The sequence below is a fragment of the Phytophthora infestans genome, genomic scaffold (genome assembly GCF_000142945.1).
Source record: "Phytophthora infestans T30-4 supercont1.3 genomic scaffold, whole genome shotgun sequence".
Lineage (NCBI taxonomy): Eukaryota > Oomycota > Peronosporomycetes > Peronosporales > Peronosporaceae > Phytophthora > Phytophthora infestans.
This window is the reverse complement of record NW_003303756.1, coordinates 3,417,037-3,485,771: the sequence shown is the minus strand read 5'-3', so window position 1 is coordinate 3,485,771 and position 68,735 is coordinate 3,417,037. Positions and strand designations below refer to the sequence as shown.

The window sequence follows — 68,735 nt, the reverse complement described above, 5'->3', positions numbered from 1 at the left end:
TTCAATAAGTACTAAAGTTTCGATTGATGCCGAAATATAAGTCACCAAAGCCTACCCTTTTCGTCAGCATCTCCTACGACGATATAGTACGTGTGTGCTTATCGGCGCCTTTTAATTATGCTAACTAACGCGTACACAGGCAGCGCCCTTTGCGTGGCCTTGCATACCGACGCTGAAAATGAGAGCAAAATGAAATTTAAGCAGTGCTTTTAAGTACGATGTGTAGACCACATATAATATGTAAGAAACACAATGTTGATTTTAGCCAATGGGGGCCGCCTTCGCTGCGCTCGACAGCTTTTTAGCGAATCGACGCCGCCTTCGCTGCGCTCGGCAGCCAGTAGAACGCGCGTATTTGCGTTACATTAATTAACCCTAGCCCGTTACGGACGGACTGACAGACAGACACCAGACTCCAGTAGGGGGGTAAGATGCGGTGAATTCAGCTTTTGCTGAGCTCGAGTCTGTGACTAAGTAAGTCATTCATAACGCTACAATCTGTGTTGGAACAAGCGATGCTGGACCGCGGCGGAAACACCTACAAGATTCCACATCTAGGAAAGGATAAGTGGGTTCGGCTAGGAGATCTCCCTCACTCGCTGCCATGCTCAAGCGAGGCAGTAAAATCGGCAAGGCAGCGTTGGACGATGTTCTCGTGTAGATGTAGTAAATCCACGGATTAGCAGTCTTAAAACTTGGTCTAATTCAATACTACTTGAGGATTGGTCGAAAATATCCTATCGATATACCGTTGTATTGATGTCCACTTAAGTTCGAAATTGGAGAGGATTCTAAATCAAGAATGGTTTTGATTGGAGGATATATTACTTAGTGAGATGAGTCCAAAACGATGCGCCAGTGTGAAATCTGTCGATGGAACAAACCTGGTGGACGTAGCCTTTTTGTTGATTGCATAGCGTAAGTTTTGGTCAGATACCTCAATTATCGCCTCATTCCGGCGATGTTATCTACCGTTTACGACGCGTTAATACAGCGCTGCAGCTACCAACACTAAGCACGCACACCTGGCTAACGTTTTTGTTTCTTTGCGAAGCTTAGAATTTGTTTGCTAGAAAATATAACAGGCATCAAGAGAAATGTTAAATGTCTTGTGGGACGGAGGTAGTGCACTGTAGGCAGATATGCTTTTTCCAATCAAATCTAGGTGGAATTGGATCATTGTGAGTGCCAACAGACAATACAAAAGGTGTTTCTCGTATATTGTCAGCCCGAGTAGATGAATGGGGCGATTCCCGCAGCCCAGATTGCCGTCTCAGACCTAAATCCGAGACGCATTCTCAGAATCTAGGAAAGAGACTCCACCCGCAGCAATCTGGGAAGTACATTCACGCTGAGTTCCGCACTCGCACGACCATGGCCACTGACGATGGAAGCGGATACTCAGTGGTTGTTCTTGCGCTTGCCGTCGCCGTGGAAGGCGCGAAACAAAAGAAAAATCGTCAACGTGGACCCAACTATCTCACTAGGGCCGATCTCCACCCGCAGCCACGCATTGGAACCGCCTGGGAGGAGACTTATAGAGATCGAAATGACAAAGCCTTTATCAAATGACTGGATTTGACGTGCAAATCTTTCATTTTCTTCTAGAGCGATTCGAGCCAAGGTTAGCTCAGTCACAGCACCGATGCTGCAGAGGCCTACTAATCTTCTTGGTGTGAGTTGGTGGAACGCTACTCCAGTACCAAGGTCAGACGTCGACGATATGGGTGATCCCAGGCCGGAGCGTCGGTCGCTCCCCCTGTAGCTACTTTGTTACTAGTGCTACACTATCTCTGCTCGTCAATGCCCGAACATTCACTCCAAGAGAAGTTGCTCTGGCTCCATCTGTGTGCTTTCGATATTAAGCATTTTCCCTACAGATTATCGACGAGGTTCTAGCTGCAATGCCAAAAGCACTCATTCGCTAGCCAAACCTCGAAGCCGATTTTATTGATTATGCATATATGATTAAAGCTCGACACCCGCTCATCCAACAAGGGTTCTGTTTCGTGGATGGACTCAATATTCCGGTGGATTCCTCAAGTGATGGTGACGTCAAGAATGCGTACAACGGATGGACGTGTAGCCACCACTGTTCGAGTATTATAATATGGGGTCTGCTTTAAATGGATGCCTCATTTTCTCTAGTCTAGATGCTCCGGGGAGATAGCACGATGCCGTCGTAGCACGTTATTTGTACGACAAGCTTCTCCGTCGCACACCCGATAGTTTATTTGTCATTGCTGATACAGCTTTCCCGCGAAACGAAGTTTTTCTTGAAGATCGTATCAAAGCCCCTAAAAAAACAAATGGCATTGTTGAGACGTCTACAACAGCAAGAACGCATTGTGGATTAAAGAAGCCTGCTGAGGCTTTATACCCAGCTTGTGTCATCTCGTCAAGCTTCTGAATAGGGGATGCGCCCTCCAAGGCTGCTTTGCGCGCCTGAAAATGCCACCCCTCGCCGACGATCACAAACACAGATTGGTTGTTCTTCGGACCTGCATGCGTCTGCATCAAGTTCGAACGCAGCTCGTTGGTATCACTCAGATTGAAACAGTTTACGAGAAAATTTGACGCGTGTAGGATCCTGATGGAACCATGGTCCATGGAGACTTCGCTCGTATGATGTTTCGTGAAATCTAGAGCAACGATCGTATTACCCGCTACTATCGCGTCAATGCGTGGATCATTAACGACGCGGTTGATGTTTAGGAATAAATTAACTTAAAAATATGTAACTGTGATGTCACTACTGCTTCCACTGCTACGTGTGCATCGGCAATACGATTCTCAAGGCAGTGTTGTTTCAGCATGTAAATCCACTAGTACCCTCACCCCAACCGCCGCGCAGCGCATCACGAGTGGCAATTAGCTCTGAGTAAAGCCGAGTGCTGGAAAACTCCAAGATTCTGTACTTCGCACGTTCGTCCTCGAGCTTTTTTTCGAGACGAGCATACTTGTCTTTCAAGCATATCAGCTTCTCGTTAAGCTTGCCCATCTCATGGCGATCGTATACGTGCGGTCTCCTTCCCTGTATTGAGCTGGAGCAGTTTTTCCGCTGCGATCGCTTGGCGTGCACGTTTTGATCTTCTAGCTCGCCGATAACCTCATTAGCCATATACGTACAGCGTCTAGAATGCCCCGTTTTCTTCGAGCCATCCGACCTGGTATCGATAGTGTTCGTAGCATTTTGAATGCGTTCAGGAATAATTCGGAAAACTCATTCCGCTCGCAAACCGTAGCCCAATCCTTTACCCAGATGGAGCAGTTAATTGGTGGAAAGATATCTCGCGTTGATTAAATTTGGATGATTGACGCATAATAGTTCGTAATGCACTAGAAGCGATCCGTTGACGTCGACATGATTTACCAGCTTGCCTTCCCGGTTTGAAGCACTCGTGAAGCTTGCAACCGCTATTGTGTTTTCTGAGCAAGCATCTTGAGAATGTTTGGATTGCCTGGATCGAGCCGATTGATCTCGGTAATTCGCTGTATAGTGAGCCGGGGAGGGGGGGGGTGCGGCTGATCTCTTTCAGAACGTTGACGTGGGTCACGCGCTGAATTGGCTAGTGATACGAAAACACCACGATGCTCTCGGTCTTCATCTTGACTTGGCGCGGGAAACTGATAGAAATGAAGCCTCCATTTTCTATCTTACTCCTGGTCAAAGTGTCGACGGTTTAGCAGGGGGACACTCTTCACCGGGGTAGGCATCTGGCGTTGATATCGTGCGACGTCCTCAATTCCAGGAAGCCTCCTGACATCTTTTCGTAATTCAGTCGCAGGAGCACCGCTAGATTCGTTAAAGCTTGCAATTGCGTCATTGACGGATGAGTCGGGGCTTAAGAAAAGACCGATGGCTCTTGCTACCTCCCTGTCACTGGCGGTGTCTACAAGCTTCCTCATCACCTCCGTCATCCTTCAAGCCACTTGCGGCTGACCCTTGCCCACTAGACGCTGAGTCGCTACTCTCGCTGGCTTCACCATCGTCCAAGCTGCTGTTGTGCCCCACTCGTTCTTCAAAGGCCCGCTGGAGTTGTCGCGCTCTGTAGATGGCGTCCGGGCACCGCGGCTCTCCGCTCTGCTTAGGGCAGTTGAGCAAAGACTGGTATTGCTCCTTGATCGAGTCTACATCACGGAGCGCGCGGTGCTCGGGCTCAGCGTAGATTTGGTAGCTCTCCAGCACAACATCCCACCCATTACCATCTGTCGGCAAGATACTTTCAATCTCGTTGAGCAGTTTTGTCACATCTTCTGTTAAGTAGTTCTCAACACCTTGAAGTCTCCCACGGTTCACGGGCATCGTCGATGTCAGGAAAATGAAGAAGTACGGGCTAGTATTGCTGCGCGCGGAATGAATATCACATATATGTGTTTTCACTATCAATAGGGTAAGGTGTATATCTGATATATACGGTATAACAGTTTATTCCGACTCAAATAGTCTGGCGAAGCCCCCCCCTCCGCCTGATTTTGTGTCTGGGCGAGGGCCGAAGCTGGACAGGCGGGTTTGAGATTCTCAGACGCACTGGTTATGCACGTTTTATCCTGAGTTTGAGATATCAGACGGCAATCTGAGCTGCGGAAATCGCTCCAATGTCACCGCCACCATGACAGAGCCATAAAATCGAGTTTAAGGGAGGAGCCTAGCTGGTGTAAATTATTATCGAACGCAAGTGCCATTTCCGCAGAGTATTGCTGGCCACCTATGAGTCCCTATGGAGGCCTCGGAACACTCTATTACCTACTTACTCGGCACTGATAAAAGCGTTTGAAGACACCCGTCGTGAGGAGGAGGACCTACCGGAGCTACGTCGCAGCGTACGGTTGGAGGATGCAAGCGCTACTGTGAACGAAGATGAACTGCTCTTCTAAAAGGAAGAGTTGAAGAGGGCTATTCGATCGAGTCTGAATAACTCTCGACCTAGTCCTCCTCGAGTGTCGGAGGAACGCTTCTTACTCTACTTTGTATATTTTGGATTTTGCATTACGGTTGGCTACCCAGCTACCCTTCAAGAAGAAAAACTGCGGTTCTAGATGAGAGACAAGGGCGGAACCCGACAAGATGGATCGCGGGTGAAAGCAAGAAGAAACATAAAATTTTTGGGAGCGACACTACTTTTTCTATTCTCATCCGGATGGGACGGTTCTTAAGCACCACATGGCGGACGTAAGCCGAACCGGGAACAACGCGCCGTTGACCCGCCCTCCCACTTATCTACCATTTTTCGAGTGGGTCTGCGGCGGCCTCACGGGACAAATCATTGTCGACTTCGATGCGCCCGTGGGGCTGGGGATGGACTTAGCGGCAGACGATGATGACGCCCCGAGCGAGCTTAGCCACGACGACATATAGCCCAAGAACAAGACCGGTGCAAACTTTTTGGCAGCGGAGGTGGGTCGTGGCATGGCCGCACAGAGAACCTGCTGACAAGAGCGTCGCTAAAGTGTTGCGTACGCAGCACGAGCAGCTCACATCGTCGACCACGGAGCTCGTGAGCACGCAACAAGCCCATTATGAGCTTCTACTCCGTCTTCTCGCGGCCACGTCTCACACCCAGCTAGCGCAAAGGAGCGCATAGAGTCAAGAGTAACTATGTTTGGCATGAACAAACAGTGTCTATTATGCCAAGCTAAACCTCAAACAAAAAACGCTATAATGTCTCTCTTTTGGTTTTCTTTCACAGCGTTAGCCTGGGTTTCTACCCCCATTGCACCTGACTCGGCGCCCCCAATCGAATCCGGATCATCCTCCTCGATTACAACAGGACCTTACACGTCAAGAAGCATATTATGCATAACCATGCAACCGACTATGACGCCGATTGTTAGCGGTGTTTTTTGCTCCAGGTTTTTTAAAGCAAAATTTGCCATCGGTTTTTGAGACCCCGAATGCACGTTCAGACATTCGCTAGTTTCAACTTCGCTATATGGGGTCAGTAAATGCGTCCACTGTTTGTATCCAGAGTCACCTAGTAGATGAAAGCGCTTGGTCAAATGCTCAATAATTATCGGACGAAAGCCCGATCTGTTCCATAGAGACTGATCATTTGACAATCCTGAGGGAGTTGAGCATGATCTAAAGCGCATTCTGCTGTCTACAACAGGTTGAGCGCTAACCGCAGGATGCCCTTTGCGACAGTACCAAACTTTATAGTCGTGGGGACGATCGATTGGGACAAGTTTTTCATCGATTGCCCCCGCGACATCGGGATACCCACAGAACTGCTCGAACGCGCCCGCCTCTCTCTCGATACCATTCTCGTCAATAATGTAGTTTAGACACTTGACCGCGAGCCGTCGCAGTGCTTCCAAAACCGTGTTCACTACCACGACGCCAGTGTACTTGGCTATACCAAACTTACTTAAAACGGCATCAATTGTCGAACCCGTAGCTAAGTAGTTCATACACACTGCTATCATCTTGAGTTTGGTGAGCTCGACGGGCCGCCCTTTCTTTCCTTTCTCCTCGCTCTTCCCCTCCTCCTCTGGTGATCATTCAAGGTAAAGCAAGCGTACGCTACGTGAATGAACGTATCCAACGAGCAGCGCACATTGCGTTTGAACCACGCGTCTGCTCCGCTTGCAAAAACATCTTCAAATACTTCCGTACGTATTTCCTTGGGGGGAATCGTGAAACTCCCTACCATTCCCCACGGCGTTAAAGCTAGCAATCGCAGTGATGACGAAAGTGGTTGCAAGAACGACGGCGACGTTTTGCTCCATTTTGGTTGTGGAGAGAAGTGATCGCACCCACGCACGACTAAATTTGTACCCCCAGGAGTATAAAATGACAAAGCCATTCTCAGTTTTGAGAAGGGATGCTGGGGCCTGGCATCATTCTGTGTACTTAGGGTGAGTTCGTCCAATCAGCGCAAACTCTGTCCCAGAATGAGAAACAATTTTGGATTATCGACCAGGCCCTAAGTAGGGAAGCTCAAACGAGTCGAACTCCATAGGGTCACTCCAAGGAGTCAACCTCCATGAGCGCAGCCCCACCGAGCTAATTAAATCTGTTTTCCCTCTTTGCTGTGTTGGTTCTCGAAGAATATATTTCAGCTCCAGTTGCTTATCCAATCCTACTTCCAACCCTACCCACCCTTTACAAAGTCGTGCCTTACACGAAAAAGCTCTGGAATCTAAAAGCATATATTTGAAAATTAAAGGGCTGGATTAGGGTGGAGCTGATCATATTATGCTTCCAGGCAGTCAAGACGTTTTGTTTCCCTTATAGCGGCCTGCGAAGGCCTAAATTACTGTAAGACATTAAGCGTAAGGGGCTCGACAAGGAACATGTGCCGCATTGGCTTAACTCTGGTTACAGCCACGTAAATGGAAGAGCGTTGAAGCTGACGACGGGTGGAATGTCGTAGCGGCCCGATAACCACCTTTTTAACCGTAAGACATTGACACTTTTCGGTCGTTAACGCAAACGCACGCACGAGAGACGTTCGGACCAGCTTGTGACCAGCCCTAATCTCCCAACGTTCACTGTAGCAACGCCATCGAGAGGTAAACAGTGCTCGAAGAGTGGTGTTAACTCAAATGGTACGGAGCGCTCCACCGAAGCCAGTGTCGTGAAAGGGCGGGCGCGAAGTGCAAAGGCAACCAGAACGAACCAAACAAGAATCAAGCGCAGCGACCCCAGCGAAGAAGGACCCCCGTTAAAAAAACCGCGAAGAAAAGCGTTTGTGATTTACGCAAGGCCCCGATGTAAAAACAAATCGAGGGCTGACCAAACGCTAACCGACCTCTTCTTCGTTAAACTAATACGAAGCGATTTCTTTACTTGTGACTGTTCAATTTGTTCAGTCGTCGGTGATGTTTGAAACTAGGAGACCTTGCTCACGTTCGTGACTTGTAGCACAATCCCAGCGAGAATTCTGCGGTAGATCGGATCCAGGCTTCCATACCAATGCTGCTTGGACGCGTCAATCCAACTCCTTTCTTGATACCTCAATCAGGTATTAGCTTTCACGCACTACTGGTGCAACGTTCTATACTTAAAGCCGCGGACTTATCAGATAGGGCGTCAGTGACGCCCTATCTGATATGTGACGCCGTCACAGGTAACATTCGTTTTATTTATGCACTACTGGTGCAACGTTCTATACTAAAAGCCGCGGACTTATCAGATAGGACGACACAGGTAACATTCGTTTTATTTATGAAGTGGAATTTTTTTAAATTAGGGTATCGAAGATGGGAAGAATGGGACCTAACTCGGATTGCTTCATAAATGTCAGAGTATTATTAATTGGACCAGCCTTTTGAGAAACGCACAATATTATAGTAGCTGTCATGACAGAGTAGTAATAACAGATAGTTAAACAATTAAAATACTATCCATAATTATCGATAAAGGTACACTTTTTGTGGACCAGAACTTTCAGCTCATTTTTCTGTTACAGGTATTAAACTTCCAGTCTGGAAGATTGCAAACGCCCTATCTTTTGTGATCGTTTTGGAGAGGGAGTCCCCCGAAGACCTGAAAAACAGCGAGAACGCGCCTCGGTGGACCAGAGCGAAGGGAGAGACCAAGCGACCCCAGGACCCAAGGAGCCGTCGTGAGTTCCATGTCGGACTACGAGGAGGAGGATGAGAAGTGGGTGCAGTGGTTCTGCAGCCTGTCGGGCAACGAGCCCTTCTGCGAGGTGGCGCAGAGTTACATCGAAGACTCGTTCAACCTCTACGGCCTGCGCGCCATGGTGCCCAACTACCAGGACGCTCTCAACATTATCCTCGATATGACAGGTAGGTCGTCGCTGCTCTACATAAAAAACTGAGTGTTGCCTTTGTTTTAGTCTAACTGACGGTTGGATGGATGGCTGTAGACATCCCGTATGACGACGACGTGCCGGCTTACGCTGCCGAGCTTTACGGGCTTATCCATGCTCGATATATCATCACAGCACACGGACTGGATGCTATGGTACGGCGTTGTAAGCCTGAGTGTAGCAAACTAGTGCTGATACGATTGGTGTTGTGTCCTTAGATGAAGAAATATCGAGAAGGTGATTTTGGTATGTGCCCCAGAGCGCTGTGCGATGGCCAGCCAGTCGTCCCTGTACGTTGTGACATTGGTTGGTGTCTATTTGATTCGACGGGTGAGTGACGCGTTCCATTGGTTCAGGCGGGACTACACGACGAGTGGAAAAAGTCAGAGATGAAAGTGTATTGCCCCAAGTGCCGAGACCTATACACACCTGCCAGCGAGTATCAGACCCCTGCGAGTACGTAGCTGTAGTGGTGCAGGTGCTGCCGTGTCTTGACACCTCGTTGGCAACTGCCGGCTAACTTCTGCGTGGTATCTTTTTGTTGCTTCTCCAGTTGATGGAGCGTATTTCGGTACAACGTTCCCGCACCTGTTTTTCCTGACCTACAGAGAGCTAGAGCCGGCCCCGTCCACATTGCTGTACGTGCCGCGAGTGTTTGGCTACAAGATCCACAACAAATCCGAGAACCGCCGACGCCTCGCAATCCTCGCAAAAGAGGACGAAGATGAAGAGAAGACTCAACAGCAGGTGAGCAAACACTGACAGATGAAGCCACGGCTTTTCGCCCTTGCATGTGTGCGTGTGAGTGAATGCCTCCATCCGTCTGCCTCTGGTCGTGACGGTGGTCTCTTGCGCTCCACCCACTTAGCTGTGTAGTGCTCTCGATGGGGTGACGGGAGCAGGAGTACCAGGAGATGGAAGAGTTGCTTGTGTGCCGTGTGTGCATTTGCGTGTATTTTTTTTCTTAGGGCGTGCCGGTCAATGAGGTGGTTCGACTTATGTATCTATCTATCTCTGTTCTGTTTTAACAGAAGCTGTAATTATGTGTGTTGCCTTCGGTAGCGACGGACTCTGACAGGAGCCAGACGGAAGGGCGTGGCCGACTCGACTGCCGACGGGTCATCGTCGAGGGTGAAGAAACGGACAAAGCAAGAAGTTTGAAGCGCTCCAGGCTTCACTGGTCCGGCGGTGATGGCAGCAAGAGTGAGCAAGTGAAGGATCGATTGACCGCTGGTGGGGCAAACCGAAGGAGGGACGAACAAGGCGGCGGGAGCGAAGGAGGCAAGAAAAAAAGAGGAGCGCACCCAAGAGACGAGAGAGTGCAAGTTAGCCAGCCTGCCAGGCGGGCGTGAGGACGAGGATAATCAACACAAGACTGGCTGTTCAAGTCACGCGAGCTTGCACCCTTGGAGATTATCTTGGACTGTGAGCTGATGGCTGAGCGTCCGTTGGTCCTGCCTGGTGAAGCTTTCTTTGCTTTCAAGTAGCTTGAGGGCACTTATTAGCGGATATAGTATAGTAATAAAGTGAGCATTCTCTTCATTAAATGTCCAACTTTTCGCTGTAACGTAGTGAGTGGTGTTGTCCTCTTTCAGCTCCTAATTTACTTCCTCTGGTCGGAAATGATCACGCGAAACTGACAAAATGACCAATCGCTTCAGCTCTATTTATCCAATACGGCATCTGATTGGACCAAACGGAAGCCCTGCACCTCCTCTTTCTAAAGCCACCGGTTGTGCGCAGAACGGACTTCTATAGCCTCTGCAATTTCAGTTTTAGCTCTCAAGGTTTCAAGCCTCGCCTGGAGTGCGACCCGCCACGCCTGCGCTACGCTGTTTCTTCCTCTATAAACATGCCGAAGTCCAACCTTATCGACAACGAGCGCAAAAGCCGTCATTGACGAGCTTCTAAAGATCAGCAACAACAGAGAACTACCCCGTGAAGCGTTTGATGTTCTTATGAGCCGACTTCCGGACACCGTGAAGTTAATTGGAGCTGTATAGCTCTGCAATGACGGCTGGTGTCGTGGTGAGTGACTTAACCGGCTTAAGAAGAACAGCGGCAGAAAGCGGAAGAATCGAGACGAAGTACGTGACAAACTGAAGAGCATTCCTATCGGGGATAGAGAATGAAAGACGTGTCAGTTAGTATGATAGGTTTTTTCAAATTTCTATCGAGGATTGAACAGTTGAAAGACCTATCATACTAACTTCGCGTGATCATTTCCGACCAGAGGAAGTATAATTTATGTACGAAATGTGTACCGCGTCATCAGACCACAAACGGCGCAAGGGGAATCGGACGACTGGCGAACGCTCTCGCCGTACTCGCCAGAGGGACATACATCGCGACAATGAGGTATGACTGCAGCCCTGACACGCTGTATAGCATCTTGTCCTGTAGATACTTGAAAATTTGATCCTAAACTCACGTAGAACTGAAGAGATCTAATCAGTCTGCTGCTGTCGCCCTTTGTGTGCTGCTATGCTGGCTGCAGCGACGAAGGAGAGCTCCAGGCCGAGATGGAAACCAAACTGAAGATGCAGCGCTCGCCTTTCGACGCTGAATGGCGAGATGTGACGCAGGTTTGTAGCCCGAAGATCATTAAAAGAGCGAGGGCTCTTAATTCTGACCCTCGTGTGACAGTTAATGAGTGCAGCTGCCAAGGAGCTCAAAGTGGGGCAGCTGGTGCACGAAGACGACTTCAACCTCTTTGATTCCATGTCAGCGTTAGAGCTAATGGACCCCAAGATGGACTCGGGGATGCTGGTCAACGGTGTCCCACCACAGTCAATCTCGGCTCGCCTGGAAAGCGGCTCAGTGCCTCTAGAGTTCTCATCGCCTCGTGACGTGCTGGCTACGCTCGACGAGCTATTCTGTTGCGAGGCGGGATGGCTCAATGGACTACCGCTTGCGCAGTCTCTATTGACGAGTGTGTACATGCACCGAGACCCGCTGAACGCTCTCTGTGCGCAGCTTGTTTCTCCATTGGAGAGCTTAGTGGCGGTAGATGCGGATGTGCGACAAGTGCTGAAAGAGAATGTGGGCAACACGGCAAAAGATTCGCTTCTGCTTGTCGTGTGTTCGATGATTTTGGCGACACTGAAGACTGCGGACCTTGTGCGAGATGCTGCTCTGCGCGCCGATATCTACGAGGAGGAGGATTTCTCACCTGGAAATGGATTTGACGTTGGTGTTTTGGCGCCAGTTTCCGTAGAGACGATCGATGTCTTGCTGCAGGTGACATTGGAAGGATTGGAAGTGCTACTGACGCAACACAAGGCCTCGTCTTCTAAGAAATCGTCAAAGAAGAAACACGGCAAGAAGGGAGGTGCACCAGCCACAGGCAATTGCGAAAGCTTTAGTGCATGTGGCTACGAACTGCTCTACCCCAACGCTCGAGTTGGTGCCATGCTTTGTGAGGCATTTATTCGTCGAGTTCGGATACGAAGAGAGCTGCTGCGTACGTACGCTGGTTTGGGCTTGGCAGAGGGGGCATTGGATTTGCAAGAGGCTAGAGAAGGCTTTCATCGTGCTTACGAGCTGGTTCAAGGGATGTCTACTGAGAGATTGGAGCTTGACCCTGAGTGCTTTAGTGGAAAGTCTTTTGGGTTTGATCCGAGCATCAGTCGCCTGCTTCTGTCTGGGTCACCACCGCGTGATGTCAAGGTGCCGTCTTTTGATGAAGCTTTGGAGCAGACGAAGAAGGTGCTGGAGGAAATGGTGGTTGGCTGCTCGCCACCGGATTGGAGGTGTATGGAAGATCTGCGCATCTTCTTGGTGAAGTTTTCCAGACAGCAGCCCACAATTGTTGCTCGTTCGTACGTATTGGTGAGTGCTGTTGTTGCGACGAGCTTTTTGTTCTATTCGATTTTGTTATAATAACATTGTTTATGCTCGTTGATCGTATGTGTCAGCTCTTCCTGTACGCCGACGGTAAAATCTACGCCAAATACAACTTCATGGACTGGCTGTCTGCATCTATGGTGATGAACGGCGTGCCTTCGGTGCTACTTTCAACTCAAGAAGGCGTGCTGTACTCGTCCCGGTGCATTGAAACCGTGTACGAGTCGTTGAAGGTGTTTTTGCACAATCGATCTCGCCAACGCACCCGGATTGAATATTTATTGGACGAGTGGAGTATTCTTCAAGCGGAAGCAACTGCAGTAGATGGAAAATTCACCACTGAGATGAGTATTCCGGTACGTCTGCCTCCGTACGAGTCACGAAGGTCCCTTCGTTAACTGGTGCTGCTCCACAGAAAGCTGCCTACCCGCGATACTTTACAGCCTGGTCTCTCGAGGAGTCGGTACAATTGATGCTTCAATACGTGGTGCTGGGTCTAGAACTGGAACTCTACGCACCTTCCGAGTTTGGAACGACATACTGGTGCGTGTGTGTTCTTGCGTGTTTGTGATAGCTGTTTATGTGCTTACGCCTTCAGCGCCGACGACGCAGGTATCTGGACTACTTGGAAGGCTCGCGTCTTCAAAACCTGAACGTCACCTGGACTTTCGTTGAAAAAATGAAAGAGATTATGCCTTCCACTCATGGCCACGGACCTCCAGCAACGGAGCAGCCAAAAGAAGAGAGTCATGAGCCAACTCCTGCTGAAAACGTAGCAGGTAAATCTTCTAAAAAGGCGAAGACAAAACACAAGAAGCATCACAATAATACTGGCACCACGGAAGCCCCGGAGCCTGCTCGTGAGCTTGCTGACCCCACCAAGGCGCGTTTTCTTCGTGAAATCAAGTACACGGAGCTGCTACGCAGTCTGATGCGCGCCTACTTCCAGCTGTTCAATGCACTGGAGCGTGAGGACCTTGTTCAAGTCAAGACGCCCGCCTATAGCACATTTGCGATCCGCTTCCAGCATCGCTTTGCTGCGTTCCAGAAGCTTCATTTTCCCGCTGCTCTCACGTACGAGGACTTTAGTCAGAACAGCGATTTCTCCCTGTACGAAGTAGATCTCATCTACAAGTCGGCCGAGGAGTGTTTTAAGACGGCGCGTACACATGCCGAGGCGTTGCTAAGCGACGAGGAAGCAGTCAACACACTCGTTACCGTAGGTGGCGTGGGTCTTGTTCGCGGCTTTGAGCTTCAGTCGCTGCTTAAGGTGTCCATCTCCAATTGCGTCCGTCTCGCACAGCGCAGCCAGAATGCAGGAAGCAAGGCGAAGAAGACAAAGGATTCGAAGAATCAGATGGAGTTCGACCTCTCGATCCACCCACACTTCCCCGTGGTAGTCTTTCCTTCGCAGTGATGAGCAATAGACAACGAACAGGAGGCTGCGTTCATAGAATGATTTGGTCCGTAGGCTTTAGAGTTTTAGGTGCTGACTTCTACTGCTGCTTCTTGTTCTTTTGTCGCTCTTTCAGCTTTTCTTCGGCAGAGATCTGATCCAGCAGCACCTTGGTGGCGAATAGAGCAATGATTGCAAGCACCAGGAAGATGCTGAAGCCCAATACAGCGTAAAACATTGGGTGTGTGAGCACCGCCACCATCACCACGTCCACCCAGTCCTTGGGCGGCTGCGCCATGCGCTCACGAAGCTTGACAAGCGCATCATCTCCTTTCGACATGTCAATACAGTACCAGTGGTAATTGATTTTAATGCTTCAAAGTACTTATTTAATCCATAAAAAAACACTTTTAAATTTTATAGGTAAAGACGATCCTCTCTGTGTCGACTTTTTATTTTATTTAGAGGAGCTACTGTAATTAGATGTACCCAATATAAGGTACACACGACACGACAGCGGTTCAGATGAATGGTTAGTTACTGTTGTGTACTCTTCCTCACGCCGGTAAAGTGGAGTCAGTTCGGCGTGTCAGAAAGCGGAGTCATTACTGCGACATAGTGACGACAAGACGATAACGGGCTGACAGCAACACAGGTGTTGCTCCGTAATTTATCTCTACTTACCTTTCAAAAACAATTTGGAGTAGCTTCGGGGAAGCTAATGCGAATTTCTGTTTGCGTCTAAGTACGAAAAGTCATGTTCCCGTTTAGATACGATGTGCACTGGACTTTCATTTTGCGTAAACGGAGGGGGGGGAGCAAGGAGCGCAGCGCAAGCGGCCGAGGATGACACGACAGCTAGGGATACCAGGACAACAAGGTACGACATAGCTACGTGCTTCTCTTTCTTTGCATCAGCTAGTACTCTATATTCTAGCGCGTCGCATCGGCTTACGCCCTGTGCAGGCAGTCGACTACGTGCGAGCTGTCCAGGGTATAGCCAAAGATCACTCAATCGACGAGGACTACAATGAAGAAGAAGAACGCGCTGACGGCGGAGATGCGGGTGCCGTCGATGCTATGGTCAACGCGAACGCCGTGTACGCAGTGGACAATGTGAACGACACAGACGATGCAGACACAGTGGCCGTGGAAGACGACGACAAGAAGCTATTCGGGGATTCCGATGACGACGTTGACGACCTGGTTCGAAACGACGGAGCAGCCACCGGCGCGGACAAAAGACTGAGTGTGGACGCTGCTGGCGATGCGAGCACGGGTGTGATATTATGTTGCTTTGCTCGTGCTGTGTTGCTTGTGTGGATTTGCTAATCAGTATGTTCTGATATGTTGCTATGCAAAAAGGCTTTGACAGGACCGTACACGAGTTCATACGCGCGGCGCGAAGCAACGCAGAGGCTGAAGCTTCTACGCAACGTCATCCTCCGCCAAACTCACCGAAAAGAAAAGAGAAGAAAAGACGTCATGCTCCAGACGACGACGCTACCGGAGGGAATGCATCACTACGCAAACGTGCCAAGTCATTGTCGGTGGAGGTGGGTTCTGTTGCGCTTGCCAGTCAAACGACGATGTTGCCAATCTGGAACGACGGAGAACGAAGACATGGGAAGCCCGAAAAAAGATGATCAAGGGCCGTCAGTCTGTTACAAACGTGATTCCAGGACTGCCTCGCAAGACATTTTCAAATTGGGAAGCCTTCCAGACATCGTTTGATCGCTATCAGGCCGAACACCTCGTGCTATATCGCATAAGAAGCTCGGAGACCAGAGCTACACACAATCGGTAAGTGGCATTTTATTTGACGCATTACGAAGAAATACTAATGTTTGTGCTGTACTTTGTGTTGTGATTGTCGCTGCTCTTACATTGCTGAGTCGGTCTGGAGCAACACAAATTCCTGCTCACTTGACACACAATTTTATAAGCTGTGGTGCACGGATGGCACAGCGCAGGCTTCGCGAGGTGAAGGGCGACGTCAGTGTGGTCAACGTTACACCGGGTGCGAAGCCAGTCTCTTAGTTCGCTCGGTGAAAGTGGTGAGGGACGGAGTTGCATCGTGGAAGGTTTGCGTGATTCCGGACTCGTAGGTAGGCATCGTATGTTCTATTTGGAGGCCGAAGTCTGACTGGTCTCATTTCTGTTTAGATATCCATGCACAATCACAAGACTCTGAAAAACAACTACGATTCGTACCGCGGAGCGAAATTCATGCCACTACCAACTGACGTCCGCAAAGATCTCGGTCTGATGATGGAGATGAAAGCCAGTACGGCCGCGATCATTTGATACCTGTCGAATTCTCTTGGTGGGTGTCGCTGGTGAATGTGTTGCTCCGCTCCCTATTTGCTTGTCGCTACTGGGTTTTGTTATTATGTTAATTGCTGCAGTAGTTGAATTAACTTCCCTCGTTTCAAAATATTTTCGTGCACAAATATTGTCCTGACTCCACAACAAACGAGGAATGTACTGCAACAAGTGCTTGGCTCAACGACGTTGGAGCGAACAAGAGCGCCTATGGACACGGCTGTTTAAGTCAGCGAAAACCTGGTGAGCTCCACTATCATAGACGACGACTTCATGAACTTCCGCGTTGCGCAAAGTTATAGTGAGCACGTCTGTATCGACAGCTACGACTACAACTTTGTGATCCCCAAAGCGCTTGTTATCAAGTCAAGTGCAGTTATTGAAGAAGAGAAGAAGAAACGCAAGAAGTCAAACTACTTTAACCGAGTGGCGGACAGTGGTCAAGAAGGAAATACCTCCGTGGAAATCATCATGCACTTCCTAGGTGGAACGCCACACTTTATGAGGTAAATTCACTCTGTCACTATGACATGTTGCCTCGTATGCTGCTAACTATTTTATTCTGTGTTGCACTTAATGTTGCTTTTACGATTGGTTGTACAGCGGCGCTGTCTACAAGATGGACGAGTTTTACAGCATCACCAACAAGCTGAGTGCATGGGAGGCTGACGTGTCATGGCTGAAATCAACCAAATGATACGAGATCACAGCCAACCCGGAGCTGTTCGACGCGGAGACGGGCTCGGGTGACCTAACGTTACGCACTTCTGGGCAAAAACACCAAGAGTTAGCACAGGAGGTCGTGGAGTAGCTCGATCGGTCTGAGCTCCAAATTTCGACTAAAACGTGGTGAAGCAAGCGTCACGCTCGACAATGTGGTTGGCATGGTGGCGCGCGGCCGCATGCTCTCGGATGCTATCATTCGCACTGGTATAAAGTGTATCTGCGATACGCTAGAAGATTGTTTTGCTCTGGATTCGTTTGCGACAACGTTTGGCTGCCCAACACCGCCACATACGCGAATATCAAGCATGCACTACATCGTGTTGCCGGTGCATTTGAGCAGCATACACTGGGGCGTCATTATGGTCCGTATAGCGTACCGGACTGAGCCTCCATGCTTCACCCCGTATTATTACGAGCCACTGTGCAGCTCAACTTTCCATGCTGCCATGATATCCACCTATATAGATGTACTAGTGCCATTTATGAAAGCCTGGCATGATAATACGATGCCTCATGTGGAGTACCCGGTCGAAGAAGAAGGCGTGTGGCTCGATGCGCCTAAACCGTCTGATGGAACGTCGTGTGGAGTTCTGGTGCTCACTCAAGTATATGCCATGCTGAAAGACAGCTTTCGATTTACCAAGACCGCTCCTACAGCCGACGACATTGCCATTAGGCGACTTTATATCATGTGGATGATACCTATGCAGCCAGAGGTGAGTATGGTCGCTAACAGATTCGCTAGCGCTATTGCTCAAACTGACCTGGAGCTAACTGCGACAGTAACTACTACATAAGAAACCTTCCAATGTCCTTGCTAGATGTCTTAGTGTCCCTTCTCTTCATCCTTGACAAGGCTATTGATGTTCACGGAGATCCTCGAAGCATTGCACCAGCAACACTGCATACGAGGGGACATACCCAGCACCCAGCGTCGACACACCAAAGGCTGATGCAATACAAAAACTCTCATCCTTTTCGCGCGAGATAATCGCTACCAACTCGTCGCGCTCGTTCAGCAGCTTCAAGGAATACTTGGCCGTTTTCGCGATTTTTTTTTTCATCACCTCGATCGCTTGGAGCCTTGACAGCAGCATCTGCTTGCAGACAATCATCTTCTGAGCTGGGGAGAGGTCGGCATTGTCTTCATCGCTTGCAGCCAAAGGCGTTTCAGGCGGCAGCTCGCCCTGACCAGCACTCGATTTATCCATTCCTGTCGCTGAGTGCTAATGTTATGTGAAACCAAGTTTCAGAGCTGCTGTGAATATCTCAATTGGCGTCGGTAACTTTCATCTTTCCCGTAATTAATTGCTGTCTCCACCGAATATGTTACCACCGACTCGACACTATATTGTATGTTATGGATGAATATAATCAGTTATCCGACCTCACTTAATTTTTATATGGGGCATGTGGGCTCATTATCGACCAATTAGCAATTTGTTATTAGCTCAACCCAATCGAAATTCTTCAATCTTTTATTTTAAGCCAATCATAATGTGAAAGATGTGGTAGGTCCTCTACGCCAGCCATTCTGACGTATCGGGTCGGAGGCGGACTAAAAATATGTGTATCCGTCTACAAACTCCAAGTGAAGGCATATCACTTGCATATTTGCAGCCCATCCGTCTTATCCGACCAGGATGGGCTTAGACGAGCTAAAACCTGGCAACACCAAGCGTGCCAAGGAAACAGCCATCAAGGTGTTTAAGACGTTCGTAAAGAGCGAAGATGTTGAGTTTGACTATGTTAAGCATGCATTGAACAGGATGGTACAGGTAATTGTTTGGTGTCTGTGTTAGATAAGTATGGCATGTATCTTGCATTTAACGAGGGCAAGAAGGGCAAACCACTTGCCCGGAACACCTCCATGCAGTACTACCGACAGAGTAAGATGTGGCTTTTTGAGCTCTTCCCCGTGCAACCGGCACATTGGCGAAGCAAAGCTGCTTAGCATGGGGAAGACGCTCGAACGCTTTTGCATGGAGCGAGACGGAAAAGTGGTTAGCAAAGCACCACCATGCTCAAAGAATGACTTAAGAAAAATGATGCTGTATTTGTATGAGAGTGCATGTTCCCCTAGCGACTACCAAGATGCTGCCTTACTGTGTCTGATGTGGCACCTGTTCGGCCGTGCTTCCGATCTGTCGCTTGTGCACAAGCCAAACCTGTCCGTCGATGCGGCCGACGTGTTCTTCGTACGCTTCATCCGGATGAAAACGTCCGAAGAGCAGGGGCTCTCGCTCTTCCCGGACTCCGACTTCGTCACGTGCCCGCTTCACGCGATTGCCATGGCCCTGATCACGCCGTCCGCACCGACACCGGCCTTGATCGACAACTTGCCGGAGATCCCGATCGAGGCCGCTGTTAACCTGTCGCCGGCGACGCCACTGCTTGAGGTCCTAAACCACCCAAGTGAATTTGCCGCGCTTGACGCCACCGCTACGCGCGCCAATTGCTCGGCGAAGCCCGCCGCAGCTGTGCCGACGATCTACACCCACGTCAATCGCCTGCTTGATCGCGTAGCCTCTGCCGCTGGGGTGACTGAGCCACTGACATCCCATTCCTTTCGGCGCGGTATGCCACAGCATGTCAACGGCTGTGATGGACCCACGGAGCGCTGGATCTTCGACCGCGGCGCCTGGAACATGTCAGCGACAAACAAGGGGTTTAATTATATCTTCAACACGAGCAGACAGGACCACATGATAGACAAGGCGCTTAGTGGTTTTGCCACGGGCGCGGACGTGGAGCTGCTGGACTTGGACGCGTTTGACGCCGAGACGCGGCTGAAGATTGCAGGTGTACAGCGGCTGCTGTTCGCAACATGCTACAAAATGAGCAGCTCCAAGTACAACATCAGTCCCAAAGTGGCGAAAGTTCTCACAGCGTACCTCGTGCTGCACTACCCGCTGCTGAAAACGCTTCGCTCCGGTGGGCTTGCCGTCAGGCGCTTGGAGACGGCTGTTGTCCACGCAGGGGCTGCGATTGTAGATCTTCTGGCATGGTCGTCACACCTCGTCACCTACAAGAAACCTGCGCCAGCACCACGCAAAGAACCACCTACGCCGATGCACAGGGAAACAAGCAACGAATCCAAGATAATCGATCACCAACGGAGTGTGATAACCAATTAATGCTGCACATCAAGCGCCAAGATGAGCGCATGGATGTCATAGAGGCTAAGCAAGAAGCAAGTACAACACAAGACACGAACAAGCAGCGTAAGCAAGAGCCAAGCCAAGTACAAGAGAAAACCAAACGCAGACGGACATCAGTGACTCACCTTCACGCAACATGGTTTGCGTGGTACGCACAGGAGCCCTTCGGACTGGCTGATGCCCCCAAACGCCAGCGCTCGAACGCGAAACAGCTCGTGGCCTTCATGAAGCTGTTCGTAGCTGACGACTTAAAGCTGGACCCAAGCGCTGTCAATTACCGTGACGAAGTCCTCGCGCTCGGCAAGCAAGCTGAAGCAGCGGTGCTGGCATTTCTCGGCAGGCTTGAGATCAAGTCGCGCGGTTCCACGGCAGTTCGCAAGCACCTCCACGACCTATATCAGCGAGGCGCCCTCAACGACAAGATCACGCGTCTGCAGCAGCTGCGCAGTGCTGCAGCCGTCCAAGATCCCCATCGCCAGGATGGCCTTGAGCTTGTAGCTAGTACGTAGACACTCGCACAGAACGAAACGACGAAGATAAGAGCGCAATACACGTGCATGCTAGCAAACTATTAGTCATCGAAACCATGGCACCAACAACGCGCACAAGACCCGCTAGAAACCTACAAAGCACGCAGCAGCATTGGCACGCCGTACACGATTCATGGCTGCAGCACGTGGCACGCTTCCACCTCTGGGATGATGACGGCGGCTGGAGTTGAACCAGCTACCTCAGGGCAAGCCCTGCGCTCTTCCGGTGAGCTACGTCGTCGGGGGGGGGGGGGGGATGGAGGTGGAAGCGGCTACCTGCAGGGCCGAATTCGCGACGAGTCGGGCTGGGAGGTCTGGGGGGTTCGGCCTGAAAAAAGACGACTGGCAATGCCCCCTCTTCGTCGGCCGAACCGAAGAGATACTGTGGCCTTCTTTAGCTTTCTGTGGCTGCTGGCCAACAGCTAGCCACGTGTCTATCCACTTATGCGTGGGCATGTTTAATTGGTAGATATTTCTACCAATAGGCATACACAGCAGCGACTGGTCGTGAGCATGCTCTTAATAGTGGACTCCGCCACGAAAATCATGGACTCATTACTGAATTTACCTGCCCGAGAGCACATGGCCCCGGCCCAATTTGATCGCTTTTTACCTTTTCTTGATTTTCTCAGCCCACAGAGCGTTTCAGACAGTTTCCTTGCGCCTATAGACTAGGCTTAAAACAGACCTTCTGACCTTTCGCATCTTTTTCCATCTCCCCTAATCATTCAACAATTACCGTGTTTGTCAGTCAAAAGTTTTGGCACGCTGTACAATTTTATGCATGGTGTACCATTTTCTTGGGACCGGTCGGAGAGGTCCTCCAGTCGGATAAATTATGTGAATATCATCACTTATCCGACCTTACTTAAGTTTGTATGCTCCTGGACAGCCTATTACAGAATTTAAGTTTATTTTGGACAATGGCAAATACAGCACTACGTGTATTTCCACCTCTAGAATTGCGTAGGGGTAGGGGGTCATCTTAACCAGTCAATCCGACGTATCGGGTCGGAAGGATACGAGAAATATGTGTATGCCTATTCTAAAACTAAGTGACGGACGTATCACTTGCATATTTGCAATACATCCGACAGGATGGGGCTGGACGAGCTTAAGCCTGGAAACACAAAACGAGCTAAGGCAACCGCCATCGCAGCGTCCAATGCTTTTATAAAGAGTGAGTCTGTAGACTTTGAGTATGTCAGGAGTTGCATTGCGAAAGATGATAGTGGAAAGTCATTTGTGTCTATATTGGATATGTTTGGCATGTATCTTGCCTTTAACGAAGGCAAGAAGGGTAACATCTTGCCCGCAACACTGCCATGCAGTATTATAGACAGACTAAGATGTGGCTTGTCGAGCTCTTCCCCACGCAGCGGCACATTGTCGAGGCAAAGTTGCTAAGTATAGAGAAGACGCTGGAGAACTTTTGTATGAAAAGAGACGGCAAGGTAGTGAGCAAGGCACCACCATGCACGAAGGCAGATTTGCGTAAAATGATGCTATACTTGTATCAGAATGCGACTACCTCAAGCGACTATCAAGATGCAGCGCACTGGGCTTCTAGAAGCGAAGGTAGGAGGTGCTGTGCAGCAACATACAAGCAGGAAACATCAGAATGATCCTGAACCCGACCAAGTCAAGCCAACCAAGCGTCGACGGACTTCTGTGACCTACCTGCACGCGACATGGTACGCTTGGTACGCTCAGGAACCCCGTTTTTTTGCCGCTGCTAACAAACAACAACGATCAAGCGCGAGGCAGCTCGTCGGATACCTGAAATTGTTTCTTGGGGACGGCTTCTCCCTCAATCTAAGCGCATGCGACTATCGTGAGCAAGTTTTGGCGAGAGGAAAGCAGGCTGAGACAGCGGTAATTACCCTCCTTCGTGAGCGCAATATCATGTCACGTGGGTCCACTGCTGTTCGAAAGCACCTTCATGGCCTACACGCTGCTGGAGAACTAAACGACATGATCACACGCTACCATCGTCTGGTTAATGCTGGTGCTGTTCAAGATCCTGATAGACAGGACCCCCTTCAACCTGTAGCTGCAACATCGTGAGACACAAGCAATAGTTACCGTTACAATATCGGGAATTTCGTACACGTTCTTACTGCGCAAAGGCGCACTCTGTTTCAGCACCACAACCACCATGATAAACCCGCAGTGGCCGTTCTGGTATGCTAGCCCAATGGTGTCGTGTAATCCGTACACGTGTCGTGTAACCCGTACAACCCATACAAAGGGTGTCGTATAACCCGTACACGTGTCGTGTAGCCCGTACAACCCACACAAATGGTGTCCGTAGCCTGGGTACACGCCATGTAGCTCTCACGCGGTGTCGTGTAACCCGTACAACCTATACAAAGGGTGTCGTGTAACCCGTACAACCCATACAAAGGGTGTCGTATAACCCGTACACGTGTCGTGTAACCCGTACAACCCACACAAAGGGTGGCGTATAACCCGTACACGTGTCGTGTAACCCGTACAACCCACACAAATGGTGTCGTGTAACCCGTACACGTGTCGTGTAACCCGTACAACCGATACAAAGAGTGTCGTGAAACCCGTACACGTGTCGTGTAACCCGTACAACCCACACAAAGGGTGTCGTGAAACCCGTACACGTGTCGTGTAGCCCGTACAACCCAAACAAAGGGTGTCGTGTAACCCGTACACGTGTCGTGTAACCCATTCAAGCTGCCTTTACACAATTCAAGATGAACTATGCACGTCCGTTTTCCGACTTGCAGAAAGTGAGGCTCTAGCGCTCATGGAGGTACAAGGCTGGAGTACTTCGGAAGCGTCGCGCCATCTGAATATAACCCGAACAACCTTGCTCGGGTGGCTCGCAAAACGAGACCAGCTTCACGTTCGAATTGACAACGGCATTGCGGTCAATCCCGGCCCCACATCCAAGACTTGTGAATTTGAAAAGGAAATTGTTAACATGATCAAGTTGTTCAGTGATTGTGACTCTAAATTGACTCGTAGTGCTATTCTTAAAGACTGTGACCAAAGAATTCCTGAGCTCAAGAGATTGTCGTATGGGGCTCAACGACAGTGGCTGTCTCGGTTTTTTGGGTGCCATAACCTTGTGGGTCACGTTGCTCCTCATAATTTTCGGCAGACACCACCTGAGACGAAGAACAGTGAATTCCAAAAAGTGGAGAAAATTGTGGACGAACCAGCATTTCCTGGTGTGATTAATGGTGATTTGTCAATCGTGGATTTTGGTGGTAACATTTCCGAGTCACTGCTTGAAATGCCAGCAGAACTGTTGAAAAATCCCGTTGCGCAGTCTGCCCCGGCGACTGCTCCATCTGACATTGTTTCACTACTTAATAATGATGACGAGGTGGATGATAGCGCAGAATTTGTTGTGGCGTCTCAAGTTGTGTGCGAGACACAGACTACATCCTTTGCACCAGGCAGAAAGCAAATGCGCCTCGCCGTTCAGGAAAAGGATATTGAGACGTTGGACAGTGACATGTGGCTTAATGACGTGGTTATTACATACTACATCAGGGAGCACATTCCTGCGTACGGAAGAATTTATGTTTTGGACGCGAATGTATTTGGAAATTTATTTTCTGCGTTTAAGAAGATGGGTCGGAATATGTCGGAGGCTCACCCAACTGTTTGTGGGATCACAGCTTCGTTTCCTTACGAGGAATATGACCAAATCATCATCCCAATTTGTATGGGCTCACACTGGACGTTTGCAGTCGCTCAAAATCCAGCTCTCGCTGTCGAGCATCTAAAGCTGCATGGTTCACGTTGACTCTTACGGTATTACAAAGGTTGAAACTGTACAAAAGGTTTTGTGCGGCTACTTTGATGAAGAAATAAAGCTAAAATATCCTGAGAAGAAGCCGGCTGAATTTAGTGTCCGTGGTGTTAATACAACTCCGATGCAAAAAAACTCCGACGACTGTGGTGTCTTCGCAATCTACTTCATGAAACGAGTAGCAGATGAGTTTATGAAAGGGAATGAGCTTCGACTTTGCAATGTAGAGAAGATCTGCATGATTCCAAGATCGGCTCGCTTCAGCGCATCGTCGTTTAGGAAAGAGATCAAAATGTTGCTGACTGAAGGTAACAAGGCAATATGCACTGCAAACGTTTAAGTCTAAATAAATTCAGTTCAAAAGTGAGTGAGTTAAACTTATGGATCAGGTCGATGAAAGTGTCAACCAGCCAGTTCTCGCACTCGAGGGATCAGCAGAGGCCTGACACCGGCGCTTCGCACTGGCGGGGCCTAGGAGAGCGACACCCAAACCGGCAGCCTGCCGGCCGCCCTGCCGGGCAAGCCTCAAGCTGATCCGCGCCGCTAACCGCATGCTGCCGCTCCTCTTCACCCGCCTGCTGCCGCTCCTCACCTCCTGTCGCGTCCAGCCGCTCTCCACCTTCCCCACGCACGCCGCCACGCCGATGCCGGCGCCTCTGCTCGCTTGTGTGAAAATAAAGTGTGTGACCGAGTGTGGACCAAAGCACCTAATGTGTGGTCCACAACATAAGGTATAAATAAATATATTTGTTTTAACAGTTCAAATGATATGATGTTCCCTAGTTTTGGTACAGGTCGGAGCCAGTCGGAGGTCGGATATATTATGGTATGGCATAATGTCTACTACATTCCAACCGTTACCTGTCTATGCAGCCACATACTAACACCATTTTCCGTATTTCAACCAATCCTCGTTAACAAAACGCTCATTTTACACCAATGGAAGAAGCATCTGGATAGGAGCAGGTTTCCAGCCATTCTGACCATATTTAGTTGGAATCTTTGAATAATATTGTCTATCGGGTACTGACTTTCATATAAAGTCATATTCTAAGAATATCCTGAAGTTTTTGACGGTAGCCAGCAGTAGGGTTTCTGTACAGAATAAAATTGCGGCGTATCAGTCTTGTCGATAGCATCCTTGGCCCCTGGTAACAGCAAGAAGGCGCGAACGACAGCGTTAAACTCCTTCATCACGTTTCTGGGTGCCGAAAGCATGACACTTTCAGTCGCGTACAAGCTCATCGATGCTGATAAGACGGGTAAAGTGCTTCGTATTATGCTAGACAAGTATGCATATTCACTAGCAAGGTCTCAGGACAAAATTTTAGCTACGAATACATGTCTTGCATATTATGGAAACGTAAAAAATTGGCTGGCAGATAAATACCCGCTACAGAGCGGGTTAGTAAAGCCCCAGCTACAAAAGATTTTATTGGGACTCGGAAGGTACTGCACAAATCGAGAAGAAAGTGGTAGCGAACGAGTTGCTCCCCCGTGCTCAAAGCAAGATTTAGAAGCAATTGTGCGAATTCTATACACAACGGCATCAAATGAGAGCGAATATCTTGATTCCGCTCTCGTTGTTATGATGTGGTACTTGTACGGTCGTAGTTCGGACGCAGAACAAGTCGAGAAACAGCAACTGTCCATCCTCCCGGGTACGCATTAATTGGTCTGACAAACAATTTCACGCTCTAACTAGATTTTAATAATGTAGGCGGTGTTTTATTCCTTCGCTTTAAGCGCGTTAAAACAGCAGTACTCCAGGGCATGTCCTTGTTCAAAGATCCCACCAATTTTCTAACATGTTCTCTCAACGCTATAGCTGTAGCGCTGGTGATGCAGAGCTCTCCATGCAAACGAATGTTTCCTCAGTTTCTTAAAAAGAAGCGAAGCTCCACGAGCGTTCAAGATCTGGAGGAATTGTCCCTCGTAGAGCTTCTAGAGACAGAGGACGACCACACTTCTATGCCAGAATCGTCGAGCTCAGCAGCCGCGTCACTGCCTGGAGCTTAAGCCTACGTTAACAGGCTGCTGGTGAGGGCTAGAGACAATGCTAAGCTTCATAATGTCCGGCTCACCCCTGGCCTCACTTCTCACTCGTTTCGCCGCGGTGGGGTTATGCACGCAAATGACAGGACCGTTGCCGAAAACTGGATCATCGAACGTGGAGGCTGGCAGCTCGACCGTGTGAACAAAGCGTTTGGCTATATGCTTGGGACGACACAAGCAGATCAGCGGGTATCTCGAGTCTTGAGCGGGTGGAAACCTAAGGATGGGGCTCGTTTGCCTTCACTTGCAGCACTTGACACACCGGTCCTTCGTCGGGCACTCAAACTCCAGGCGCTGATATTCTCGAACACTCTGGGTTTTGCTGACGAAGCCCTCAACCTTGACGAAGACGTAGCCGAAGTCCTGACTGCCACACTTATCTTGCACTACCCTGATATGCTGCGCCTCTGTGAACGCAACCCATACGTCACGAAGATGCGAGAGGCAATGACTGCTCGCTCCGTCACCGAATCCGAGCTGCTAGCGTGGAGTATCACCGTCCGCCGTGCCTTCATACCACCTCTTGAGCCAAAACCGGCACCACCTGATAGAGAAGATCGTCCTGATTCTCTGTTGGAGCTGGTTCAGCACCAAACCAAGCAGATCGACGTGCTCATTCTGCAAAACAAACATCTGGAACAACGCTTGGTAGCAGTGGAAGGCCAGATCCGCTCGACAGCCAGTACGACAACGCAAGCAGCAACCACGATCGACCCATCTTCCGCAACAACACCTCCACAACCACCACAGCCTGAAGTCAAAGCAGCTCGATCGAAAAAGAAGAAAGCACAGTCGCTGGCAGCCACGTGGTTCGCTTGGTTTACGGCGGACCCTCGTGTATATGCCGCGCGATCTGTAAAAAAGGCAACGCTGTACGAGTTTAGACACACCGCAGGGTACATGATGCTTTTCTTACCGACTGGATTCGCACTGGATGCAGCGTCTCCAGCGTTCAAGAGCGAGGTGCTGGCCCTGGGTGAGAAGGCGCAAGAAAATGCGCTAGCATTCGTGAAAGAAAATGGGTCCTCAGCAGCTGCATCCGGTACGGCGCTGAAAGCTTTTCGTAAGCTTCATGAGGCCGGGAAGCTCGACGAGCATCTAGCCCAGTTCCATGACCGTGCTGAGCGCGGTGACGTGGTTGACCCTACTCCAACTGCTGCCTTACCAGAACTTATTCGCTTGAAGCGCCTTGGTGGTTAGTCTGTACAATAAAAACAAAAGAATATCACCCACAACCACGGACTACACAGCACCGATAGTAAACATCCGATAGACTTGAATTCATTTCGCGCGCTAAAACATTCACAATATATTACAGCATAGCTACAAGAACAAGTTATTAATAGATGACACATACCGGCTCAATTAATGATCTAGAACACACTTACCATATCTACGAGTAGTATAGAGCCCGAGGGAAACCGCTAGTACCACCGTTCTGTGATAATACACCTCCGGCAGCATACCGCCCGCCCTACCGGGTCATTTTACATCACAGCAACGGACTTGGGAAGCGGCAAGAGTGGGAGCGGCAGGCGGCGTCTCTTGGTCAGCCGTGCGGTGCGCTCGGGGGGTCGAAGGAGGGCTTGTCGCCGCAGTACAGCCGGCGTTCCGCGCGCCATCTTCTGTGCCGTCGTGGTGGCGATTGTGCTTGGAGAATGCCTGTGTGGCAGGGATTTTTTATTTTGAATCACGGCTAAGTTCGATTTTATTCCAGACGTTTATACCGGTACCGGTTGGAATCCCGGTCGGAGTCCGACCTTCCAAAATTCCATCCGTCCGACTCGGACGGTTGGAGTTTTTACGGTATGGTTGGTGGATTTAAACAGATTACGCAATTTTGTGGGTTCTACTCAAAAATTTCAGGGCCGATTGACATGCCTCCAGGCGCAAAAAATCGCTCCACTACCAAACAACCAATAAAAAAGCACAGATGAGAGTGGTTTTCTCGCTTTACATCATTGTTCAAGATGGAGTCGACGTCGCCAACGCAGACACCTCAAGGGCGAGTGCGAACGTCCCCGTACCCGGAACGACGCCGTAGTCCAGCGTCAACTGAGGTATACCAACCAGCATCATCTCACGTTTACCGGTTGGTCATGCAGCCCATTGTGAAGGAGACGGTAGGCGAGCGAGACAGCTCTGGTGACTCTCTTGACCCCTTTGTAGCAGGTGGAACTTCGTTCCAGGACATTCTGGAGAAAATATGGGCGGAATTCAGCCCTCATATTAAAGGGAGGGCAGTGAAGTCCGGTGGGGTTTGGACTGTCGAGCAAGCTGCGATTGACTCTTGGTCCAAGTTCATGGTGTTCAAGGTGAAAAAACACATCGTCGACAGCTCAAAATCCAACCAGGACTGGAACACTTGGCTTCAATCAATGCATGACAAGACTGCCACGCTTCTCATCTATAAATATGGCGTCAGTCTCGGGAGAAAACAAGATCGCCAAGCTTTTCAAAAGGAGTGCATTCTCCCAGCCGAGACTGACAGGGCCGGCGCAGCTGCTGAAGTCACACTTCGCGAGGTTGTGGGGCGCCTACAAGACTTTTGGAGCGCCACATACACAGGTGAAGCTGTGGTGTGGCGTATGTGGGCTACTGAGGTGGTTCGCAGTCAGGATCGTTCCACATGGGACGATAAAATACGTGCTCCACCACCTCCACATATTTTGCGACTCTTGCGGACTACTGATTCTCGTGTCCAAGAACACGTCAATGATCTTCACCGCTCGACACAAATTGCTCTCGACGTCGTGAACGCATCTATCGCTGGGTCAACAGAGTTACGTCGCGACTGGGAGATGTATGGTCGCCGGTTGGAGAGTTTTGAGACGATGTTGCAGGCTCGTAAGGTCCAAATTGAGTCGCTCCTCCATCACATGCCTCTACCAGACCCTGGAGAGTTGGTCGACCCGCTGCAGAACATGGAAAATCTTGAGGACTTTGAGCACCGATAATTCAGATAGTTTAAGCGAGCGTGCTATCATTCATTTGTTTTTTTCTTTTTAACTAAGCGTACGAAAGCCTAATGCATCCTCGTCCAATTCTTCTTCTTCCTCGGAAACGTCCTCCCAAAAATCTGGTACTGCGCGTGACTCTGTTGACAGCGGCCCCACAGGATTGAAAGTTCCATCGACCATCCAGCCGCAATGTTCAAACACCCGAGCCATATTAAAGTTCACAAAGCGTCGAAATGTGTCAACAATAAATGGCATTAAGTCACGATTCGTGGACTCCACGTAGTAGCGCTGAAAGGCTTTCTTGACGTAACCAAAGAGAAATTCGATGGGATTAAAGAACGGGCAATAGGCAGGTAGAAAAATCGGTACAATTCCGATACTTCTTAGATAATGCACAATTTCAGGGTGTCGATGGATGGATGCACCATCTAAAATCCAAACAGAATTAGTTCTAGGGTAAGGTCGAACACTGGCACGCTTAGAGTACGCAAAATCTTGACAACATCGAACAAACTCTAATCGGTCAAATGTTCCAACAGTGTCATAGTAGTCAATAATGCCATTGACACCAATAACGCAAGCATGGAGACTCTGGGTTTTCGCTGGAACTCACCCCGAATAGCCACCTTTTGACCTCGAAGTGCGTAGCCTCTCTTTCGCATTATTCCCCTGTTATCGAATGAAACTTCATCCAGAAAAACAACATTATAGTAGGTCCAGTTGATGTGACTCAGCTCCTCCACAAACCGAAAGATGTCTCGCTCTTTGATTTGAATGGCTCGGCGTTCCAACACTTTCCAAGTTAGCCCAAAATCGTGAATAATTCTCCACACGGATGTTTTGGAAATGGTGAGCTGAAAGTTCAAGCGAAATGCAGTTTGTGCCTCGTCCAGATATGCTAAAGGTCTCTGCTCAAAAAATACTCGAAGCCATGAGCGCTGTTCTACCGTAAATTTCCGGTCTGACTTTGACGTAGCGCGTTGGTAGGTCCCCGTAACTTCATACACACGAATCCAGTTTCCTATTGTCTGCTGTGTTTTGTTGTAGATGTGTGCCAGTTCCTTCCTGGAATAGCCAAGATAGTAATAGCCGTACAAGCAGTGGAAAACTGTGTTGGGACTAGCATGTTGCCGAGTAGCTGCTGCCTCCATCGTGCTAAAGAGTAACAAATGTTGTTTAGCAAATCGTTGACGTATCTACCAGCATCAAAACACAAGATTGACAATAGTACCAAGTGTACGGGTGCGTCCTTGGAGATTCAGGGCTGCAAGGAAAGGTGCTGCAAAAGAAGCATCCAGCAGTGCAGCAGTGCAGCAGTCCGGTTCGTTCCGCGTTAAACGGCAATCCTAATTGACCAATCAGAGCGCGCTGTTGATTTGGGCGCGATGCCCACGAATCGATCGAGAATTCCAAATATACTCGGAATCCACAATATAAGAAAAAATATCGAATTAGCAAATATTAAGCTGAAATCTAAAAATACCATTTTGTCTCCGAAGAAAATATTGGGTGATATTTTTCTTTTAATTGGCCTACAGGTGATATTTTCACAATATTAATTTCACCGATTTTGGAGTTACCACTAACTCTTGGTTACCATTAACCCCTGTTTCCGATGCTATGACTACCGAAGGGCTCATCTGTATTAGAATGCATGAAATACCTTTAGCTGTATTCGCACAAACCATTACTGGATTAGCAGCCAGTTCTTTTAATATTTTAATACTTAAAAAAGTGTGACTGTAAATTCTACTTCGAGGACCTGAATATTATAAATTGCTAATTACGCTACTTGGAAGCAGATCTGATTCCACTTGCACTCAGTATCTGAACCGCTCATTTCACAATTCGATCTGTCATGTTCGTCCATCGCATCTTGGCTGTCGCTGCCCGCACCCCGCGCTTCTCACTTGCTGGAGCACGTGCGCTCCACGTCGAAGCGTCTAAGGCTTCGATCACGGTGCGCATCAATATGTATGAGAAAACTAAACACCACTAATTTTTGTGCAATAATTGGTGTGCGTATCCCGTACAGGACGCCATCTCAAAGGAGAAGGTGCTCGTGTTCTCCAAGACCCACTGCCCTTACTGTGCGCGCGTCAAGGGAACGTTGGATGTGCTGGACGCCAAGTACGAGGTGGTGGAGCTGGACACGCGTGATGACGGTGCCGATATCCAGTCGCTGCTGCTGGACATCACAGGCCAGCGCACCGTGCCCAACGTCTTCATCAATGGCAAGCACATTGGCGGCTGCGACGATGTCTTGACGCTGCACACAAAGAGCGAGCTGGTGCCTATGCTCGAAAACTAAGCTGAGGACTATAAACTGCGCTGTAGAACATGTTGATCTAACTAAACATGTGCATTTGCCAAAGCTTTACGTTCGTCAAGCTCAGTGTGATTCTTATGTGTTGCAACTTGCTTGCTCTAGTTCGATGATTGTATCTAGACCGAGGTAGTACCCGGGCAGTCGTCGAAGTCGCCGATAATCATTTCGTCCAGCGAACGCCCTGCTCCGACCATGGGGTAGCAGTGCTCGTTCTTCTCGACCATAAACTCACCTAAGATGGGGCCCTCAGCAGCAAGGAACCGGGCCATGTCCTCCTCGAGCGTGTCTTCCTTTGAACAGCGGAATCCCTCGCAGTTCATCGCCTCGGCGAACTTGACGAAGTCCGGGTTATTCATCTTGGTGCCCGAGTATCGCTCCTCATAGAACAGGTCCTGCCACTGCTTGACCATGCCCTGGAAGTTGTTGTTCAGTAGCAGAACCTTCACGCCGATGTTGAACTCGGCAGCGGTCGCCATCTCGGCCAGCGTCATGGAGAAACTGGCATCGCCGTCAATATCAATCACAATATTGTCGGGTTTAGCTGCCTTGGCACCGATGGCAGCCGGGAGACCGAAGCCCATGGTACCCAGACCACCAGAAGTAATCATCGAGTTCGGACGTGACCACCGGTAGAACTGAGCGGCCCACATCTGATGCTGACCCACACCCGTGGTAATCAACACGTCGTCACGGCCCTTGGTCTGTTTGTACAGCTCCTCAATAACACGCTGCGCCTTCATCGGAGCGCCGGGAGCAGGCGACCGGTAACGAAACGGATACCTTGCCTTCCAGCCCTGAAGCTTCTTGTGCCATTCAGTGCGTGGCTTGCTCTCAATCTTGGGCAGAATCTGCTGCAAGTTGTACTTGGTGTCGCCGAGCACAGAGACATCGGCAGGCACGATCTTGCCCACCTGCTTGCCCGTGATCTCGAAGTGGATGATGCCACCACGGCCCTCAGCGGAAGCACGACGTGCCTCGCGTGCAAAGTCCGGTACACGTCCCGTCACACGGTCATCGAAGCGTGCGCCGAGTGTGATGATGCAGTCAGCGTCCTGCATGGCCTTGTTGGCGTACACCGATCCGTGCATGCCCAACATGTGCAGACTGAGCGGGTCACGCTCGTCAAAGGCACCCATACCCTGCAGCGACGTGGTCACGGGGATGTTGGCTTGGCGTGCAAGAGAACGGAGCTCTTCGCTAGCGTGCTGGACGCCTGCACCGGCGAAGATCAGCGGCTTCTTGGCTTTGTTAATCATCTTGATAGCGGCAGCCAGGTTGGCGTCCTGGTTCACGCGGTTACCCTCGATCTTCTTCTCGCCGTAGTAGCCCAGCAGTTGGGGCTCAGTGTACACGGGGCTCTTGCATAATCCGGCCGTGATATCCTTCGGCAGATCCACCAACACGGGGCCAGGGCGGCCGGTCGTGGCAATGTGGAAGGCCTCGCGGACGTTACGTGCAAGGTCGCGCACGTCGCGCACCTGCACGTTCCATTTGGTACATGGGCGGGTGATTCCCAGCACGTCTGCCTCCTGGAAGGCGTCCGTGCCCAGCACCTGGGTGGCCACTTGGCCACTAAAGACCACGATGGGGGTACCGTCCATAAGCGCGTCCTGCAGCGGCGTGACAGTGTTGGTGGCTCCAGGTCCTGAAGTCACCAGAACGACACCGGGCTTGCCAGTAGCACGGGCGTAACCCTGAGCCATGTGGCCGGCGCCCTGCTCGTGTCTCGTCAAGATGAAGTCGAAGTGCTTGCTCTCGTGAATAGCATCGAACACCGGGAGGATAGCACCACCAGGGTAGCCAAACACGCAATCGACATCCATCTCAGCCAGCGTCTCGTGGAAGATCTCGGCGCCAGTCTTGCCGATGAACTTGTCCGTGCTCTTGGGCTCCGCGCGCTTGTGCTCCTCCTGCACCTTAGTCGTGGACAGTTCACGCGAGTTATCGATAGCGGCCACCGCGGGCGTCTGCAGTCCACGAGCAGCCGACGAGAAGGACCGACGGATCTGCTGCTGCTTGGCGGTGGTGCGCAGCGCGCGCGTAAGCTGGCGGGCTCTCAACATGGTGGTCTGCAGAGGGCTACGCTAATCGGGATCTGACCTCCACCACACCAGGTTGATGCAGTACAGTTTATGCTCCTTAGTGACTGCGCAAACGGTTACGGCGGATTTGACTAGGATTTTGTAAGAATTAGAACCTTCTTTGATTGGTCAAAACGCCTAAACTGTTTGCGCAACAGCCTGATTGGTAGAAATAGCAGGGACACTGCAACCACAAGTGACTGTGCAAGATCGGCGGAAAGCATGGACGCATCAACTGCTCCGTCTCGGCGCTCCGATGTCGAAGACTGTAAGTTGAAGCTGCAGGGTATCGGCTTCCGACGAGCATGTGAACGCTCGGCCGTCGTTAAGCACCAAGTTGTTGCTGCGGTGTGAGTGCGCTAGAGGCAGTGTGACGGCATTCTCAGCAGCATTATCGATTGCCACGGGACATTTCTGCCTGCGCCAAATCATGCGACTGACGTCCAGCTTGTACAGCATCGAAGATGCATCCTCGCAGGGGCTGAACGACTCAGTCTCACCGTTGGAAGCGTACGTGTGTCCACCGAAGATGACGAGCGTGTGGTGCGCATAGAAACACTCGAACAACAGACGCTCGCTCGGCTCGTACGGCTGTGCACACACGAGCGTTGAGAGTCTCGGCGTCGACCACACCAGAGTCGTTAAGTCAAGGATGTACACATCCAGGGAGCGGCTCTTCTTGGGCTTGTCTGACCTGCTTTTTCGGATGCGCCACCCGCCAACCACCGCGAGCTGCTCGTTTTCTAGAGCAACCACCTGCATGCCAAAGCGAGCAGACGGAGGTTTTCCTACAGTTTTCGGTACAAACCAAGCTGGCGGTCGCTGGCGTTCATGCTCCTTCACCAGTACTCGAGCAGCATGACTCACTTGCCGTTCCAACCGTCGTTTTGATGCAGCTTCATCATCGTCACCGCAGATGTGGTTACGCCCAGACTTTTCCTCGTCCACAAGCAAGCGCTTCAAGCGCGCGGTCTGCAGTTGATGCAAATCGCTGTACACGAGCGTGTCGGATTTACCGCCAAAGAAAAAGATACTCGGCTCTTGTTGCCATGGCTGCTCTGTATCAAATGCAATGCTCCATCCGTGCCAGTAGCGTTCGTATGGCGTTGCTGAAGTGTCAAGCTGTGTCCAATGCCATAACTCTAGAGAGAGGGCAAAAAAGTCTCGAAACACCTGGCCATTGCGACCGCGACCACCGAAAACCAAAAGATGTTGAGGAGCCAAGAACAGCGCGGAGTGATCGCTGCGCTCGCGAGGTTCTCGTCCAGAGCATTCCCGACGCGTCCATGTGCTCGAACCTATGTTGAAGCTGTAAACACTGTTCGAGTACGTGTATCGCGTTCGTTCGAGCTGCATAGATTTCATTCGAACCGCACGGGGAAGCAAGATCGAGATGTCCCGAAGTACACGACCTCCAAACAGGACAAGCTGGTCCCCAATGTCGGGCAAGGAGCACAGCGTGAGAGAGTTGCCTTCGCGGATGCAAGGCACCGAAATCGCTTCAAAGGGATCCGATCCGTAAGCAGACAGGGCACCTCGGCAAGTTACAGAGACATTGTATCCTCGCAGCATATCGCCCACCAGAATATCAAGCGGCTCCTTGCTGTCTTCGACGGGGGTGTCAGGTATATCCTCAGGCTCGTCATTAGACTTTACATCAACAGCCAAAGATGGTTGAACAGTTGGGCTCTCATGCGCACCCTCGAGCGAGTCATCTTTGTTATCCTGCTGCTGCTGATTACCCCCCAAACGCCGTTGTTTATCTCTCACAAACTTGATCTTCCGGTATGAATCGCAAACAAACCTCGGGTCTTGGTTCCGGTGGTAGTCTAGTTTCTCCACGTACACGCACAGATCCACACGCTCTCGCAGCCAATCCGAGACAACACCGTCACGGCGGTCCTTCTCGCTAGACGCAGGTGCCGGTGTCGACATGAGTCCACTCGTCCCAAGGTGCCCGCTCACTCGCTCGCGTCAGCAAAATTAAAGTCTAACTGCGACAACAATTTCGAGCGTCGCTTCGCGCTGACCCATGCGTTTACATCCCTAATGGAGAGCAAACTGTTATGTAGTGCTGTGTCGGAGATGGTTGAGTGCTGTGGATGCCACTGTTAGGTTCCTTGTTAGACGCCCTTTCTTGTTTGCTCCAATTCTCGCCGGTTCGCACGTGTGAGAAAGGTATCAAACGGTTGGAGCGACTCCCGTTCTTCTCGCTGCTCAGTCTGGAATTTGACACGGCAACGATGGCAGATCCCGCACCAGGCACACCATCATCAGACAACGGCGTTGCCATCGTCTCGGAGCAGCTTACCGCTTTGCTCCTGAAGGATGACGACACCCGCGTTGCCACGACAGCCGTCCACGAGACTCCCGATTTGCTCTCAATCCCGCCGACGCCGCCGTCCAGCCTCGAATCACCTTCTTGTCTGCAGGCTCCGCCACATCGACGCCCGCTATTCAGCTCTATGCGTGAAGCACTCGAAAGCTCCGGGCAAGTGAAGGAAGAGCCCGGCGGATACGTGATCAAACGGCACAGCGGGCGCCCAGCCCAGTTCGGCACCAAGTATCGACACGCCAAGCAACGGGCCAATAGCAGAGGCGCTAATTCATTTCCAGGCCCCGTGAAGGAGGAAGCGGACGCCGCCGGCTACACAGTAATTCGGCGACGCTCGTCATGCGATGAAACATCGGTTTCCTACTCTCAATCCCATGTCCAGCGTTATCCACGGGCATCAACTCAAGCGTCTCGCGGTAGCAAGAAGCAGCCGCAGCGGCCGCGTCGAGGCAGCATGTCAGCACTATCGCATAGCAGTAGCTTGCTGGCTTCGATTTCGCCAGCGCCATCGTCTAGCGTGCCGCCCGGCTTTCAGCCCCTTCCAGCGGCATCACGAGTGACGCTGCGTCCGCCGCCCGGCTTAACGCCCGCGGCCTCCGGCTGGGTGGCCAAAGCTGCTGTACCGGCGGAACACACTAGCAAGCTTGAGGAACCGCCCGTTGAGGCGTTGTGGCCCGACATGAAGTCAGATACATGTCCGAGGACGGACGGAGGCTGGGCTGCCGCGACAACAGCCACGGGCGAAGGCGGCTTCCAGTGGCCCGCAGGGGCCAACGGCGATGCGAGCAACTCAGCCGTGCAGGACGACCGCAAAGACGACGATGATGATTTGCTTACGCGCCTTGGAGTGACCCTCTGAATTAGCGCCCCGATTAAGTAATCTTATTTTTGGACATTTTGACTATGAAGTGAATCACTTTTACACTCAGATGCAGAAATAACTGTACATGTATCGTGATGACGACGCCTAGAGACGGGCCGTTTTAGGTTCATGCGCACTTAGTGCTCCGTTTATTGGCCAATGAAAGGCAGTAATATCCAGCTAGGCGAATTGATTCGCTGCATCGTTGCATGTCCCATCTCCTTTGAGGGCGTAATACTAGAGACAAGTTTGTTCTCCGGCGACACAGTGCGGCACGGCCGACACATTTGCCATCATCTTCCATCTTTGCTTCTGCGTCGTTTGCCAAATTTCTCCAAATTGGCAGCAGTAGCATGGGATGGTACGACGGCGGCGACGAGCTGCTGGAGGAGGAGCGCAGCGTACGTCTCGGTGAGAATGCGCTAGTCGCGGGCATTGCGTTCTCGCTGTTCTGGGCCAACTTCGGGCTGTCTTGGTATCTGTCCAATCGCCGTATACCCGAGTTCTCGGCCTTCACCTCAGCACAAAAGGCCGACTGGTGTTCCAGGTGAGTCGTGACTCGTACCGCGTGAAGACAGCGCAGAAGGATTCTCACGCGAACTTGATTTTTTTTGTCGTCGTCCATGACAGAGTAAATTCGACAATCCACGCAATTCTGGTGGTCATTGGCGTCGCGTACGCACTGGCGGATATCAGCTGGTCGAACGAGTTCCTGCCCATGTCGTCTCTTCGGGCAGCGAGCTTCATCTTTTCGATTGGTGCGACAACGTGATGTGGGTTGACCGTGGAATATGGTTTACTAACTTGTTCGTGGGTTTCCCTTGCTGTCTCACAGCGATTGGATATTTCTTGTGCGACCTGATCATTATTATTATTTGGCCGGTACCGATGCAATGGGTCTTTATCATCCACCACATCGTCGCTGTGTACGTACTGGATACTTTACAGTAAAGAGGTATTCAGCTAACAGCTCTCACTTTGCTTTACAGAGTCCCATACTTCATCAACAATTTCATATCATGTTGTGCTGCATGTCAATTCGGGCTACTGCTGTTTCTGTTGGTTGAGCTTGCGACGCTGCCGCTTAATGCACGAGGTTTCATGGATGCCCGGGACAGGCAGGACAGGAAGAACTACATGCGCTCCATCTACTCAACGTACATCATATGGGCCATCTCCCGAACAGCGTTGCCGATCTTCGTCATGTACGACCTCTGGGCGTACGCTTACCCATCGGACCGCAATCACGACACTTGTTTCTTCCCTAATCTAATTAGTGCCCACCTCATCGCGGTGTTCTGCGTCGGTGTCTTCTTCTTCGTGCACACACCTGAGATGATCCGAATCAGACGCGAACATCGACAAGCGAACGGAGCTGCTGACTCGTCGGGAGAGGTCGCAATCAGCACGGATGACGCCGATATGATCGAGTCTGAAGTCGACGACACGCCCAGTTCCAAGGCCAAGAAGCCCAGTAGCATTCGCAGCCTTACTCTTTCACTGTCTAGACCCAAGGAGCCCATCACAGACGACTCCTATGACGATATCGAGCTCGGTGTCATGCCCCGAAGTGCTCGTGGTCGAGGCTCGACTCGAGTGTCCTAAGCTTAGTGAAGAAGCTGAGGACCCTCGAGCAAGAATTTATCGACGTTTTAGAACGTATAACCCAATTTTTAACAATAGTAAATCGTTTTGACTGAAAAATTTGAAAAATGTGTATTACTGTAGTGTTTTCAAATTCAATTTCTGTATCACTACTACTACGCATGAATCAGTATTATTTTTTGAAACATGGTTGAAACTGATAGTACATGTACTACTGTAGTAGTACAATGTAGTACTGTTAATTGTTTTTACGTTTTTGAAATTTTCCTATATTCGAAATGAAAACTGACTGAGTGTCTATTGGTTAAAATGCTTTACCCTCTTATAGTTTTAACCACTTGGGCGCACCAACCAAGAGATCATGAGGCTGACGTCGGACGTGATTCTGCGTGCGCAGGTGTCCATCAATCCGCTTCGCGAGCGCGAGCTGAACCTCCGAGGTACTTCCCCTCGTGCTTATCCGCTTGTGGTGCATCGGTTACTGACGCGGTTGCAGGTTACAAGGCGCCCGCGATTGAGAACTTGGGCGTCACACAGGACGGATTCGACTGCATCGATTTCTCGGACAATGAGATAAAGAAGCTTGAGAATTTCCCGCGTCTGCGCCGCCTCCGTATGTTGCTACTTCACAACAATCAGGTGTCCAAGATCCAGGAGAACCTGGCGGAGGCTATTCCCAACATGGAATTCCTCATGCTCACAGGCAACCGCATCGCTCAATTCTCAGAGGTCGACCGCCTCACGTGCTTCACCAAATTAGACACGCTCACGCTAAGTGGGAACCCTGTGACCAAACGCAAGTATTACCGTGAGTACGTCATCTACAAGCTGCCACAGCTGCACGTCCTCGACTTCCAGCGCATCCGTCCACGCGTAAGTCTGCCGTTAATTTGCTGTGTCTCGATTTTTCTAATCGGGTATTCTCTTGGACTGTTGTGTTTGAGGCAGGATCGTGAGGCTGCCAATACGTTTTTCAACTCGGCTGTTGGGCAAAGGGCCATGAAAGAGGCACACGGTGAAAGCGTAGCGGACTCAACGCATGCCATGAAGAAGGTTTCGATCACACAGCAACAGGTGGCTTCGACAGCAAGCGTGGTTCCTCCACCGCCGCCGCCACCGCGTGCTTCGTTTTCGCCGAAGAAGGAGGCTCCAGTCGAGTCGGTGGCACCACAGAAGGCGGCTCCAGTCGAGACGAAGGCACCACAGAAGGCGGCTCCAGTCAAGTCTGAATCACCAAAGGCGACTGTACAGGCCGAGCCGATGGAAGAAACTCCAGAACCGAAACAAGATGCACCTCCAGCTGATGTGGAAATGGAAGATGCAGAAGAGGAGCAAACAACAGTATCGTACACGCCGCCGAAGCCAATTGAACAGATGACTGTGAGTATCTTGCGCGAAGAATTGAAGAAACTAGGTCTGCCCATCAAGGGCTTGAAGGCGGAGTTGGCGAAGCGCTTGAAGGAAGCTGCTGGAGAAGCATAAACCCCCTTGCTTGCCCAAGGTGCAGTTATACCCCACCATTGCCAGAAGATAGGAGCTTAGAAACGGAGTCGGAAGAAGAGCGCACGCACCAATGCAAAGAAGCAACTCGACCTTGATCCTTCATGGCGCCGGTGAATATTTCGAACAGCACCGTTATGCAAAATGTGGTCAATGAGTATAGTGTCTCTCTTGCGAGCATCAACCTGTCGACACCATCCCGGTAAAACAAATCAGCTGCACTTTAATCTCTCTAATACGGCGCAATGCTTCGACTTAAGCTCTCCGCACGGTCACGGCGTGTCTGTGCGAGCTTTGTGAACCTCCCCTTCTCGTATATGTACATGAGTGGAACGCCTGGGTAGCAGTACACACAGAATTAGGCATCATGGAGCGTGGATAACATGTGCATTGGCAACGAGATCACATACCAGTCGGAGCAAGGAGCGAACATTTATCTGGCGCTGTCTTTTCCAACTTCATCTGCTCGCTGAACTCGTTTGCATCCATGCCATCCAGGTACTTAATGAGTGTCCGGATAACAAAACCGTGCGAAGACACCAACACGTTGTGCCCCGCAGCAAGATGCGGCAAGATGAACGCTTCGAAAAATGGAATGGTTCGGTTGTGGATATCCTCACAGCTTTCGCCATTTTCACCTGGAAACCGCGTGTAGTAGTCGTTTCGTATCTTCTTTACGTGTTCTCTGTTAAACATGACGGTGTGTTTCGTGCTTGGCACACCCTAATAGCTCAGAAAAAAGAGTTAGATTCGTAGTCGAAGCAGGTATGGTAGCAAACACGATCAGACCTGAAGATCACCGAAATTGCGCTCATTTAGTGTAGGCGACACATACACCGGGATGATCTAAACCACCAGACGCAAATCAGTCATCATCTCAACGCTGAACAAACAACGACACAGTTGCCACGTACGAAGTCGTAAGGGTTCTTGTCATTGACTCCTTCAAAGGATGGCTTTTCAAGTGGCGAGCTATGTTCCACAACCGGGGTTTTCTTACTGGAGTGCACACTCAATGCCAGCGACATTGTCGTGCGTGCACGATCCATCTGCGAGCAGAACACCACGTCGATCGGCACGTACTCCAGCCTCTTCCCCGCCTCATACGCCTCCTGCATGCCAACCTCACTGAACAATCAACGTTAGCTTTATAACCACAACAGTCAGCTCACGAGCTAAAGCTAAACCGTCTCACCTCAAGGGGATATCGATCGATCCGGCGTAGCGCCACAAGTCCGTGGGGCGGTCAGGCTTGCGGTTCCACACGCTCTGGCCGTGGCGCAACAGGATTAGCGTGCCAAAACTGGTTCGCGGCTTGTCACTCTGCATATCTGCTGCTCCACCCGGAGCAAGCTTGGCCCAGCTCGAGTCACACTCTCCGTTGCGTGTATCCCAGTGCTCCACGTGCGCGTGCGGAAGTTGGTAACGTCGTTCCGAGGGTCGCACCGAGTTGCAGCACTCGCCGTCGCCGCAGCCGCACACCTTGAGCTCGTTTTGACGCCTCCTCTCCGCCACAATTCCTGCAGCAGCGGCCAAGGCAGCCAGCAGAACTGAAGTCAGACCAACCACCACCTTCATGCTTGCGTATCGTGCGAAACACTTCCGCACCTGAAATCAGATGCAAACGTTTTCACGACGTTTGACATCAATTTCATAAATTTGAATAGCTTTCCCAAATATGCAGATAGCTTGTCTGTCTGCTTCCAACAAAAGAAATGGTTGGCAGTGCAGAGCTCAATATCCTAAACCCCTGACGCCAAGGCATTTTTCGTTGCAGTCTGGATCTCGTCTCCTTCCAAAGTATGGGGCGTGACGTGATCCCTACTGCCTTCTGACCGCATTCATGCTGAAAACGATGGTCGAAACGGATTAGGCTATGAGCCTAATGCGTTAGAATAGTCGCTACGACTTCACACACGACAATGTACCAAATCTGAACCGAAGACCCCCCTCCCTTCCAAGCCGCGACTTGTTCGTGCATGTCATTCCCGGAGCACCGTCTATCTGTTGCCTTGCTTGGAGAAGTCGTTTTCTTCCGTGGCACCTTGAGAGTAATACTCAACGCCGACAGATTGATATACACCATCCTCAGTACGAAGCCGCGTAACGGGTGTCATGTCCACACCGTGCTTGAGATGGATCGGATTCTTGCCAACAAGAATCACTGGTGGGGTGGATTGAGCCATTTATCACGAAAAGTGAGAAGCTTGATGAATGGAACTACGGTTATCTGCGTATGTATCAAACCAATAGAAAGTGGACGTTCACAAATTACGAGGATTGACAATTTGTCGTGTTAGCCTGGTGCAACGTGCACATCGACCCGATGCCATAAACCCAATTAAAATGACAAGTGGCTGGCCACCTCGGCAGGTTGCAGGCAGCGAGGCACGGTACAAAAAAAGCGAGAAATTGAATCTGCCGCTCTACAACTCTCCAAGAAGCGCAGTCACATCTTCCACCGTAAGATCGCGGTCGTTCTTGTTCAAGATAGCGCGCACCGCGTCGGAAGCACCTGTGTTCGGCACTGTCAGCGTCTTGTCCACAAAATTTGGCAATCGGTCTTGGTTGGCGTCAACCCAACGCAGATATATGAGCGACTGCTCTGGGGTCAGAATGGAGTGAAGCATTTCTGTCTGTCGCTGGACCGCTTCCGAGCGTTGTTCGAGGCTTCTTTTCAGTTTGCTTAAATATGTCTGTCGATAAACAATGTACCATGAGCTTCAAGAGTACAGTTATCAGCAGCTCCAGTCGGCAACCTACCACAGCCATCGCCACCCGTCGGCGTTCCGACTTGCTGCTCTTTGAGTCGCCCGATCTGCAACGAAGCACCCATCAGAACAGTTGCCAATGATATCGCTACGGTATATTACTTACTTGTAGAGCGACTTCAGTTTTTCATCCTGCTCATAAGTAAGGGCAAGGTCGTTTGTCAGAGTCGACCACAGCGTATCTTTTTTTACCACATTGGGAACTTTTTTCTTCTCTGGAGCCTCCCCAGCATTCTTCGCCCCCATCCCATTAGGCTCGTCGAAGAATGACTCGTCCTGAATACTAAGCCACAGCAAGAATCGGCAGTATGGTGGCAGCAGTAGGTTGTCGAGTTGACGGAAGTTGTAGTCCTTCACCGCCAGCCGTTCCTATCACAGATTATTATGAAAATAAGCAACATACAACAGCTCGCCATACACAGCCACCTACGCACCACACTGTTCGGTCCAAACCGCTCCTGAACTAGCATAATACCCTGTCGAATTTTCTCCTGCACCGACTGAACACACGAAAAAAAACACGTCAATACCAGCAACATCGTGGAAAGAACCGAACTAAAGGGTTTTATACCTCCTCGGTGCCACCGTTCTTCCTGTCCTCTGCAAGGCTATTCAGAATGTCTGAGCGAACTTGGTTCAGCGCCTCATTCGCGCTCTCCAAGTGCGCGGCGCGGGTCGTATCGATGCTCTCCGTCAATTGAGACACCTTCATTGCATCAATAGATTCGTCAGTCTAATAAACTTTCCTCCTAGCGTCAATCTGCCTATACCTTCTCCTCCAGTAGCTCCAGGTACTGCTTCTTGCGTCGACGACTCTGGCGAGCCGACTCGCGATTTCTGGCCAGGCGTCGCTGCCGCTTCTCGTCAGTGTCCAGCGTCCCAGCGTTTGACGACGAGTCGTCGTCATTTGCAGTCGGCCGCATCATTGAGCTCTCTGTGAAGCTTCCTGACGGTTGTTGAAAGGAGGGAGTGGTTGGAGTACTGGTGGCTGGCGGCGCGCTTGGAGTAAGTTCACCACCAAACGTCCGCTCGGGCGCTAAAGGGACGGTTTGGCCCAACGTGAACTGCTCGGCTGTTGGGGTGACGGACGCCGTCACTCCTGGACGCGTCTGTGGCATTTGTTCGGCCGCCACATCAGCTGATAGAAAGTAGCTCAGCAGATCGTCATCTTCGGCCGTGAGGTCCATGGCCATGGCTCCGCGGGCGTGCCGGTGCTGGTCGAGGTCAAGGAGATTGAATTGTCCAATGGCAGCGCCTACGCGCTCGACGTCAACGTCGGGGTCAAATCGTCTTGGAGTGAGCAAGTCGCTTTTGGTCGTCAGTGATGGCGGCACTCATACACAACACAAGTCAGATTTAGAATGTACACAAAATTAAAATGCTCTCGGCTTTATTTTAGTCACAAGTAAAACAAAAGCGCTTGACATCACGCGTTATAGTAGGTATAAGCAGAATCAGAATGCACAGTGAGGATTTACTTAAGGCATTTAGGCATTTTGTTATTCTCTTTATCCGTTATAGTGTTGATATTAGTTTCTTCTGAGTGTTGGTCTGCTTCTTCTTCCGGCGACTCAACTCATTCCAGGAAGCTCAACAACAAGACAAGGAACTTTACACCCATGGCGGAGCACGTGATTAAGATAACGAGCGAGGCGCCAGACATGAGCGACTCTGAAGTCAGCTCGCTCTGCGGTAGCGAGCTGGAGCTGGAGATGGCATGGGGCGAGGGTCCTATCGCACCGCTACGCACCGAAGCTTCTGCCGACGACGGCGCCGCCAAGAAGAATCTCATCGCGGGCGTGGAGCGCTCCGGTAGCAACGGCAATGGCTCCAGCCGCGCGCGCACACCGCAGAAGCGTGGCAACGAGTCGCCACTGGCCCGTAGTAAACGACTTATCAACATCCACCCCATCCGCTCAGCGGGATACCTGTCTAAGCCCAATGAGCTGCCAGTGGGCGTACGCAAGCAGCAGCGCTGGTTCAACGGTACGAGGGGGTCCTAAGATTTGAGTGCAATGGTGCGAAGGCTAATATTGTGCTACTGCAGATCACCATTTTGGCAACCGGGCAGCGTCCACCCGGCTGGAAGACTTGATGGAGCACATGGACATCAGCGTCGAGTGGAGGTGCGCTCCGGCGCAGTGTTTTCTGTCAGTATTGCTGGAATATCTGACTAAAATGCGGGGTGCATTATAGATCGAACTTTCAAAAGCTGGCCGAGCCTCAGAACGAGGACCTGCAGATCGAGTTCCGTAAAGGAGGAGGTGCACGTGTGAACAATCGACCGCATGCACCACGAAATCGTCGCACAGATGAATGGAATGGTGAGTGTGATGCTTGCTGCTGTGCATGAAATGACACTAAAGTTGCTGGGAACTGCGCAGATGCTGAGCAAATGTTCACCCGTGTTGACCGTCGTGCGCGGACATTGATGCTGCGGTCATTCAGCTCGTTTGCGCTGTTTATTGAAGCAGTGGAATATGTCGTCTTGTACTTCATCCAGGTACACTGAGTTATCTCCTGCAACGTTAAGCTTTGCTCAATGATTGTGTGCTATAGTGGCGAGAAGTACCTTCAGAGTTGGAAATTGCGACGCCGCTGTTCCGCATGTTAAAGCACCCGATTGAGCTGATGAAGGCGAACGAGAAGGACGTGCGTTTGATACTGCCGCTGCTCGACTCGGCTTTCCACCGATTGATCATTCACAGCGTCTGCCAGTTTTATGGCGTGCGATCACGAAGTGCGTTGTCTTTTTTCTTCATTTTTATTCTCAGTGTCTAATATCGTGAAACATGCTCAGCCGAAGCGAATCGACGTCTAAACACGAAGATCATGGTGCTTAAGAGCCCGAAGAGAAAGTTCTTGGCCGACGACGCGGCTCAGATTTCGCTATGCGAGTTCATTCGCGAGACTCGCATTGCCCAACGTCATGTCGTCGTGTCCTCGCCCGAAAAGGTCGTCGCTAACTGTCACGCGTTCGAGTTGCAGTCCAAAGGCAGCGAGAGTAGCGAGGGCTTCCTGATGGTGGAAGCCCCGCAGGTTTAAGCTCGTCGTTGGTTGTGGTCGCCTGGAATGATCAAGCAGTGGAAGTGAAGGCGACGTGAAAGCCAACTCGCTTGTCCAACACGTAATCAGGGTTCCATCTGGCTTCAACTCTTTTTGTGTCGCATATAGAAGTTTTAACCGCCTTGCCTTGCCGAGCTCAGCGGCCTCTTTAAAATCAGCTACTACGTTCCACAAAGGGCAGGCCCTATGAACACTTCCACAGAGCTGCTGCTTCTTAGTCCTCACTTAAATTTGTCATACAGACAGTTGAAGCTGACACATTTTCGCGACGTCATCACACAAATAATCGTACTTAGTGTGACTCTTGATTTTTTTACGGGGGGAGCTGTTGAGCTTTTCAAGAAATCGGCAGCGCGGGGAACCGGAGATCAGTTTTGAGTCGCCCCACGCGCCTAGACGACTGCGCGAGCACACAGATCGACACATGGAGCAGAACGCACCAGCAGAGGCCGAGGTGCAGGTCACGCCATTGCCCGATCCTGTAAAGCCCGAGGAATTTGTAATCGACACGGATGAAACTACTGCTGCTTCGGCCGCAGAGCCGACAGAGGGCGACAACGTCACTGCGAAATCTGCGGAGGAGATAAAGACGCATTTTCCAGATGTATCAGACGATAGTAAGTCGGTAGCTGAAACTACCGCGCAAAACGGCGCAGCGGAAGAGCAGGTTGACGCTGCTGAAGGCAGCACCAACGACGTTGAGTATCCATCTACGCCCGAGGAGGAACAAGTAGCTGAAGTATCTGAGGCCAATTTTGCCCCCGCTGCTGAGGTGAATGCAACGGAAGGATCGAGTGATGTGGCCGATGAGGCTGAAGAGACACAGGAAGATCTACCAACTCCAGACGTTGAGGAGGATACAGTTGAGGATGCATCTACACCAGATGCCGTTAGTGACAATGAAACTGCGGAAGATAATGTAGATGAAGAGGAACAGGATACTTTGGTGGAGGAAGCTGCAGTGACAGCCACGGCCACGATTGATGACACAGAGGAAAAGCTTGAAGCCTTGTTGACCATTGTGACTCCAGCAATTGTTGCGCTTGCGGATGGAGACTCGACGCCCATAGACTCCAATAAACAGGACACATCTGCGTTGTCGATTGATGCTGACGCGCCGACAGATTCTATGACTGAAGACCAAGCACAAGCTAATGGAGTCGCGTTAAGCAGCTTGATTGATGACGGAACGGTGGCAGCGCCCGAAGGAGCTTTGCAGTATCCCCAGGAGTTGGAATTGGCTTCGCCCGCTGCGATGCCTAATTTACTTGTCGCTGCCGCAGACGCCGACACTGAGAATAGTCGCGATCCGGTAACACTGGAAGCTGACACGAAAGAATCCGAACAAGAGCAGGCAGAAAACGGCGTAAAGATTGAGGAAGGCGAACACGCGACTATCACGGCTGTGCCGGAGGAGCCAGCTAAACCCACGCCCGTTGATGCGAACTTGGAAGCAGTGCTGGAGAAGATTCGAAACAAACTCACGTGCGAATCCGTTGAAGTGTTGGAGTCTGGGGAGATTCTGGCCCTGCCAAAGGGCTGGTCCACTCGGCAGAGCAAAACTAATGATGGCAAGACATACTACGTATCTCCTTACGGGCACACCCAGTGGCTGCGGCCTCCCATGAAGACCGGTGTCATTTACAAATGGGTACATGAGATCGAGGTGACATTTGGACCAGGTCGACTGGGGCTCAACCTGAAGCAAATCGCTGGTATCCCTGGCACAGTATTTACCGATCTTCAAGTCCACATCGCCGAGATCTACAAATTACCGAATGGAATGGCAAGTCCTGCAGAGATTTATAACTGGAGTGTCAAGCCAGAAAAGCGTCTTGCAGTGAACATGCGAGTGACGATGATGAATGGCATTTCTTTGACGGGATACACGTACTCAGAGGTGCTGGAACTGCTCGCTAGAATGGTGCGTCCTGTCCGTATCAAGTTCGCTGATATCTCTAAAGGTATCGTGGGTCGAGTTGAAGAGGAGACCCCACATGAGGAGACTGAAGAAGTCAAAGAGGCTCGTGCAGCTCGAGTAATGCAGAACTCGCTGCGTTCCGAGTACTTCCAGATCTTGGTATCGTTTGAACTTCATAAACAGGTTTGGGCGGCAACGAAGCACAATATGCGTCTGAAGATACTTGAAATGGAGAAGAAGAGCGGAGTGCTGGAGTCTCAAGTGGAGGCTGAGCTGCAACACCAGGGAGATCTAGAGAAGGATCGTGAAAACCTGATCCAAGAGGCTGCCTCACTCAAAGAAATGATCGAGCAGTTGGACAAGCAAACGGCTGGAGAAATTGAGTCACCAGAAGTGCTACGGACTGCGGAACTGACGCAGCGAAGAGCAAAGTTGGAGAAGGAAGTGACTGAAATCATCGCCGAAAATGGCGAACTGCAGGCGGCACGTGTGAAAATTGAGGATACGCTGGATGAGTTGCAGCAGGAGCTGGACGTATACGGAGATCTCGACGTGGATCCGACTGGCCAGCAAGAGATCAAGTTCTTCTCTCCGGGATTCTTGGGCTCCATGGTTCATAGAGGCTCGATCGATACTCGCGCCGAGGATGCACGCGAGCGTCTTCTTGAGAAGGTTAAGGCGCAACACAATCATCTGGAAGAAGAGATCAAGCTAGAGGAAGAGCGATCGGCATTCGTCGAATCGGAGATCAACCAGTTCAAGAAGCAAATGGACGTGGCAGCAGAGGCGGTCAAGCGCGAAGATGCGTTTATCAGTGGCGAGCGTCCGCCTCAAATGATCTTTTTGGAGAACAAGATTGCCTTACTGAAGAAGAATCTGCGGGAGACTGTGGCTGGAATAGCAAACGCAGGAAAGAGCGGTGACCAGCAACAGGCTGACAATTTATCTCTCCGACGAGCAGACTTGAAGGATGACCTGAAGGCGGCGCTTGACGAAATGCGACGAATGGAGAACGAGCTGAACGTGTTCTTTGATGTTGATGAAGGTAAACAAGTGAAGCTTCTACGCTCGGATTCGTCGATTGATACTGTAAATATTGACGAGGCTCCACACGAGCGCGCGTCTGAATCGACCCGACTACAGCACAAGCTAACAAAGCTTCAAATGCAGCTGCACGATACCGTAGTTCAACTCGCGAAGACTGCAGGTGAGAAGGATGAGACGCGTAAGAGTGAGTTGGGCAAGCGACGCTTGCAGCTGAAGGACGAAATGAAGGTCGTCCAAGACCAATTCCAGCTTTTGACCAACGGGACACTCAATGTGGCGGTCAACAACAGGGAATCGACGTATCTGAGACCGTCTATTGTTGGCCCACCGTCACTGCAGGATGTTCCCCGTAGATCTACCGGTGGCTCTCGGGCGTCGCTTGGTGGTATTCGCGCTTCGATAAGTGGCAGCAGAGCGTCAATGGCTGCTGGTGGGGCTTCACAAACTCGAAGACCTTCGGAGAGCGTGCAAAGAGGCTCCGAGCGCAATGACCCCAACGTCAGCCGCCGAAGCAGTAGCAGTGCCTCAATGTCCCAGTCTAATGACTCCAATTCCAACCAGATGCCTCGAGATGGTACACTGCCGGTAATGAACGGTATTCTCCGAAAACACCCAACTCACTCCAACGAGAAGGGAACATTCGGCAAAATGTCGCTGCGTGGCGTTCGTGAGCGATGGTGCAATATTGAGCCTGATGGATATCTTCGATACTACAAGCGGGAGGGTGATCGTGAACCTCGTGGTGCGATCCCTTTGAAGAACAAGTCTCTTGAGATCTTGCATGGCAAGGGAGTAGGCAAGCCGAACGAGTTTGTGATCTGTTTACCCACACAACAGACGCGGATGGTTGCGAAGACACGTGACGACATGCTCAAGTGGGTAATGATGCTGGAACTCGCACACGCTTACTTTATGCAGTATGGCCGTGGATCCATCGATGGAGGCAACGCACCAGGGAGTGTCTCCTCCGTTGGAAGCAATGGAGACCATCTCGCAAATGCACTGTCGCCCGGGTCAGCAGACGCAGAGCTGGTGTACCGGAACCAGCGTGCTACGCTCGGCTTCTAGCCGACTTGTATTAACTACCAGCCAGCGCAGACCGCTTACTTCACATTTTTTACTCTGGCAGGGTTTTGATAACATATTTCCCGCTAGGACACTGTAGACATATTTATTGGCAGTGATGACGTCTTTCCGATATCCCAAACAGAGCAGCAACAACAACAAAATCTGAAGGTCATCTTTTTTTTCTAAAACAGACAGATATCATATTAAAGAGTCTATTTATTACTTTTCAGAGCCCTGCGACTAAAAGTCCCTGAGTGGCCACAGAGGAAATTGGACCATGTTCCGCGCTCGTAAGTTCGTCGAGGTGCCGTCCAAGCGCGTGGGTACGGGGCTGCTGTCGACCGACGCCAGCAAGCGCCAGCGTCTTGAGCACTGGGACGCGCTGTATGCGCCGCGCTCGGGCAGCGTGGCGGATGCGGAGGAGAGCGCGTCGCTGCTGGTGGATTCGCGAAGCTGCACCATCGCGGAAGGCGCGAGTCTGCCGCCCCATATACTGGAAGAAGTGCGCAAGGAGTGGCCTCATCTGCCTCTTCATCAGCGTCACCAGATCCGCTGCTGCCGGGCCTCGGTTCCCTCAGCACGACACCGTAGTGGACGTCAGTGGATCCAGTACTTTGTCTTCCCACTACGCACCAAGGTGCTACTATGGCAGCAGGATCGAGACAAAGTCATCGCTCTGCAGCTTCCTGACGAACTGGAGCCGGATGAAGAGCTGTATCCCTTTCTCTTTGCTCTCTACAGCCAGAGTCTCAGTCTTATGATCGTGGGGAAGAGCGGTATTGTGCTTTTCTGGGAAGATATTGAACTCCCGTACGAGAGTGTGCCACTCAGTGTACAAATCCCACTTTGGAGTAATGAACAAGTGGCTACACATCCTAATGCAGCCATGTTGGCTACTCAAGAAGGAGCACAAGACGAGGAAATTCACGACGACGCTACCGGGTTGTTGTGCTGGAGTAACCAGGGCAATGTATGGGAAGTTGCAGTGGAGGATCGACGGATTCGAGTCCGAGCCTTTGAGAAGCAGAGTGCAGGATTCCTATCTGGAATCACCAAGTCAGTATCGCAGTTTTTCTTCTCATCCGCGGCGTCAAGATCTGGAGCTGATGGAGGAGAGCTCGACGTGAATCAGCCTATTAAGTACTTACGAGTGCTGTCTTCGTCTATGGCTGATGCAGCGTCCATGAGTAGCAGTGGAGGAGAAGTGGAAGAAACGGCGGATATGCTGGTATTGTTCCAAGACGGCATGTTGGAGCGACGGACGTTCAGCACTGGAGATGTGATGGACTGCTCGTGTGTTTCTCAGTGGCATTTCGACGCTAGTCGTGTCGCTATTAGTTATTTCAGTGACAACTTCCCAAAAGCTCATTTGGCGAAGGTGTACATCGTTTCGATGCCTTACGTACAGGAGACGTGCTTCTCGCTGCTAGTGGCGTTTGTGTGCTCTTCGTCGCGTGCTGGCACCAACCCAACAGTCAAGTACGCGCTGCTCCAGTTCTCTCTTGGAGCCGTGGATGAGGACGCCCCACCTGAGTTGGAGTGGGCGTGTGTGCTGGACTTTGAGCCGGCGTATGATGAACAACTCGCCGATCGGTTTTTCGAGGTTGAGAGTTTTTCCATTACGCGCGGTGCGCTGTATCTCGTGTGGACACAGATGCAGCCGATTCAGTTTTCTACGATCCTATTGCCTCAAACTGGCCAGACAAGTGTGCGCTCGGCGGTATTCCCGCTTCAAGGTGCTCCGGGTCGACTAGCTCTCGCGTTTGGAGCACGTGTGGACCAGAGTTCGTTCGACAACAACGCGGTGAAGGGATCTGTGTCGTTTTTGCTGATGGAAGAAGATGTCAAGGCGCTGAGTGGATCCGTGTGTGTAGCTACAGCTTCAGACATGCAAAAACTGGAACGTTTGGCACCTCTAGTTCCATCTGAGGCGGCTGTGGAGAAGACACGCAGACGGCGGGAAGAAGCGAGCTGCTACACCAGCGAATCGTCCCATTTCTTGGGCGAGAATTTGAGTGTGGAGGGCTACATTCACTTGATTCTGACACACTTCCACGAGCAGCCAAACTCCGCTTCCGCGCTGCGTGTGAACTCAAGAGATGTGGCTTCTGTTGCTCAAGCCGCAGTGTCTGTAGATTTCCAGATTCTGGATGCCAAGTCTTCTTCTGGACTGCGCTGGGAGAAAGATGGGAATAACGAAGCCCCGCCGCAAACTGAGAAGGCTGGGGCTGATGTGTCTTCAGTCACACCCAAACTGGTGCGCTACCAGTTGGAAGAGAAGAGGAATCGTCACGTCGCCTTCATGGAGTTTCTGCAACGTCGATGTGCGTCGGTGTGGCAGTTTATTGAAGAATCGGACGAGCTGAGGCGTCATTTGACTGAGAATGAAGAGAAGCTGCAAGCGGCAATTGCTCTGAGCAAGTTCCAGGCGTCGATTCTGTCGAGTGCTGAAGAGGACGAAGCTTCTTCTGACGTGGAGAAGATTCAGCGCCGACTAACTGGGAAGTTCCTTCTTCATGCGATCGAAAAAACAGTGGAGAAGCGAGGTTATCAGAAAGAGCAGCTTCGTCTCGCAGGCTACAACGCATTTGATGTCTTCTACTGTGAAGTGAGCAAAATTGCGGAGCTCTTCCAGCTTTTGGGTGACGAAGTGCAGACTCTTGCGACTTCCATTGGCGAGAGCGATCCAACGTATCTTTACGCTCTGCTAGAGAGCGGCTGTGCCATGCTCAGTATGCTCTGCACTCCTGTGCAAAGCTCTACTGCCAGCTTTGAGCTGACTGGAAGCTGGGCTTTTACGCGTGAAGTACGCGAAGTTCTGGCGACTCAAATCTCGCGCTTGTCTGTTCTCGCTGGTTACTCGCGAGGCTCAAGTAACAAGCCGATTCGTTGGCAGTACGATGAAGTATTCGAGATCACGGATCAGATCCGAAGACTTGGAACTGCCCTGCTCGATGACTATGCTCGGTTTATCCCTCTTGTTTCGAGCGACGAAGCCGAGGAGCTGCGCAAGGAGGAAACGTTTACGAAGCGCGTTACATTGAACCCATTGGTCTACATCGCGACGCAGACTCCGTCTCAAGACAGTGAAGTTGCCATTGACTTTGACAAGGACGGTGCTGTCACGCGAAAGCGCGCAGAACTGTTCAGTCAATGTGCTGAGCTCTGCGAGAAGTACTCGTACTTTGAAGGCATGGTATTTTTGGTCTTCGTTGAAGACTCGGAGAACCTGTCGAAGCTGGATTGTGTGCTTGGCAAATTGCCTAAGAGCCTGGCGTCAAGAAGATTGGAAGCGTATTGCAAGAAGCACGAGGGCTTCGACAACTTCGTTTTCCGTTGGTACAATGGCGAGGTTGAGAACCCGTGGGTACAGGGCACTCAAGAACCTAACGCCACAATGATGGTGTATTTACTGGCGCACTCGCAGATCTTCGCGCCATCACTACACAAATTCATGAAGAGCCGTGAGCACCTAAGGAAGTATCGCTGGCTGACAGCTGTCTCTATCGAGCGGTACGACCAGGTGGCGACGCTAGCATTACGTGAAGCCAAGGGCGAGCAGCGGTCGTTGCCGAAGCGCAAGACGATGGCGAGTATTGCTAAGATCGCTGCTTTTGCTTCTCCCAGTCTGTCTCACCCTGAGAGGGTTCAGGAGATCAACCATGAGGTACGTAGCTGTTATCGCTGTGCTTGTGCAAGGTGATCCTGACCATATATGTTGCTGCAGCTTGTCCGCGGAAAGCTTCAGGAGCTGTTGTTGCAGCTGCCGTTGAAGGAGCCTATCAACTCGAAGCCGCTCTCTCCTGAGGATTTGGTTCACGCCTGCTTGTCATCAGCTCTATCCTCCGAGAAAGATGACCCCATGAGGTAAAGTGCGACGTCTGGGTTGATCATGTGTGACGTTTACTCACGTTGTTTTTCTTGTTACGTTTCGACAGAACCAACATTTTCTTGATGGCTCTTGAAGCGTTAGAGACGCTGGCAACGGACCCGTTGACCGAGCAGTACGAAGAGATGCGTGCGGGTGTGTGGCGATCCTGCATTGTCGATGATGGCGAATTGTGGGATAACTTGGCTGCCGAGTCAGCTGCGGGTGTGAACGAGGAGAAGCTGGAGTCGCTAATGCGGCAAACGCTACTCTACAAGGTTATGAAGGAGCACTCATCCCGACTGGAGCACTGTGTGCATGGCGCGCACACTACAGCAGCACTGACGATTGAGGTCATTCGGGAGCTGGTACACCGAGAGGGCGATGTTGACTCAATCGTGAGCGTTCAGAGCCAACAGCTACTGATCAAGACGCTGCATCTGGCACTATCGTTTGAGTAATAAACACTTGGAGGTTTACAATACAGAATGCTGCCAACAGTACGATAAGTCTAAGTGAACACAGCAGCGGAGATCATGGAATTCATAAGGTAGCAGCGACAATGCCGCCTCCGCCTGAAGTCAGCGATAAAAAACAAGAAACTCCTAATTACAGCGTCGTAGCAGGGTGACTGAGGCGCCCTATCCTAATCTTCATCTTCCGAGGATACCGTCGGCATCGGCGACAGTGCAATTGTCAGCTGGATAATCGAGCAACGAATAACACCCAGTTAGTCGTCCAATTCGTCATCTGAGACGAGAGTTTGAATGAAAACACTTACAACGGCCATAGACATGAGGACGACACGCGACTCCAGTTCCGAGTTCTCCGTCGAGATCACCCAGCTAGCAACAAATCGACCAAGTTAGAGCTCAGAAAGGATCAAAGTATCCAAATAACAGCGTACCTGTCGGATAGGAAGAGGGTCAAGATGCCCACCGTCAGAAGCGCAAGCGTGGACTTGGACTGGTTGTGCTCTCCATTGCGAAGAATAGACACGACGGCAATGAGCAGCGACACGTTGGCCAGAGCGACCGAGATAGCGACCATCATCTCGAACTCACGAGGCGTGTCACTGATCAGCAGCAAAAGCTCTGCGGCAGCGCGCCACGCCAGACCAGTGGCCACCCACTTGGCCGAAGCACGAGCATCCTTCTGGTGGAAGAAGAGCAGCAACGCTACTACAGGAGTCAGGAAAACCAGCCATCTCCGCCACAACTCGGACTCCTCCGCCTCACGCGGTAGCATCTGGCTCGCCACTAGTGAGCCCATCACAGCCACAACACTCAAGACCGACGCAAGGTAGCCGTTCTCCACTGCCTTAGCAATCAAGCCGTTGTTCTGTGCAGGGCTTGCGTGCTCGTGAACGTGGTTAACCGTAGCGCTGGCCTCTGACGTCGTGGTCTGCTTGGTGCGTTGCGGCTTCAATAGCACAGATTCCTCTTCCTCCTCGTACGACAACGTCACCGGCTTCTTGTGCACACCCGTCTCCGCAGTTGACGAGGCAGGAGGAGTCATCTCTCGCACCTGCGGAGCTAGAGCTGCAATAGTCGACCGCAGCAGCACCGAGTCGTCTTCTTCGTCCAGACGAGACACGAAAAGTGTCGAGGATGACGTCTCCTGGGTCTGATGCCGAGTAGATCGGCGTCTGGGCGTCTCCTTCACGTTGGTTTCATTGTTGTTCTCTTTGTAGCGAGGACTTCTGCGTCGCTGTGGAGCTGGAGACGACTTCGTAGGACTCTCCTTGTGCTTCTTCTCCTTCTTCTCCTTCTTCTCTTCCTCGTTGTTGTCCACTGGCAGCTTCCGGCTCACCGAGGAGCTGCGACTGCGAGAGCGTGTCACCGAGGCACTACGCGAGCGACTACGACGACTCCTGGAGCGGCCAGGACTCTTACTTCTGCGCGTCGAGCGGCTGGGGCTACGACCGCGAGGCGTCGAGCTGCCGGACTCCTTCTTGCGTTCTACGCAGACACAAATATTAGTATTGAAGGCGGAAGAGCGAGAGATGGGCCATTATAACCACACATACGGTCTTCAAAGCGCTTGATGATATCCGAGTAGCCATCAGCCATTAAGTCGATGCGGCTCTCCCTGCGTAAAATGTAACAGATAAAAGACAATAAAATGGGTTACTCTACTGCAATGCTGCGCTGGACTTGGTGCAGTCCGTACCAGGTGTTGTTCTCCTGTCCAAAGCCCTTCCAGACCACGTAGTAGTGCACGCGCTGCTTGATGAGCTTGCGGTCCATGATGCGCTCAATGTCGTCCGGCATCTCGTCGGGGTCGAGAGTGAAAAATTAGGTGTCGTCTCGATTAGCTTCTCTTGATAATGGAGACCAAGAGTTTTTTTTGCCGCCCAAGTCCCCTCCTTCAAACCTCTTTTGTGATCGCTGATTGGCTGATTCTTCTGACTTAATTTTTTAAGGATGCTGTATTTGTTTCCATGCGAAGGCGATGAAGCACGGTCTCAAAATTTGAAGAAGAGGATTACACGTAGTCGCACATTTCTCTCAAGGACGCGTTGGTGAAGCCATTATTATACAAGAATATATAAAAGAAAAAGCTTTGGTCGGCCGGTCCGCCTTGTTTGAGTTACAAGATGGGTGGTGTAGAATTGTTTAATCCTGCTTGATTGGCAGTGGATATCTTGAAGCTCAAATGAAAGGCAAAAGTTTCCTAGTTTCAGTGAAAGAGAAGAAGATGGCACTGCTTCTAAGAAGCTTATTTTCTTAGTAATCGTCTTTTTAAACATAAAGACTTCTCAGCATAAGCAAGCAAACGACCAAATCGGTTCAACGCCCGTGTCTACCAATGACATTGTTTTTTATTTTTCAAAACTAAATTGTATTCAGCGACAAATAATAACAGCGTATTTCGACACAATTCCTGATGGCAAAATCACGTACAGCAGTGTCTGTCCATGGGCCTCCCTAGCTCACGTTGCCACGGCCGTACGTGCCTTCGGGACACTTGTACTCATCCGGAAGCAGGGAGCGTTGCAATGCATTGAAAGCGTATTGACGCTTGCCGGTGTTCTTGAGTGCGTTCTCGAGGCGAACACCGTTACTGCGCATGGTCGACACCGTGCGCACCGCGAACTCCTCGGGCAAACCGTGATTCTCGCTCAGCAGTCGCACCTGCTCGAGCGTCACGGACATGCCGGTGCGGTCCTTGGCACTCTTGCACGACGTCACTCGACCAGCGCCCAACAGACGACACAAGCGCGAGCTCTCCTGAATGATCTTCGGGTGCTTGGACTTCACGACATGCCGCTTACTGGCCGCCGCAATACGCTCCTCCAGCGATTCCAGAAGAGGCGCAACCGTGCTCATTGGCGTCGGCACTGCGTCTGGCTGCATATAACAAAAACAAAACAATACAAGTATCAGTAAACCACGCTCTGAGACGTTTCGAAATGCTCAACGTACCCTCTGAGTAGCGAGTTGCTTGTACTTCTCGATGTAGCGCGTCAGCACGAAGAAGCTCTTGCGGTTAATGATGTCTTGCAGAGTCGTCTTCTTGGTACTGGCGTTGTTGGCCAATGTCTGCATCTCGTTGATGCCCTGTGTAAAGATCACGGGGGTGACGGTGATGGAACTGCCCGATCGGATAGCGGACGGGATCGACGCTCGCACGTCTTCCGAACAACGCACACCAATCGCCACAGTGAAGGTTCCCTTAGTAGATCCCTTGCTCAAGCGCACCGATACAACACCAGGTAATGTGGTGTTCTTCATGTGCAGATTAAGCAGCGTAGACGGGAGGTGAGTAGGTGGCGAAGTGTCAATCACAAACGTCACGTGCTTGAGTGCATCTACAGCGGCGGAGAAATCTTCCAGCATTCTGATCTCCTTGCCCTGTGTGGACAGCAATGACTCGACCTGGAAGAGGAATTCGATAGAGTCGATCGTTCGCAGGAAGGTGCGGTCGCTCGGGTGCTGCAACGAGTACTCCAACTGGCGACAGAAAGACGTCACCAGCGTAGTCAGCGCCTGAGAGAAGCACATGTCAAACCGCGTCGTGAGATGCCAGCGTGTCTCGTCCGTAGAGCGAGTATCCGTATTGGTCCAATCCACAGCGTCGACGCTTTTGTCTGACACGTCGCTCTGCACACGCGACAGCGATCGCTTCTGCAGGTTCGCTCGTAAGCTCAGGATGCTGCCGTTGTGGCGGAACTTGAAACAGTGAGCTGCAAACGCGCCGGCCGTCACCGTAGGATACACGCGAACGTTGGGTGACGTGCGTCTTGATCGCTGCGAGCGCAGATCCGCCGTAGGACCGACCCACATGTCCTGCACGTGCAGGTTGATGGGCAGGAACCGCAACACGAGGCTCTTCTTCTCGGTACTGGCCTTGAAGTTCAGTCCTTCTCCCGCACGCTCAATACACAGCTGGTGGCACTCACGCAGCGCCTCGACGTACATTTTACGCTGCTGGACGCGCTCGTTCAGCCACGTTTGCACCACAGTCTGGTCGTTCTCGCCCTGAATCTGCTCGATCAAATTGTCGTACAGATTGCCCACAAGTCCACTCTTCACTCTCGCTTCGAACTCCGCAGCATCCGCCTGTGCACGCGCCAGATCATCCGCACGATCGGTAACTAGTAGCTCCAGGTACTGGCGCGGCAGTTCGTTCGTCAACGGACTCTCGACCATGTCTTCGATCACCATTTCGTCACCTTCAGCAAACTGGAAACTCTTCGTGATGTAGAAGCCCGAGTTTTCCTTGAGTTGACGTGGGGAGACAGTCATTGACTTGACGCGAAGGCGCGGTACCGACGGATCCACTTCAAGGGTAGCAGCTCCAATAGTAGCGTTAACATTCGGAGACTCAGTGCCAGTTCCGTCGCTAAGCACTGTCGGGATTGGTGACCGATTGCGGTAAGAGACTTGTCGAGCTACCAAGTTCACCTCGTCGGCGGACAGCATGTCATCGCAGGCACACGAGAACTCGCAGAACACCTTCGGACGTGACGGTGGGGCCATTCCCATCCCAGATACGCGAGCGATTCTAGCACGTTCATCGAGCTGTATGGACGATGCACGCATCAGCTGACGAGACTCGCGTACGTCCCCATCAGAAGACGGAGAGGAAGTTTTCTCTGGGATTTCGTACACCACAAAGCGGAGAAGCGGATTCGCAGGCATCACCGGGATCTGAAGCACCGACAAAAACGTAGCGATTTGCGTCACACCGCCGGTGTTTTCAGAGTTGCCAGTCACCAGAGTAGGGAGTACAGTCTCAGTGAAGCCCACACGCGACCACTTCGCTGTTGGGTTAGATACGGGCTGAGGTGTGGGCAACGCGTTAGCGCCAAGCAGAGAGATGGACTGACTGCGACGACTAAGTATTCCTTCTTGGTGCAGTCCGCTCTCAATGAATGTACTGATGGAAGAGCGACGGTAACTCAGTACTGGGAGGTCTTCGTAATGGTCTTCTCCGGTCACATCGTTCTCACCGCCTTCAGGGTTCGTATTCTCCGCCACGTAGAGCTCAATAAAGCACGCGTGTGTAAGAGGAATAGGCGACACGAGCTGAACTGCTAGTGCCAGCACATTCTGCGTGCCATCGACACTCTCCTGGCCAATGGGGTTGTACTCCGTGTCAGGAAAACGTAGAATACCAGCCCAGCCGTCGCTTAGTCCAGTACCATTTCCAGACATGTCGAACTTGCCACTTTCAACCTTCTCCGAGATGCTTGACATCGTACGATGAAGTAACTGCGGGTCCTTGACGTGCAACGACGGGTTCCAATTCATTCCATGCAAACGAGGGTTCCACTGCAGCAACAGAAATCCAATCGGCGGCACCAGAGTCGGAAGCCAGATGGAGAAAACATACCACACGACAGAGTCGATACTCCAATTCTTCCAGTGCAGAATTGAGTTCATGATGCAGGATGTTCCGAGTACAAGGGCAATCGACAGGATCACCACCAGGTACGTGATCAACGACTTCTTCATCACCTGCACCACGTGATCATCGAAGATATCGCCCGACTGATCAATGAGCCGCACGCCACGCTGGATCACAAACGTTCCTAGCACAAGCAACGCCACTGAAGTCAGGAAGATCAGCAGCTCTGCACTCTGGTGAAGCGGGAAGAACCAGCCCGAGTAGCTGACGTCTTTGCACACATTGTTGACCGCATATTTCCACTGAGTCGGCTGCAGGTCGGGGCAGTAGTCGTCCGAGCACAAGCGCATATTGTAGAATGGGTTCTTGAGGTAGTCATCGTATGTACATTTGTAGAAATCGGTGAGACTAACGACGCCGAAAAGCTGGACGGTATAGAATGCGACGTTAATGATCACGTAGACGACGAACACCAATAGACGTCCAGAGGGTCCCACGTTGTGGAACAGCACAGTTCCCCAGTGGAAGCATACTGAGGTCATCATCGTCCACGTGAAACAGACAGAAATCGCGTACATCAGGTAGTAAATGTCTGTTCCCCGTGCCGACGATGCCTTGGTCGAAACACTGATCCAAATCGCGTTGCCAACGATGCACAGGACGAAGATCATCATCACAGACAGCGACGTCATGTCGTTGTAAAATGTAGGCCTGGAGAAAGAGATGCCATTCTGGTATTTGCAGCATGGTTATTAGTCAGGCCATCGCACTTAGCAACAAGACTTGGGAAGCTTACCATTCGTGTAACGAGGACAGCACCAGCCAGAGCAACAGCGAAGAATGTGATCGACATGACACTGTAGACACTTAGAGTAGACTTGGAGTCTGTATCAAAACATAATGACGTGATTGTGAGCACTTAGTAGACAGATCTAGGAGACAGACAAGCGCAGTACTTACATGTCTTCGCGTGAACTAGCGTCTGTGCGCAGTCGCTGCCCATCACGGCGCTGCCGTCCATCAGCACAACTTCGCTGAGAGGAGGCAAGCGGAAGCCGGTAGTGACACCCTCTTCACCCTCGTTGCTAGTCCACGCCACGTTTGTTACTTGAATCTGAAACGTGAAGGTCGTCCTGATCTCCCACGAATCGTTGGTCTTGACACCCGACGGAAGTAGATTCGTCACACAGAAGTAGCTGGCGTTGCTGCTCTCTATGTTCAGGTTCGTAGCACCAGGGTCAGCGTAAAGATTGAGGAAAGGATTTCCGCCTTGCACGTAAGAAGCCTGCGTGAAAGACCCGAAGCTCACAGTCGACGTAGGCTCACGTCCTTTGCTTGCACAATACGACGAGCGCATGTCGACGCATACTTTTGGGTTGTCTGAGCTGGGGCCAACGATAGTAGACGTTGAGAACGACAGCATCAGAATCTCAGTGTCCTCCTCCATCCACACCAGCGACGAATCCAAGCGGCCTCTTCGAATAGAGGGCAACGCCATGGTAGCGAGAGTGAGAGCGCTAAAATCCTCCGTCGAAGTAAAAGTTATGGAGTCAGAAGCAATCACTGTTAGCTCCCGCATACGTCGGGAAGTAGCAGCGGACTTGAGCGCTCCGGCCGAGGTCTCATAAGACAGCGACACACTGACACCCACAGAGCTGCTTGAAGCCTTGGCGCCAGTGATGATACTCTTCGACAAGACGAAAGACATTGGACCACGAGAGCTCGACGTCATCAGGTCTCCTCGGCCTTCAATAAGGTTCATGACGTCGACGAAGCCATATCTGTGAGAATCGCTGTCGCAGTTGTCGCTGTTCGTCACGTCTTCACAGCTGTGGACACGTACAGCCGACGAGTAGTACTTGTCGTCGCCCCGCAGCGTCACTTTGACTGCCGTGTTTTCCCACGCCACAAATCTCCATCCACTTGGGAGCGAAATAGTGATCCACCATTTGTTGTTGCGGGTAATCGGGTCTTCCTTCCCCAAATTGTAGAACGCTCCGATGATATCGCCAGCCAAGAGAGTGAACGTCGCCTCTGCGACACTGTTAGGGGTGACTGTCGACGTTAAGACCTTATACGAATCTGTAGAGACATACGTCTTGTACCCTGAGGGACACGAGCCATCGGAAAGCTTGCTTTCGCACGTGGAACCACTGGACTCGCCCGGGTATTCGTTCTGGCACTCTGTAGCCTTACATCGGCAATAGGTTGAAGTATACGGCTCGTAGTATTCACTTCCGCTCCACTGGAACAACAATAATTACAGTTAGCACCAGTACAATAACCAGATTGAAGATAGCAATGTGACGAACCCAGCCCTCGCTTCTCGATTCCGATACACTTGATGAACTATTGCTTGTTGTGAATGAATAGACCTGGACAACGTCGCTCGAGCCGCTGTACGATCCAGGTGAGGTGTCATTTACCGGCGATGCTTCCGTTGACACCGCCGATTCTTCTGATGAGGCAGAGGAGTTGCTTTGTATCTCCGGGGAACGGGTTTCTTCCCTCGCAGCGGAAATGTTCCAGCTTGGCCCTAGCGTCGCATCCAGAATACTAGATCGTTCCTCTGAATGGGAGGACGTAGACTGCTGCGCAGTGGGTGGGCCGGTTTCAGTAGAACCGACAACCACCTGATCATCACCAGATCCTCCAGACACATCCACGCTTAAAGGTGCTGTAGTAATCTGGACATTGGGATCGACAGTTGGAGGACTGGTGTAGACCTGGTCGCTGTTGGAGCCAACATCCGTGTCGAGATGCGTTGAGCTAGCTCCGAAGTGAACACCCTTAGATCCGACCGACACATCGACATCGGAAGAGCTGGTAGTAACGTGGATGCCTTGTGAGCCTACAGACGCGTCGATATTCCTGGAGCTAGCATCGAGATGGACTTCACGAGACCCGACCGTAACGTCAATACCATTCGACCCCACAGTAGTTCCAATGCCGCCAGACTCGAATGGCACATCCAAGTCCTGGGACCCTACCGATACACCCAAATCATGTGATCCCGTTGAAATCTCAAGGCCATCCGACCCCACAGTCGCATCAATGCCACCTGATCCAACTGACACGTCCAGAGCATGGGATCCAACCGAAACAACTAAGCCCTGTGATCCAGTAGAGACATCAAGGCCATTCGAGCCCACAGTAGCGCCAACGCCTCCTGATCCCACTGAAACACCCAGGTCGTGGGACCCTACCGTGACATCCAAACCGTGTGATCCTGTCGATACCTCGAGGCCACTCGACCCCACAGTGGCATCGAAGCCGTCCGATCCTACAGAAACGCCAAGCCCGTACGACCCCGAGCCAACTGTGGCCTCGATGCCTCCTGAGCCCACTGAGATACCTGCTGAGCCTGCCGATACATCAACTCCGCCTGATCCGACAGCGACGTCTACTGAGCCAATGGAGATATCGAGTCCGCCCAAACCGAGCGTAATCCCCACGACAGCGTCCTCGTTCTCCGCCCCTGAGCCTGAAGTCGCACCGCTGACACTTGAAGACTGACTATAGTGGTCTGACTGCGGGAATTCGATCGTTTCTGCACCTCCTGAACTACCCGAACACTCGGACGAGTCGGTCGTGCTCTGTACCTGCAGCAAATGCTCCACTTCCTGCGGTTCATGGACGACGGGGCTTCGACCGTCAACGCCCACGTCTCCTCTGGAGATTGCTCTCATCTGTTCAAGCTCGAGCTTAATGTCGTGCTTTTCTAACGCCGCCAGCGCCGGTACCGAGCCAAACACCTCTGCTTCTGCTCAAATACAAGTCCAAATCGGGAGTCAGAGGTGGTAAGAGATCGTATAACTAGCGGGTGTTACCTTCGACCGCGGCTCCGGTCGGCAGAGTTGACGCGAAGGCGAGTAGCAGCAGCAGCGTGGCTGTGTACATGTGCCCCCCTCCACCTCGCAAAAGTCGACGCTGAGACGCGTAGAACAACGTAGAAAAAAGAACGACGTCAGCACGAGAGTGGAGAAGGCGCCTCTTGAGGTCGATAAGGGTGCCGTTGCGCTACGTACCCGCATTATTAATAGCCGCCGACAATTACAGTGCGCGCTGCTGTCTCGGTTGATTGTGAGGAACCGTAAGGGTTGGGCAGAGCGATGTGACGAGGTCCGCCGCTTGCAATTAAACTGTGCCGCATACTGTAATACATGATGTCTTAAGAAATCGTATTATTTTAATTTTGAAAAACGATTTTTTGTAAAATCGTCTTATTAAAACCAAACGATTTTTAAAATATAATGAACCGATACGTTTTGGAACATTTATTTATAACGTGTCAGAGGCTGAATATTATTCAATGAGATGTTAATTTCGGCCTATTGCAGTAGCGAAAAATTAATATCAAGCCTAAATTAAAAATTGGGAACTCGGACCCACTTTTGATTTGCTGCCACAGGTGGAAAACTTGTATTTTTTCTACCTGTGGCACAACCTGTCAGATTTAAAGACAACGACGGTGAAACTCAACCCCCCGTAGACATGCATTTTCAGGTCATTTTTAGAAAGGCCAACAAGTCGACCCCTTTCGTGGTATTACCTGCGATTAGTCAAAATTAAACCGACCCAACAGTTTATTAAAAGTAGAAAAAAAAATTAAACAAACACCGTAAAAAAGCAAAAACATGTATTATTTTGCTCTACACCATCACGACAGGGTGTTTTGGCATTGCTTTTTCAAAGCTTTGAATAACACATTCCGTAGATATGTTTTCCCACGTTCTAATTGTGCGTGTTACGGCAGCCAGACGCTTTTCCTTCGCGGTTCTTGAAACTGACACCTTCTCTCGTAGCCATTCAGCTGTCAACTTTTTCTTGAGTGGCCCCATAACGCCCACGTCAAGGGGCTGACTCACAGAGGTGCTGTTAGCAGGCACGGGGACCACAATTGCAGAGGTCTCTTCCGCCACAACGCTCTGACCGGCTTCGGAAATATGCAAATCAAAATTGTCCAGCAAGAGGATTGACGGGGCATCAATCTCGTACTTTAGCAAGTTCAAAACGTACGTTTGCCACACTGTGGCGTCCATCCAGCCATTTTCTTGGACGGTGTACACGTGGCCTGCAGGATACGTCGGAAGTTCATCCGTCTCCACAGTCCTGCCCGGCATTCCTCGTAGTATAAACAGTATTGGTAGTTTTTTCCCTAAAAGATAAATAGGTTAGTTTAAACATAATATAATCATTAAATCATTAAACAAAACTTACCATCCGCTCTAATAGTGAGAACTGCAGTGAGTCTACCAGAGTTTTTCTGCGTGTGCTTCACTTTAGCGGAGCCACGACGGCCTTTGAGGGCCCAAATCTTGTGGGGTGGGGTGTCAAATATATTGCTGTCTCGTCGACATTGTATATGGCGGATTGCTGGAAGTGAGAATGCTGTTTCCAAAACGCTATGGCAAAGTTCAATTGGATTTCTTGTAGTGCATCTTCATCCTTTTTAGTAAATTGCGGTTTCTGAACAGAAAAACCATGGCTATAACATTAAGAAAAATATGTAAGCAATAAATATTGATTAAAAACACAAATGAAATAGGATAAATTGCTAAAACGTTTGATTAAACCAGCATATTGGAAAACGAGATGCTTACCGAGCTGCAAACCGCTGGCACATACGCATCAACGCGCTCAATGCGCGCTCAGGAGATGATTTATCGGCTAAATACTGCTCCAGCCAAGCCCCCTGCTCCATCTTCATATACTCGATCATGCCTCCAGTACACAAATACTATATATACACGTTAGAATCTGCAATAAATAATATAACAAAACAAATTTACCTTTTCATCCCGACGGACGTCTTTCATGAAGGTGACCAATTCGTGCTTAAATGTGATTTTAGTCTTTGCGCCTTGTCCTTTTGTCGTTCTGCTAGTTTGAGGTCCCTTAAACTCAAACAGCAGTTTTGCCTTCTTTCTCCAGCCCTTCAACGTACCTAATGAAATATTAAGCGCCCGAGCGGTAGGCTTACATCCCTCCAGAGCTACCCGCTCGAGCGCTTCCCGTCTCTGCTTGACGGTGTAGCTGTTCTGCCGACGACGTTCGTCCATCACTTCGCAGAAACAGCAATAGCGTGATTGTTTAAACGTCGCCAGCATGGCGTGCTGTCCAGCAATATATTTGAAAGTATATTATTGGCTAAAATTACAAATAACATTTTTACTTGAGTTTAAAGTTGCACTGTAAGGGGGGTCGAGTTTTTGTGGGGGGTTGAGTTTCACCGTCGTTGTCTGTGTATGCCACTTCACGCCACAGGCGGAGAAGTTATTTAGGACAGGATACATTACGGAGCCCTATATCATCTGTGGCTGGGAAGAGCCAACAGCCGGAAGGGCATTTGCAAAGGGAGTACAACAGACCGATGTGCCCGCACCATCAACTGCTATGGATGAATATAATCAGTTATCCGACCTCACTTAATTTTTTGTATGGGGCATGGGGGCTCATTATCGACCAATTAGCAATTTGTTATTAGCTCGACCCAATCGAAATTCTTCAATCTTTTATTTTAAGCCAATCAGAATGTGGAAGATGTGGTCTCTACGCCAGCCATTCTGACGTATCGGGTCGGAGGCGGACGAAGAATATGTGTATCCGTCTACAAACTCCAAGTGAAAGGCATATCACTTGCATATTTGCAGCCCATCCGTCTTATCCGACCAGGATGGGCTTAGACGAGCTAAAACCTGGCAACACCAAGCGTGCCAAGGAAACAGCCATCAAGGTGTTTAAGACGTTCGTAAAGAGCGAAGATGCTGAGTTTGACTATGTTAAGCAATGCATTGAACAGGATGGTACAGGTAATTATTTGGTGTATGTGCTAAATAAGTATGGCATGTATCTTGCATTTAACGAGGGCAAGAAGGGCAAACCACTTGCCCGGAACACCTCCATGCAGTACTACCGACAGAGTAAGATGTGGCTTTTTGAGCTCTTCCCCGTGCAACGGCACATTGTCACTCAAAAAGTCGCTTAGCATGGGGAAGACGCTCGAACGCTTTTGCATAAAGCGAGACGGAAAGGTGGTTAACAAAGCACCACCATGCTCAAAGCGTGACTTAAAAAAATGATGCTGTATTTGTATGAGAGTGCATGTTCCCCTAGCGACTACCAAGATGCTGCCTTACTGTGTCTGATGTGGCACCTGTTCGGCCGTGCTTCCGATCTGTCGCTTGTGCACAAGCCAAACCTGTCCGTCGATGCGGCCGACGTGTTCTCTTCGTACGCTTCATCCGAATGAAAACGTCCGAAGAGCAGGGGCTCTCGCTCTTCCCGGACACCGACTTCGTCACGTGCCCGCTTCACGCGATTGCCATGGCCCTGATCACGCAGTCCGCACCAACCCCGGCCTTGATCGACAACTTGACGGAGATCCCGATCGAGGCCGCTGTTAGCCTGTCGCCGGCGACGCCACTGCTTGAGGTCCTGAACCACCCAAGTGAATTCGCCGCGCTTGACACTACCGCCACGCGCGCCAATTGCTCGACGAAGCCCGCCGCAGCTGTGCCGACGATCTACACCCACGTCAATCGCCTGCTTGATCGCGTAGCCTCTGCCGCTGGGGTGACTGAGCCACTGACATCCCATTCCTTTCGGCGCGGTGTGGCGCAGCACGTCAGCGGCTGCGACGGACTCACGGAGCGCTGGATCTTCGACCGCGGCGCCTGGAACATGTCAACGACAAACAAGGGGTTTGATTACATCTTCAACACGAGCAGACAGGACCACATGATAGGCAAGGCGCTTAGTGGTTTTGCCACGGGCGCGGACGTGGAGCTGCTGGACTTGGACGCGTTTGACGCCGAGACGCGGCTGAAGATTGCAGGTGTACAGCGGCTTCTGTTTGCAACATGCTACAAAATGAACAGCTCCAAGTACAACATCAGTCCCAAAGTGGCGGATGTTCTCACAGCGTACCTCGTGCTGCACTACCCACTGCTGAAAACGCTTTGCTCCGGTGGGCTTGCAGTCAGGCGTGGAGACGGCTGTTGTCCACGCAGGGGCTGCGATTGCAGATCTTCTGGCATGGCCGTCACACCTCGCCACCTACAAGAAACCCGCGCCAACACCACGCAAAGAACCACCCACGCCAATGCACAAGGAAACAAGCAACGAATCCAAGATAATCGATCACCAACGGAGTGTGATTAACCAGTTAATGTTGCACATCAAGCGCCAAGATGATCGCATGGATGTCATAGAGGCTAAGCAAGAAGGAGGTACAACACAAGACACGAACAAGAAGCGTCAGCAAGAGCTAAGCCAAGTACGAGAGAAAACCAAGCGCAGACGGACATCAGTGACTCACCTTCACGTAACATGGTTTGCGTGGTACGCACAGGAGCCCTTCGGACTGGCTGATGCTCCCAAACGCCAGCGCTCGAACGCGAAACAGCTCGTGGCCTTCATGAAGCTGCTCATAGCTGACGACTTAAAGCTGGACCCAAGCGCTGTCAATTACCGTGACCAGGTCCTCGCGCTTGGCAAGCAAGCTGAAGCAGCGGTGCTGGCATTTATCGGCAGGCTTGATATCAAGTCGCGCGGTTCCACGGCAGTTCCCAAGCATCTCCACGACCTATATCAGCGAGGCGCCCTCAACGACAAGATCACGCATCTCCAGCAGCTGCGCAGTGCTGCTGCCGTCCAAGACCCCGATCGTCAGAATGGACTTGAGCTTGTAGCTAGTACGTAGACACTCGCACAAAACAAAACGACGAAGATAAGAGCGAAATACACGTGTATGCTAGCAAGTTATTAGTCATCGAAATCATGGCATTAACAACGCGCACAAGACACGCTAGATCCCTACAAAGCACGCAGCAGCATTGGCACGCCG

The 68,735-nt window shown here is 50.9% G+C and overlaps 16 protein-coding genes across 16 annotated transcripts; 9 read left to right on the top strand and 7 right to left on the bottom strand.

Moving 5' to 3' along the window:
* Positions 1–8,438: 8,438 nt before the first annotated feature.
* PITG_02745 (casein kinase II subunit beta) lies at positions 8,439–9,941 on the top strand (the record flags this gene model as incomplete). The annotated part of the gene is made up of 6 exons (XM_002907594.1): positions 8,439–8,757; positions 8,838–8,935; positions 8,999–9,070; positions 9,137–9,236; positions 9,334–9,527; positions 9,843–9,941. 6 exons carry the CDS (start codon positions 8,580–8,582, stop codon positions 9,939–9,941), a joined length of 741 nt encoding a protein of 246 aa, XP_002907640.1.
* A 1,192-nt stretch (positions 9,942–11,133) lies between these two features.
* PITG_02744 (uncharacterized protein) lies at positions 11,134–14,043 on the top strand (the record flags this gene model as incomplete). The annotated part of the gene is made up of 6 exons (XM_002907593.1): positions 11,134–11,138; positions 11,236–11,365; positions 11,427–12,623; positions 12,698–12,986; positions 13,046–13,169; positions 13,239–14,043. The coding sequence occupies 6 exons, from the start codon at positions 11,134–11,136 to the stop codon at positions 14,041–14,043; spliced, it is 2,550 nt and encodes an 849-aa protein (XP_002907639.1).
* Positions 14,044–31,431: 17,388 nt separating this feature from the next.
* On the top strand, positions 31,432–31,958 carry PITG_02741 (glutaredoxin; the record flags this gene model as incomplete). The annotated part of the gene is made up of 2 exons (XM_002907592.1): positions 31,432–31,538; positions 31,614–31,958. 2 exons carry the CDS (start codon positions 31,437–31,439, stop codon positions 31,887–31,889), a joined length of 378 nt encoding a protein of 125 aa, XP_002907638.1.
* A 65-nt stretch (positions 31,959–32,023) lies between these two features.
* Positions 32,024–33,970, bottom strand: PITG_02740 (acetolactate synthase, mitochondrial precursor; the record flags this gene model as incomplete). Its single annotated transcript, XM_002907591.1, has 1 exon — positions 32,024–33,970. One exon carries the CDS (start codon positions 33,968–33,970, stop codon positions 32,024–32,026), a length of 1,947 nt encoding a protein of 648 aa, XP_002907637.1.
* Positions 33,971–34,219: 249 nt separating this feature from the next.
* PITG_02739 (uncharacterized protein) lies at positions 34,220–35,949 on the bottom strand (the record flags this gene model as incomplete). The annotated part of the gene is made up of 1 exon (XM_002907590.1): positions 34,220–35,949. The coding sequence occupies one exon, from the start codon at positions 35,921–35,923 to the stop codon at positions 34,220–34,222; it is 1,704 nt and encodes a 567-aa protein (XP_002907636.1).
* Positions 35,950–36,453: 504 nt separating this feature from the next.
* On the top strand, positions 36,454–37,182 carry PITG_02738 (uncharacterized protein; the record flags this gene model as incomplete). The annotated part of the gene is made up of 4 exons (XM_002907589.1): positions 36,454–36,507; positions 36,616–36,678; positions 36,748–36,992; positions 37,110–37,182. 4 exons carry the CDS (start codon positions 36,454–36,456, stop codon positions 37,180–37,182), a joined length of 435 nt encoding a protein of 144 aa, XP_002907635.1.
* Positions 37,183–37,510: 328 nt separating this feature from the next.
* On the top strand, positions 37,511–38,790 carry PITG_02737 (uncharacterized protein; the record flags this gene model as incomplete). Its single annotated transcript, XM_002907588.1, has 4 exons — positions 37,511–37,732; positions 37,816–37,943; positions 38,021–38,111; positions 38,175–38,790. The coding sequence occupies 4 exons, from the start codon at positions 37,539–37,541 to the stop codon at positions 38,788–38,790; spliced, it is 1,029 nt and encodes a 342-aa protein (XP_002907634.1).
* Positions 38,791–39,151: 361 nt separating this feature from the next.
* On the top strand, positions 39,152–40,526 carry PITG_02736 (U2 small nuclear ribonucleoprotein A', putative; the record flags this gene model as incomplete). The annotated part of the gene is made up of 3 exons (XM_002907587.1): positions 39,152–39,230; positions 39,287–39,663; positions 39,739–40,526. The coding sequence occupies 3 exons, from the start codon at positions 39,152–39,154 to the stop codon at positions 40,270–40,272; spliced, it is 990 nt and encodes a 329-aa protein (XP_002907633.1).
* Positions 39,739–41,408, bottom strand: PITG_02735 (2,3-bisphosphoglycerate-dependent phosphoglycerate mutase, putative; the record flags this gene model as incomplete). The annotated part of the gene is made up of 4 exons (XM_002907586.1): positions 39,739–40,626; positions 40,701–41,013; positions 41,080–41,136; positions 41,205–41,408. 4 exons carry the CDS (start codon positions 41,406–41,408, stop codon positions 40,523–40,525), a joined length of 678 nt encoding a protein of 225 aa, XP_002907632.1.
* Positions 41,409–41,481: 73 nt separating this feature from the next.
* Positions 41,482–41,868, bottom strand: PITG_02734 (uncharacterized protein; the record flags this gene model as incomplete). The annotated part of the gene is made up of 1 exon (XM_002907585.1): positions 41,482–41,868. One exon carries the CDS (start codon positions 41,866–41,868, stop codon positions 41,482–41,484), a length of 387 nt encoding a protein of 128 aa, XP_002907631.1.
* Positions 41,869–42,553: 685 nt separating this feature from the next.
* Positions 42,554–44,284, bottom strand: PITG_02733 (uncharacterized protein; the record flags this gene model as incomplete). Its single annotated transcript, XM_002907584.1, has 6 exons — positions 42,554–42,986; positions 43,054–43,108; positions 43,168–43,430; positions 43,496–43,561; positions 43,633–43,767; positions 43,832–44,284. The coding sequence occupies 6 exons, from the start codon at positions 44,246–44,248 to the stop codon at positions 42,717–42,719; spliced, it is 1,206 nt and encodes a 401-aa protein (XP_002907630.1).
* A 364-nt stretch (positions 44,285–44,648) lies between these two features.
* Positions 44,649–46,204, top strand: PITG_02732 (uncharacterized protein; the record flags this gene model as incomplete). Its single annotated transcript, XM_002907583.1, has 6 exons — positions 44,649–45,047; positions 45,109–45,187; positions 45,258–45,385; positions 45,446–45,564; positions 45,621–45,801; positions 45,862–46,204. 6 exons carry the CDS (start codon positions 44,681–44,683, stop codon positions 46,104–46,106), a joined length of 1,119 nt encoding a protein of 372 aa, XP_002907629.1.
* A 347-nt stretch (positions 46,205–46,551) lies between these two features.
* On the top strand, positions 46,552–50,163 carry PITG_02731 (uncharacterized protein; the record flags this gene model as incomplete). Its single annotated transcript, XM_002907582.1, has 1 exon — positions 46,552–50,163. The coding sequence occupies one exon, from the start codon at positions 46,552–46,554 to the stop codon at positions 50,161–50,163; it is 3,612 nt and encodes a 1,203-aa protein (XP_002907628.1).
* A 269-nt stretch (positions 50,164–50,432) lies between these two features.
* PITG_02730 (uncharacterized protein) lies at positions 50,433–54,517 on the top strand (the record flags this gene model as incomplete). Its single annotated transcript, XM_002907581.1, has 3 exons — positions 50,433–53,830; positions 53,891–54,030; positions 54,102–54,517. 3 exons carry the CDS (start codon positions 50,441–50,443, stop codon positions 54,490–54,492), a joined length of 3,921 nt encoding a protein of 1,306 aa, XP_002907627.1.
* Positions 54,518–54,761: 244 nt separating this feature from the next.
* Positions 54,762–56,304, bottom strand: PITG_02729 (chromodomain protein, putative; the record flags this gene model as incomplete). The annotated part of the gene is made up of 4 exons (XM_002907580.1): positions 54,762–54,876; positions 54,939–55,992; positions 56,061–56,122; positions 56,204–56,304. The coding sequence occupies 4 exons, from the start codon at positions 56,302–56,304 to the stop codon at positions 54,762–54,764; spliced, it is 1,332 nt and encodes a 443-aa protein (XP_002907626.1).
* A 657-nt stretch (positions 56,305–56,961) lies between these two features.
* Positions 56,962–63,787, bottom strand: PITG_02728 (inositol-3,4-bisphosphate 4-phosphatase, putative; the record flags this gene model as incomplete). The annotated part of the gene is made up of 7 exons (XM_002907579.1): positions 56,962–57,384; positions 57,460–60,618; positions 60,684–60,772; positions 60,848–61,929; positions 61,984–62,132; positions 62,200–63,650; positions 63,718–63,787. The coding sequence occupies 7 exons, from the start codon at positions 63,785–63,787 to the stop codon at positions 56,962–56,964; spliced, it is 6,423 nt and encodes a 2,140-aa protein (XP_002907625.1).
* Positions 63,788–68,735: the final 4,948 nt, after the last annotated feature.